Consider the following 72089-nt stretch of genomic DNA (forward strand, 5'->3'; position numbering starts at 1 on the left):
ACCTGCCCTGCACAGGAAGAAGCTGCAGAGCTTGGAGAAGGGATGCCCATCAGTGCCCATCCAGAAAGGCAGGGCAGTGCATTGAAAAGCAAGAGCACTCTGAGTCAGAGATAACACAGTACCAATCCCGGGCCCCTAATTCACCACTTGCCAGGCTCCCAACCTTTGTGTTAACTTCTTTGAGCCTTCATTTCCTTATTTGTAAAGTGAGGGCGGTCCAGCCTCCTTGAGGAGATTTGGGGGTAATAAAGATAGATAATGGGTCCAGAGCCCTTGGTTTAGAAAAGGCACTCGTAAAAATCCCTATAAATTTTGTTGTTATTTAGTTGGGGGAAAACTGACCCTGTCACAGGGGCCCATACCTCAGCATCAACCTGTGTGTTTGGCTCACACCGGTCACCACACAGAAGGTAGAAGGGGGACCAGTTGGCACCTGGGGCCTTCCCTGCTGAGAACATCAGCAGTCACCCTGAGGAGGAGACACTGGAGGACCGTGGGCAGGGTAGCAGGAAAGCAGGAGGTTGGGAAACCGAGGTTCCAACTGTTGCTTCAGCTCTGCCCCTTCACTGTCTGTGCCCAGCCAGAGCAGAGGCAGGGGGGTTGGTCCAGGAAGGGTAGAAAGGGATGAGGATGAAGCTCTGCTGGGCACAGGCTGCAGAGATGCTCCCCACCCAAGCACTAGCAGACCCTGCAGGAGCCTGTCAATGTCATCTATTCCTCACCGGGGTGAGTGACGTCTAGGAGCGGAGCTGGGCATGGCGGTGAGCCTGGAGTCCCAACACTTGGGAGCTGAGGCAAGAGAACCTCTTGAGTCCAGGAGCTCAAGGACAGCCCCGGAAACTCAGAGATGTCGGAATGAAGCGAGAAACTGCAGGTGCAGGGAACTTTTGCAAGGAAGGCCAGGAGAGCTGGCGGGGATACCACCTGGCAAATTCGCCTTTTTTTTTTTTTCCTAAGGAAGAATCCAAAGGTCTAATGGAATGGGCGAAGCTGGTGTTACAAACAACATAATAACCTGAACCATGCTACAGCCTCAGCAGAGAGAGCACAGGACACTCTTTCCCAATCTGATGAGGATTAGAATGTACGCCCCCCCCCCCCCCAGGCCTCCCCCGCAACACACACACAGAAGCAGGAGGCATTCCCTGTCACCTCCTCTCCCAAGTTGAGTATCTATCCATCAGTCCTCAATAGGAGAGCCTGCTCTATCCTTCCCAGCCCTCGTTGGTGTGTCAAGACCCGAGCCTACCCCTTGTTCTCTGAGGGCCTCCTAAGAGGTGTCACTCCCGTCCTTCTGAGTCTGTTCCTTCTTTCTCTGATTTCAGGTGAGGTCCTTGGGTGGAGCGGAGTAAGGGGAAAAGGGACCACCCTGCCTTCACAAGTGGGTGGGCAGACACAACGGGAGTGCTGGGTAAGTGACAGAACGCGGGCCACTGAGCTAGGAGAAACGGGAGTAAACTATGGAGAAGGAGGGAGGGGAGGAGGGAAGAGGAGGAAGAGGGATGAGGGGCAGAGGGAGGAGGAGGGGAGAGGAGGGAAGAGGAGGGAAGAGGGGGAAAAAGGGAGGAGTGGAGAGGGAAGAGGGGGCAAGAGGGAGGAGGAGGGAAGGAGGAGGAAGAAAGAAGGAAGAGGGAGGAGGAGGGGAGAGGGAGGGAGAGGGAGGAGGAGGGAGGAGAGAAAAGGAACAGGGGGAGGGAGGAGGGGGAAGGAAGAGAAGAGAGGGGGAAGGAAGAGGAGAGAGGGAGGAAGGAAGAGGGAGGAGGAGGGAGGGGAGGAGGGAAGAGGAAGGAAGAGAAGGGAAGAGGGGGGAAGAGGAGGGAAGAGGGGGAAAGAGGGAGGAGTGGAGAGGAAGGAGAGAGCAAAAGGGAGGAGGAGGGAAGAGGGAGGAGGGGGAAGGAAGAGGGAAGAGGAGAGAGGGAGGAGGAGGAAAAAGGAGGGAGAGGGAGGAGGGAAGAAAAGGGGAGGAGGGAAGAGGGAGCAGGAAAATAAGAGCAAGAGCAAGGAGAGTGAGCAGGAGAGAAAATGGGTAATCCACCTCTTACACAGGAATAAGGTGCTCTGGGCTGTAAGGTGTGTGTGTGTGTGTGGGGGGGGTTCTGAGGATAGATCCCAGGACCTCACATACCTGAGCTCTGGTCTGTAGCTTTGTTCTTCAGAATATACAGCACCATACCTCCCTCCTAATAGGTTATCAGTCTGCCCTGAGGGACAAATTTCAAACTGGTCACTTAATTCTGTCCTTGCCAAACCCGGTACCCATAGGACACTTAGAGCCTCAGTCCTGATCTCACTTCCGGCTCCTAGGTGAGGCTCTCAGCACTGTGTGTCCCACCACTCAGGGGCTACAAACGGCTGGCGATCTTAGGGAAGACAGAGTGTTACCCTATAACACTCAGGTGGTCAGAAATCAGGAAAAGGCCATCTTTTTTTTTTTTTTTTTTTTTCAGCCTTTCATATGATTTTATTTCTTCCATTCAAGTCATAGGCATGTGATTCCCAAACTTTGTCTTACAGGCAGGTCTGTATACACAGGCTTCTCTCTCCTACTCTGGGCAAGGTGAAGGGGTGCTTCTTGAAATGGCCCCCCATGGTCCCCTCCAGTCATCCAACCCAAGCCACCCCTTTGCCTAGCTTTATCTTCACTATATTCTGTAGCCACTTCAATGAATCCCATCCAAAAACTTAACTTTTCCGTGGCTTTCGTGATTCTGCCGTATTTCCCCCATAGACTGTGCCTGATCTTTATTATACTGTCACCACCTTTGAGGCCCCGAGGTTTCTTGTCAACATGGCCAGTCCAAAGAGGCTGCATCTCCTTTCCCCCATTTTTTTGTCTTGAGTGCATCCTCGTAGCTTGCTGTTGAACTCTCAGCCATGACCATCATTCTTGAGCTTGAAGTGAAAACTCTGGAAAGAGACTCTTAGTTTCTCCCAGAATTGTGCAGCTGTTAAGACCTCAGAATCCCCATCCTTGATGGGTGCATTACTAGAAGTCAGGTGTTCATGTCTGGGCAGGTGAGGACCCTGCTTTAGTCCACAGGTTCTCATTGGTATACTGGGTTAGGTATGGGTTCTATCTTTGATCATTTTGACCCAAGAGGAGGCCTTGAAGTCCCATTAAAGAGGCAGAATTCAAAGGGCCACTGGTGGTTTTGTGTGGGAAAGAGACAACCGGGAGGAGGGATTTTTGGAGGGTTTTGTAGAGTGCTGAGGGACTCTCTGGTCTGAGGGAACAGACAGTGAGGAGCAGAGAAAACAGGAATTGCTAGTGCAAGACCTGCAATGTATGAAAATGTAGCCCTAGAAGCCTGCATGATGCCTCCCGCTCTGGCATAGCTCAGAAGGTGTGCTGCATGGGGTAGGAGGCCAAGTCCTTCTCTTCACCCTGTAATGTTGACGTTCTGTGATGCTATGAGATCCCTACTGGTGAAACCCCCCGAGTTCCTACCCTGGATATGCCTGTCCAAATACAGAAGCATGGCAGCTGCCCGAGTATCTCTGAGCCCAATTCAATCGGTGCAGTTATGTCCAGGGTGAGTTTCCCACCAAGGGTGATGTCACTGTGCAAGCATGAATATCATGTCCCACACCTTTCCAGGTCACCGGGCTGTTCCTGTAGCAGGAAGACAAGCTTCCTGGCTCTGGTCTCCTCTCAGGGGTTCCCCCGGTCCTAGTATCCTGTCTCTGAGCTGCCAGAGCATCCTGTGCTGGTCCCTCGGCTTGCTGGAGCCTCACAGGGGCGGTCTTGGCTGAAGCTTGGCATCAGCCACATGAAAAGACAACGTTCCGGTCAGCTTGGTGGGGAGATTGAAGCAGCGGACCCATGAGGACCACCTGAGATGCAGCACTTAGCCCCAGGGCAGCAGGACCATAGCAGTGACCACAAGGCGGGGCCAGCCAGAGCTGCCAGGCCCGGCACAGAGTGGGATGATTGCAAAGATGGCCCCTCTTCCCTGCAGCCACTGACCTAGTTCCTCCTCAGCTGATTCTCCTTCCCAATGTTCTCAGCACACACACACACCCCGGAAAACTGCCCCCCCACCTTCCACAGGCTGGGCCATAAACAAGTTTGGAAGTCCCAACATGGTAGGCTGAGATGCAGGCTCTGCCAGAGTTACTTTGAACTCCGTTTCCAGGTAATACTCCATGTTGAATGAGCCTCAGTCCTGAGGCCGGAGAAGGGATGTCTGTTTCTTCAGAGGGAGATCAGATGAAGGCCGGTGTAGCTCAGTGGTAGAGCACTTCCCCAGGCCACGTGCAAGGACCTGGATCCCATCCCTAGCACTGCTACAGGAAGTTGGGGGGCAGGGTGGGGTATAGGTGCAGTAACAGGAAGCCAAGTGAACTGAGCTGGGTGGCTCTGCTCTCTGCCAGGCCCTTCCCCAGGACACCCATGATGTGTCAGCTCTGATATCACAGCATTCGGGCCTAAGGACTGAGGATGTGCAATGGGGCTTCCCAGGTTAAGAGGGTAGAGATGGGGACACTGGGAGGTGGGGAGCAGTTGTGGAATATTATTTTAACCGAGCAAAAATGCGTTACATTTGTTTATGCTGTGGAATATGACTTTAACTGTGTAAAGGTGTCTTACATTTGTTTGTGCTGCATTTGTTTAATGATGTAAAGATGTGTTGCATCTGTTTCCCCTCGCCTGCCTAAAGCACCTGATTGGTCTAATAAAAAGCTAAATGGCCAATAGCTAGGTAGGAAAAGGATAGGCGGGGCTGGAGGGCAGAGAAAATAAATAGGAGGAGAGATCTAGGTTCAGGAAGGAATGAGAGGAGGTGGGGAGAATGAGAGATAGAGCAGGGGCAGAAGCCAGGCAGCTGCCAGCCAGTAGGACCCGAGAATCAGGGCAAGTAAGATATCTAGAAGGAAAGAAAAGTAAAAACCCTCAAGGCAAAAGGCAGATGAAGAGAAACAGCTTAATTTAAGTTGAAAAAGCTAGCTAGAAGAGAGCCTAGGCTAAGGCTCAGCATTCATAACTAATAAGAAGTCTTCGTGTCATGATTTGGGAGCTGGTTGGTGGCCTGAAAGAAAAAGCCTGGTACAAGGGAGGAAGAGAGGGAGGAAGGGAGAGAGAGGGGAAGAGAGAGAGAGAGAGAGAGAAGGATGGAGGGAGGAGGAGAGAGAAAGAGACAGACACATATACATACACACATATGTACATTATATATACACATACACACATACATTTATATATATATATATATATATATATATATATATATATAGAGAGAGAGAGAGAGAGAGAGAGAGAGAGAGAAGGAATCATTTTGCTTCACTGGGGAAGATGAGGCTTTCATCAACCCAACTTCAGCATCACCGGGCCCTGTGGGTTAAGATCACCACCCCTCTTCCACAGAAACCTAGAATCACTCTTCCCTGCAGTATGGTTCTAGGCATGCTGAGGGCCACCATAATTGTCTTCCCCCTTCTCTCCAGTGCCCGAGCCCTGGGATGTGCCCTGTGAGGGGCAACCACTCCTGGATGGCCTTTCTGTAGGGATTTTCAAGCCAGGGCGACTATAGGAATGTAATTCCAAAGAAGTGGCCCTGGCCCAGGAGGGTGCAGGGTGCTGACCCAGTGCTCCATGCAGAAGGCTCATTTCCAGGACAGCTTTTGCCGAGCGGCATTGCATATGCCCTGCAGTTCACCCTCGCCAAGTGACAATTCAATGGCTTTTAATAAAGTCACAGATACCCGCAGCCATCACTGCTGTCAGTTACACAACACTCTTTCTGAGGCTCCTTTGGGAGTTTGACACTTGCATTTATTTTCTATTATTTAAAAAAAAAAACATTATAGCCATTTTAAAAATGTGGAGGTCAAGGGCTCTAGATCCATCTGCAACACAGTGTTCTCTGTCTCCATTTTTTTTTTTAATCTTCCAAGAAAAAACTCTTCCCTCTCCCTACTTCTAATCATCTCTATCCTAGTTTCTGCCACTGGAAGTGCCATGACAGTAGGCATGGCACAGATGTGGAAGCCCGTCGTATTGGACCTTTAGCGCAAGATCCAGAAGGTTGTTTCATGGGTCAGAATTTCTCTTTAATGTAAAATCATAGTTGGTTATATATTTTTTACGCTATTGTGAATAATGCTGCTTAGGAACGCTGGTGTACAAATGTCTGAGTCCCTTTTTTCAATGTGCTTGGTTGGCTATAGGTCTAGAAGTGGAATGGCTGAACACATGGTAGCCTTTAGAAGGGACTAAAAAGAGAAGCAAACCATTAGCTCCTAAGTGATGGAGTAGAAGGTGAGCAGGGTCCTGATCACACAGGACCTTGAATGCTACACAAAACTGGGACATCGGTGGCCACTAGAGCAGGGCAGTGCCTCTTGTCTCGTTGCATATTATAAACAGAGTCTAAAGATACCCAGAGCTGCGAGAAGGCCAAAACATGGGAGATAGATATACACGATGGAGCTCCAATTATTCCTATCCACTGAGATCTCACCAGCACCCACCGTGGCTGAGAAGTGCTGAGGGGCTGGAGACGTGGCTCAGCAATGACGAGCATTGACTGCTTTTGCAGAGGATCTGAGCTAAGTTTCCAGCACTCACATGGAGGCTCACAACAGACTGACTGTCACTCCAGTTCCAGGAGAACTGATGCTCTCTTCCGGCCTCTGCATGTGCTGCATGCATGCACACAGTACACAGGCAAACATTCATCCATATTGTCTTAGTTGAGTTACTATTGCTATCATGAGACATCATGACCCGAAGCAACTTGGGAAGGAAAGGGTTTCTTTGGCTTACACTTCCATATCACTGTTCATCACCAAAGGAAGTCAGGACAGAACTCAAACAGGTCAGGAACCTAGAAGCCCTAGCTAATGCAGAGACCATGGAGGAGTGCTGCTTACTGGCTTGTTCCCCATGGCTTACTGAGCTTACTTTCTTGTGGAACCCAGGAGCATCTGCCCAGGGGAAGCCCCACCCACAAGGGGCTGGGCCCTCCCACATCAATCACTAATTAAGAAAATGCCCTACAGGCTTGCCTAATCTTATGGAGGCATTTTCTCAATAGATGCTCCCTTTTCTCCAGTGACCCTAGCTTGTGTCAAGTTGACATAAAAACTAGCCAGTAGAACTGACCTCTTGTCAATCTGACATACAAACACATCACTATTAAGCCATAACCTTTTCTTTCTTATTTCTCCCCAAGATCTCACATTAAAAACGTAAAGAACTTTAAAAGCCCCCCAGTCTTCATAAATTCAAACGCGTGGAAAGTTCAGTCCCTTTAAAATATCCAGTCTCTTTAAAAATTCAAAATCTCTTTTTAAGTTTAAAATTTCTCAACTGTGGGCTCCTGTAAAAATCAAAATTAAGTTAAATACATTTTTATTTCAAGAGCGAAGAATTAGGGCATAGTCACAATCTGAAAAAAAGCAAAACCATACTCTGAAAATGTAAATAATTCAGTATCCAATATCTGGGATTCCCTGACCATCTCCTGGGCTCCTCCAAAGCTTCACCCTCTGCAATACACACACAGCTTGTCTTCTAGGCTCCAGCTGGCTCCACTCCACAGCTGCTGTGGTTTTTGGTGGTCATGCCAGGGTACTGGCATCTCCAAAATGCCGGGGTCTTCTACTGCATCTGGGCTGTGCTTTCACCAATAGCCTCTCCTGGGCTCTCTTCAGGGACTCCAACCCTACCACACAATGCTAATCCTCAGTTGCTCTCCATGACCCCTTCATGCCTTCAAAACCAGTACCACCTGGGTGACTCTTACCCTACCAAGTTTAGCTGCCAGTATGAGGTACAACCTTGGCCACCTCTGAAACACAGCCTGTGTGTGCTGACCCTGGGGAAACACTTCCCAGAAGATTTCACCTCTCTTCTTAATCACAGCTGATTCTTCATTCATCCAATACCCCAGCAAAACAAAGGTTTCACTTTAGTGGTTCTGGTATCTTGTTAATCACAGCTGATTCTTCAGCTCCAGCTGACCAGAACCACAGATTATTAACTCAAATGGCCGGATAGTCTTTGCTTCCCTCTGAAACGTCACAGGCTGGGCCTCCATTGTCTACCCTGCTCTCAACATTCTTATCTCCCAAGCTCTTACAGAACAGCTCACTGAGCTCTCAACACTTAATAGGTTTTCTAGCCCAAAGTTCTTCCACAGTCCTCCCCAAAACAACATGGTCAGGTCGGTCACAGCAATACCCCAGTATCCTGTACCAGTTAGGGTCACTATTGCTGTGATGAAACATCATGACCAAGAGTAAGATGGAGAAGAAAATTTGGCTTACATTTCCACATCACTGTTCATAACTGAAGGAAGTCAAGACAGGAACTCACACAGGGCAGGAGCTGATGCACAGGCCATGGAGGGGTGCTCCTTATTGGCTTGCTCCCCATGGCTTGTTCAGCCTGCTTTCTTATAGAACCCAGGACCACCAGCCCAGGTGTGGTACCACCCACAATGGGCTGGGCCCTCCCCCATTAATCACTAATTAAGAAAACGCCCTACAGGCTTGCCTACAATCTGATCTTATGGAAGCATTTTCTCAATTGATGTTCTCTCCTCTCCAGTGACTCTAGCTTGTGTCAAGTTGACATAAAAATTAGCCAGTACACACATAAAAATTTTTAAATAAATAAACCTTAAAAGAAATAAAAGATGGGGGCTGGAGAGATGGCTCAGTGGTTAAGGGCACTGACTGCTCTTTCAGAGGGCCCAGGTTCAATGCCCTACACCCACATGGCAGCTCACAACTATAACTCCAGTTCCAGGGGACCCTCACATAGACAGACATACAGGCAAAACACCAATGCACATAAAATAAAAATAAATAAATTTAAAAAAAAATAAAAGATGGACTGCAGAGAATAACTTGGGAGTGCTGAGCCCCAAGTAGCACACACACACACACACACACACACACACACACACACACACCACGACTCAGCAAACATTAGAAGAGAAGGGACACAAAGATTGTAAGAGCCAGAGAGGTTGGAGCGGACTGCTGTGAAGCAATGTCTTCGGGTTATAACATGGCCACTGCACTGATGTACTCACATTGAACCAGATCAAGCCGTTCAAGCATGAACGGGGAAGAGACTTGGAGCCCCATCCCCAGCTGAGGAGCTTTGGCAATTGAAAGCTGCTGACATGGGGAGACTTAATTTTTTCCCCCCCGGGAAAGTGGTCTATGCTCCCATGGATGGTCTTTATACCCGTGCACATTCGGACAACACAGATTTGGATGCGGTGGACTCTGAGATGAGGACATGAAGTTGGAATGAGGGTGTGGTGAGGGAGTTGGGAGGATTTCAAGGGGGAGGTTGGGGTTGATATGATCAACACACATTGTATCCATGCGTGACATTATCAAAGAATTAATCAAAGGAATGAACTCCAGAAAGGTGAAGAGTCATAGCCGACAGTTCAGGGTTCAGCGACAGCCATTGTTCTCAACAAGCCTTGCTTTGCCGTCTCGTGTGTAACCTCCGGGAGGTTACAGAAATCATGATAAACTCGAGATTTTCCAACTCCACAGCTTCCAGCACAGATCAAGGCAAGGATCATTTTTTATTCATTCAAAAGTGATATATTGAGCGTCTATATCACTCCAGGAGTTAGTTACCTGTGGTTGCCCTGGTAATAACTTCAGCTGAACCCAGGCAGGAGCTGCAAAGCACCAAGCCAAGGAGCTGAGTGGGGACTCAGGGCAGGGATGCCGGGAGGGAGCAGTGGCGAGCAAAAGGACATAAGCTTTGCAGCCAGAGAAACCTGTGCTCAGAGCTTGCTTGCCAATCATACTCGCGTGTGGCTAAGTCATCGTATAACCTTCTCCTAGTGACCGGTGTCTCCCTAGCAATCCCTTCCACACCTGCCAAGACTTACCTTATTTGCCATCTCCATCCTGTCTGCTTTTCCAATCATTGCTCTCCAAATCCCACTGCGAGTGAGACTCAGTTTCCAAGGGGTGCTCCGGTTTTAGGGATGGGGGAGGCATGTGATTCAGTCTGGCCAATCAATACCAAATCCCTTGTCTAAGTGCCCAGCCACCATGAGGGCCTAAAATCTAACTGTTCCAATCGTCATACTGTATTCTGGGTCTTGTTCAAAAGCAGCCCTGTTTCTGTTCCAGGGGCCCCAAGCCTGAGACTGACCACCGTATAAATATGAATAAAGCCACCCGGAGGACAGCAGAGGCAAGGAAAGCAGAGAAACTGAGTCCTACCGCCATCACAGGCATCCCTGGGTTAGGCCCCTTTTGACGCCACTCTCAAGGGAGTTCCTTCAATCCTGTGCCAACCCATTCTCTTCTGTGGTTAAGCCAACATTTCTATCTCAAACTACCGACTGCTGCTTACCTTTCCCTGCTTACCTCTGTCAATCCTACCCAGATGTCCTCTCTGAATCCCCAGGTCCTCTGGGACCCCAGCTATCCTGAGTCCTCCCTCAATGCTCCTCCATCCACCCTCACACTCCTATTCTCTTTTGTACCCTATCGCTACCTATCCACCTCCCGCCCTCTGGGAGGGGGCACTGCTCATCTTTACACACACGGCACCCACCTCACCGCTTGTCCACACAGGCTGAGGAAGAAGTGACCAGTGAACAAAGTTGATGGGAAGATGCACCAGCAGGATCCAAGGGTCATGTGACCCACTATCACATTTATAAAGTGTATGCTGAGAGACGACTGTGTGTCTCTTAGGTGGCCAAATTTACTGCTTTGAGTGAAACACAGAATTCAGATGTTTCACATTTTGGGAATCACAAACCCAAAGCCCTCTGCATCTTGTAGACTCCCTGGTAGAAATTTCATTTGCTAAGTACTGGCAAATGAAATTCAAATAGAAGAGGGTTTTGTTTTGTTTTCTTGAGACAAGGTCTCACTGTGTATCCCTGGCTGGCCTGAAACTCACAATGTAGATCAGGATGCCTTTGAATTCACAGAGACCCACCTGCCTCTGCCTCCTGAATATGGGGCAGATAGAAGTTCTTGCATCAGCCTGGGAAAATTCTCCAGAGCAGTGGTTCTCAATCTTCCTGACCCTTTAATACAGTTCCTCATATTGTGGTGACCTCCAACCATAAAATTATTTTGTTGCTCCTTCATAACCATAATTTTGCTACTGATATGAATCGTAATGTAAATATCTGATAGGCGACCCCTGTGAAAAGGCTATCTGGTCCACCAAGGGGTCGAGGCCCACAGGTTGAGAGCCACCGCTCTAAAGGGACACCCCCCCCCCAAGGGATTCACTTTTTGCCTTGTTTTCTTCTGTAATTCAGAGGTGACAGGTTGAGCTCCAGGGGCAGGTTTGTGGCTTGATACGTGAGTTCCTGTATGTGTGTTCATGTGTGTGTGTTCATGTGTGTGTGTGCGTGTATTCCGGTACGCAGGTGCATAAGCGCGCACACATTAGTGTGGCCATATGTGTGTGTGTGGAGACCAGAGGCCAATGTCAGGTGTCTTCTTCAATCTTATTCTTTGAGATGGAGTCTCTCACTGAAGCCGGAGCTCTCAGATTCTGCTAGACTGGCTAGCCGGAGAACGACAGCACCGTGATGTGTGCCTCCAAGCCCAGCTTTTTACCTGGACTCTGGGGATCGGAACCCACCGCCTCACACTTGCATAGGAAGCACTTTGCCCACTGTGGCGACTCCCTCGGCCCTAAAGGAGCTTCTTTGAGGAAGGCGAGAGCTTGCGCGGTAAGTACGACAGAACAGAAAGCCGGAATGAACCCGCATGGCTGATGACAGAGAGCCAACCTCATCAGCTCCTGGCTACCTGCTGCCTCGATACCTTTTCTCAAGAGGACGTACAAGAGGTCCTTTGTGCCTGAGCTGCTGTTGCGAATACTGGGGTGTGCGATTGCAGCGCGCGCTAACTGCGCAGACTAACTGATGTCTGCACTAGTCACACTAGTCCTTGTGGGTTATTGTCTTCCCTTTCCTTCTCATCATAAAAGGAACTAACTCTGTATCTGACATCTTGAACAATGGACACTGGCCGAACCCTGAGGTGGCACACTCCGGGAGACACAGCCGTTTTACAACTGGTCAGGTACATGTACCTGTTCATCCCTTTCTCTGGGGCGAAAGGTGAATTATTTTATTTTATTTTTACTAATTTTATGATATGGAAATTTGAGATCATTCATTTCAAAACAGAACCAAAGCTCCCATTTGAAAGGAAAATTAAGTGAAAGAAAGGCCCTTCTCCCCATCCCATAATAACCTCCTTCAACGGCAGGTGGGAAGGCTCTGGAGATCAGAGCCAGGGCCCTGCACCTTCCTGTCCACAGCCCCAGTGGATCAAAAGGCCGAGAGAATGGGGGAGGCTATGCTTCTGCAGGACGCCCCCCCCCAGCTCTCAAAATGAATGACCAACTTCTTTAACAGACTCACCCCCCCACCCCACCCCGACCCCACCGCACCCCTCCACCAACTCCCCACCCCACCCCCCACTCTCCCCGGCTCACATTCCCCATGGTTGGTGAGGCAGAAAATTCAGATGAACAAAGCTCTTGCCCTAAAAAGATCTTTTCAACTTAGGGTCAATTCCACATCTGAGGCTTCCAGAGGAGTCACCTTTAAATTGAGAAAAGGGAGAAAAAAAGGGGGGCTGCTGCACTGGAGCTCCAGGAGAACCACACAAGAATGTGCATGCTGCCTGCCCGCCCCACACACATCTCCTTCGTGGGAAACTAACAAGTTCGAAGGGCCCAAAGTAGCCCGAGGAGGAGGAGGAGGAGGAGGTGGGGAGTGCCCAGAGGACAAGGGAGTCCAAATCACTCACATGGTGAGTGAGTCCCAGGGTTACTTCCAGAAGCCTCAGCCTGCACTCTACCCCCTACCCCCTCCCGCCATCCCCCCACCCCACCCCCTGTCCCCAGAGCTCCTATTAGGTGAAGAAGATGACATCTGTGAAGACTTTGTTATCTCTGCTGGTACTGGAACAGTGCGGGCAAGCGGTAGGTAGCATCCATCCCATTGCATTGTATGGATATACAGAAGTATATACATACCTGTGTTCATTAAAGTCAGTATTCTATGCATTTTAAGCCTCAGGAAATGGCAGAAATCTAGGTTCTACTACATGGAGCTGGGATCTTGAACCCTCTTCCTAACCTGTAACTCTGGAGAAAGTCGGCTGGGTTTGGGGGGGCTCCCTTGAATGAGCTCTATCCGAGGAGGGGCCAGTCCTCACTGCGAGCAGTATCCATTTCCCTGGGAGCCTAGAATTAAGAGAGGGCAGATGAGCTCCCCGCCTGGTACCCAAGGCCAGGTCAAGGTGATCAAGTTTCTCTCCAGCCAGAGATGCCACCTCTCTGGCTCCAGGGTAATAAACTCGGGTATCAGGGCTTCAGCTACAGCCCGGTTCATTTCTGGGCCAAATCTCTGAAGGCGAAGGTTTATTTTTAAGGACTAGCAGTTTGCTGCTTCCAGCGCCTCTCATCAGAAATTGTGCGATTCAGCTCGATCTGCATCGGAAGCCTAATTTATCATTGCACACAGATGGTGGCTGAGGAGGGGAGGAGTGTGCTTTTCATTCTGGTTCAGCAAACATTTCCGGAGCCTTTCTTGTGTGCCAGGCACAGAGGAAAGCCACCAGGGATGTGCAAATGAGTGACAGGAGTCCCTGGTCCTTGAGTCTTTCCAGGGGAGACCGTCACGGCCCGAACTTTGACACTAGCCGCGTCTTACTTCTGAATCGTGGCTCTGACATTCCCTATTGGAATCACCCTGGGAGAAGGACCTCATCTCTTTCCAGACAAAGCTCTGCCGGCTTTGTTGATCTTCCTGAAACTCGACTCTTCGGTTCCATTGATTTTTCTTCTGTTGCTTCCATTTTCTGTTTATTAACATCTTCTCTGATCTTTATTATTTCCTTCCCTCTGCTTGCTGTGGGATTTATTTTCTACTTTCTTCCACCCAAGTTCCTTAAGATGGGAATTTAACTTGAGATTCTCCCCCCACCCCCGTTTTTTTAATTAAAAAAAAAAAAAAACTTGGGTGTGTGAGTTGAGTGCCTGAAGGTGTGTACGTGTACGCCATGTGGTATCTAGTGTCCTCAGAGGCAAGACGGGGCATCAGATCCCCCCGCAACTAGAGCTACAAGTGATTGTGAGCCACCACCTGGGTGCTGGGAACCAAACTCGGGTCCTCTGCAAGAACAGCAAGTGCTCTTAAGCCCTGGGCCACCATGTCCCCGGCCTCCCCCTTTTCTGTTTTGAACACAGTGACTCCTAGCCACAAAATCTCCTCTCAACGCTGGTTTAGCGACCTCCCATATCTATCCCTGCCTTTTCCACTTCCACCTTTTTCCAGAGCAACTTCTAATACCCTCACCATTTCTTCTCTGACACAATGGCTCTTTTTGTTCCTTGGGTTCCTATCTCAGTACTTCCCGCTCTTGACTTCCGGTGTGTTTGGTGGATGTACTTTGTATGGCTTAATTCCTCTTCGGTAGACTGAGGCCTGTTTACGGACTGGCATATCTTGTGGAATGCTCCATATGCATCAGAGGGATGTGTATTCTGACGTCGCTGGGGCCTCTAAAGACTCGGGTCTTCTCAGCTCGTATTCTGTTAACATACTTAAACCTTTCCTGTTCTTGTTAAAAATCAGGTATTGAAGTATCCAACAAGTATTCTTGAACTGTTACCATGTTAAGTCACAGTTTCCTTAAAGGACAATCATTATTCCTGCTTGACAGAGGGGTAAAAAAAAAAAAAATTCAAAACATGCTGAGTGGTGGCGTCACGTATCTTTAATGCTAGCACATGCCTTTAATCCCAACACTTGGGAGGTAGAGGCAGGCAGATCTCTGAGTTCGAGGCCAGCCTGGTTTACAGAGTGAGTTCCAGAACTGGTATGGTTACACAGAGAAACCTTGTCTCAAAAAAAAAAAAAAAAAAAAAACCCAAGTAAATAAATCTATAAACAAATGAATTGAAAACATCAAGCCTGCCACACAGTGGGTGCTGCTGCAGAGGCTGAGTCAGCGACGATGCTGCACAGAGGTTTGGAGAAACGTTTCCTCCCAGTACAGCTGGGTGCTTCTGGGTCGCTACATAAACGCAGCTTCCTTCTGGAAAACACAAACCACTGGGGAGTCACCCTAACTATGCTAGGCGGCTCCTCAGAGAAGTGTCTCGTCCCTTATCCTGTCTACTCCTCTCTCTTTCCTTCTTTTTCCCAGTTTAACAGACACTTCCCAACAGCCTATGCAGGGCTAGACTCTGAGTCCCAAAGATCCCGAAACTAGGTCTACTTTAAGCATCCTTCTTTCTGCACATCCTATGTCTAAGCAGGTAAGTAAAATGCACAAAGCACACACTGTGGTAAGAGAAGGAGCGCACGGATGGAGGTAACCTGCCTGGCAGGGGAATAGAGAAGAAGCTGGAAGAGCGATTCCCAATAGAGCCGTAACCAAAACCGACCCGTAGTAGTGCCGGCCTCGACCGACTGCACAGCTTGAGTTTCATAACCCTCCCAGCCCCTGCCAGCCCTCTGAGGTGGGAGGGGGCCAGGGCAGGAAAAGCAGGAAAACAGGAGGATGTTACACGAAGTGAGTCATCCAGCCTCAAATAACCGAGAGCTGCTAAGGCAGAAAGTTCTCGACTTGGCCGCTTGCCAACCCCGGCGCTGCAAAAATAGCCGTGATGAATTCACATATTTCTCTGCGAGTGTCGGTCCATCGTGCCACTGAAATCTCAGCCAGAGCAAATTGGAACTTGGGGCCCATATGCTCAAAATCATGCTCAGATCTTGGTCAAAGATTTTCTTGAGAAAGCTAAAAAGCTGTATTTTCCCACTGAAAGTGGTCTATTCCCCCATTCTGCTGGGGTTTTTCGAACGATGGGATATTGTTTCCTGCTTGGAGTGGAAAACGCGCTCCTGTTTTCTTGTTGGCGGTTTCCAACACCTCAGCAGACTATTCCTGTCAGTGGGAGAACTCCCCGGGATGGGACAGATCATGTCCTGCATGTACCTTCTCTGCCCACGGTAGAGGAAGAAGAGGGGGTGTGGCCTGGAAGCCTTTCACTAGAGGCCCCTTGATCCACCTGGAATGGGGAGGGGGGCATGACAGTTTTAGGGTGTTTAGAGCTAAATTATAATGTGTAGGGGAGACAAAGGGATGTGCGGAGGCTCTCCCCGAGGCACACAGCACAGCAGGAAAGCCCATTGGTCAGGACTTGCCAAAATCAACCCATAATACTTAACCTTCATTGGTACCTTCAAAAAAGATAGCACTCATTCTTACATGAATCAGAATACAAAATATCTGGCTTCTGGGTGGCATTCCAGAGCAGAGGGTTTTCTCCATCTCTCGAAGGGGAGGAAAGGATGACTCAGGTCCCTGACAGTCAAGAAAGTGGGAAGATCTCTCCGTAGGCACAAGAATAAAGACAGTCATAGCCCCGTTAATTCCCAGCCATGTGATTTTTTAAACTAATCACTGCCCTTTTGGTGTTTAAGTTCCCTCGTCCACAGAAGGGAAATGTGAAGGTAACTCAGCTCCTGGGCTGTTAGGACTGAACAAAGATGGGCACTTAGACTGATGCCCAGTTCACAGTATAGACCAATAAATGTTCCCTATTGTTTTTACCTACGGGAGGGGGGTGAACAGACCAGAAGGGTTGGTATAAAATGGGAGGGTGTAAAAAGACTGCTGGGAAATAAATTAGTTTGGATTCAGGTAACACAAGGGAGACCCATCTCCTGACCATGAATGGGTTTGAGACAGATTAACAAACCCAGAATAGTAGGTACCAAATGAATTCCTGTCATAGATTTAAATAGTCCCAGCAAAGCATGCTGTTGACGGAGCGTCTTAGTTCAGGGTTCTAGTGCTGTGAAGAGACCCCATGACCACAGCAACTCTTACAAAGGAAAACATTCCACTGAGGTGGTGGCTTACATTTTTAGAGGTTCAGTCCAGTAGCATCATGATGGGGAGCATGGCAGCGTGCAGGCAGACACGGTGCCGGCTACATCTTGATCAGAAGGCAGCAGGAAGTGAACTGTCACAGTGAGAGTTAAGCCAGAGAGACCTCAAAGCCTGCTTCCACAGTGACACACTTCCTTCAACAAGGCCACACCTCCCAGTAGTGCCAACCCTATGAACTGATGGGGGCCAATTACATTCAAACCACCACAGTTAGTGACTCAGTTCTTCTGCTTCCAGCACCCAAGATGGTATTCATTGGTAGCAGAAGGCTGGGAGCGGGTGAGATGGCTCAGCACTTCAGAGAATTTGTTGTTGGACCTGGGTTCGGTTCCCGGCGCCCATACAATCATCTGTAACTCCAGTTTCAGGGGGCTACAACACCATCTGATGAGCTCCATAGGTACTAGGTACACAAAACATGAATACACATCAAGTAGAATAAAAAAAAAAAAGGAAAGAAAATGGACGTTACTTGCTGAGAAGGGCGATTCTGGGAGACCATCACTTGGGCTGACCAACATTTAAATTTTTTTCAAATAAGCACTCATGAGCTGCCATGTGAAGTGACTGGGTTTATTGTCTGTGCTGTGGAAGCCCACACAGCCTGCCCTTGTCCTCACCCATACCCACCCACAGGCAGGCAAGTCCACTGGGGCCATTCCACACATTTCTAGCATGCTCTACGGGGGCCATGGTGTAATTCCTAGGATCAGCTGGAGAAGAGGCAGGAAGTCTGGTGGGTGTCAGCAATTAGTTAACATGAGACCCACCTCACTCCATTCGGATCTGGCCTTTCAGAGACAGGCAGGATCAAAGGAAATGACTGAGAAAAAGCACTCCACGTTCTGGAGATGTTAATGAGCACAGCAATTAGAACAAGCATGATCCTGACATGTATGAGAGTTCTTTATACACAGAAGTCTCCAATGGTGGGCCCTGGAGAAGGCTGGGGTGGTGGGCTACCATTCTGTGACAGGAGGAACCACCCAGGCACTAACCATGTGGGGCCAATCCATGGGGGGAAAAATCCCAAATACTCATTTCTTGGCCTTCAAGATCTAGAAAAAAAAAAAAAAAAAAAAAAAAAAAGGACCATAGCCTCTGACAAATGTAATGAGGAAATAATTCCTTTGAATCTGTGAATTTGCTTAGATGGGAAAAAAGGGAAGTCAGGTAATCCTTAAGTGACCCCAAGTGGTAAAAATACACCAGCACATGTGTTCAGACCTTTGTGGGTATTCCTGGTGTGACACTAGCGCCACCTAGTGTACACGACTGAGAAACAAGCCACGAGCCCACCAAAACCTAACTGGTCGTCTCCATTATCACATCTGTTTTATTTTGCAGTGTTTTCTTGCTGCTGGGTTGTGAGCCAATAGCAGTGGGAAAATGAGTAACAATTTATGGACGGACACACATTACAAGATTTGTTATTACAGCCTACAGCACTAATACCAATATTTAAAGTAAACAGTATGTAATGATACGGATATGATCCAATCTCTCCAAATTGCCTGCCTTTTAAGCGCCAAACAAAACATCTCAAACTCGAGTCTGAGACGGTAGGCTAACGGTTCTCACTCAAGTGCGTCTAAGAATTCTTTAGCGAGTTCTTACTAAGTCTGACTGCTGCTAAGCATGCCATTTCATGAACTTTTAAGTGGTGTTCTCCAGGGATTTCTTGCTCGCTCCCTTTGGAGTAATAATTCCTCCCAGTGGCCAGTCCGTCCTGTTCCAGCACTTTGCCTAAACACAGAACTTTCCCTTCTACGCCCAAGTCATACTGACAAGAGCTGGTTGTTAACACTGAGTGGCAAACCTCTGAGGGTATTCAGGGATTCAAAATGTGGGAAAAGAGGAAAAGCCCAACTCATGATGGACATCACTGCTCCAACGTTCAGGTAGTGGTGGTCTCTCTCCTGTTCTAGCAAAGCTTTCCATCTCAGATTCTCCTTCACATGACCCTGAAAACACACACACACACACACACACACACACACACACACACACACACACACACACGGCAGCTTAGTCATGTGCAGAGGATGAACCAGACTCCACTAACAGCAGCTTGGTAGCATCACCTGGGACACCCAAGGTCTACTCCTGTCCAGGGCTGTTAAAGCAGAGTCCCTGGAGGGAGGGAGAGACTCTGGCATTTCATTCAGGGCATCATCAGCTGCCATTACCTTGGAGTCATCTTCGGGTAGAAACACGCCCTGAGAATGAAAGCTCTGACAGCTACTTCTCTGTGTGTTTCTCCAAACTCTGTTCACGGCTCCTTGGCAATCCCAACTGGTCAAAAGCAGATATTCTGGGTCCCACGCTTGAGCTCACAGACTGCCCGTGAGTGGGCTAAGGAGAAGTCTGTCACTATTATTGGGATCAAATGCAGGTCTCTTAGATTCCAAAATCTTCCAGATTTCCCTCCATAGTTTAACCAGAAGTAGAACATCAGAAAGAAACAACGTAACTAACTAGAGCTTTAAAGGATTTTAAAGGAACCTAAAACAAGAGAAATCTACAGCAAAAGTCCTCCCTGGTCTCCTCCCCCAATGGAACCTCCTAGAATCCTGTACCTTCTCTTCCTGTAAGGGAACCCTCTTCCATGCTCTATCTCCTCCCCCAGAGGAACCCTGTAAACCTCCTCTCCTCCTCCCTTTAAGGGACCCCCTCCAGTCCCCCATCTCTTCCTCTCGTGAAAGGAACCCTCCACAATTAGACTAGCAAAACAGTATTCCTCCCTTTCCTTCCTGCACCGTTACAATTTTGTTCTACATATTCCTTCCCCCACCCTCAGAAAAAAGATCACTTCAGCAAGGCTGCTGAAAAAATGCCTTAGCAGTCCAATGATAAGACCACTGTAAGCGAATCTGCCCTGGATTTCCTCGTGGATTCACCTACATTTTTCTCCCTTTCGAGTATCTCATTCAAATGGCCACGAGGTGCATGTTTTCTCTGTAAGTCAAAACAAGGGGAGGAATGTGACTGAAAGGTTTTGCCCCCTTGGAATTGGCCAGGAACCAATTCTTTTTCACTGTAAGTCTGGGGCAGTTCTGACTCATTGCCACACAGTCTACCTTGAAAAGGGAGGTTGGGGGGGTTGGGGGTGAGGGGTGGGAAGATGAAAAAAAGCAGAGCTGAGTGCGGGCGAAGATCTTAGTTTACATTATAATCCAACACCGTGGTGGTGGTGGTGGTGGTGGTGGTGGTGGTGGTGGAGGAGGAGGAGGAGGAGGAGGAGGAGGAGGAGGAAGCCACAGGGAGGGAGGGGCACCACTAAGGAGTCAAGCGGGAAGGTCTCCTGTCCTCCTCTCCCGGGCCTTGATCTGCCACAGGAAAACAAAGGCTTAGGCCTAACAAGCGCTCTTTCGGTTCATAAAGTGTTTCCCACAGGATTCTCTGTGTTGCTAATGTGAAGGCCAACCAACGCAACCCTTTCAGAAAAGTAATTTGGCCCTGGTGGCCCTGAAAAATATCCACAATGTTCATCCTCTTGAATTCAGTGTTTGGGAAAACATTCTAAAACGGAAGATGCACGCTGCAGCACTGTACGCGACGCAAGGACACTGAAAATAATGTGAATACGAAGACACATGGTATGAGTGCCTCTCCTCTACTGAACTGTGGCTGAGTGCTTGACAGACTGCTGAATGGTGCAAATGATTTTCACAAAGGAGCCACAGCTTGGAGAAGCTGGTGACCTTGCCCTCGACTATACTGAGGGATGGGTTCAAGCCAGATACCATCCAGGCCCCCGTGAAGTTTGCAGGCTTCTCTGCTCCCCTGGTGCTCATCGACATTGGGGGTGCAGTGTGACATCGACCATTGCTGTGCTTCAGTGGTTTGTGACGAGCTTATTAAGATTGGAGATACTCCCCAGTTCCCCAAGCACGAACCCACTCCAGTCACTGTGCGGGAGAGGCCCTCACATCAAAGCCCGAGGGCTGGCTGAGGAGGCCACACCCACTGTGTGCTGAAGTGGAGAAGGCTGCAGGGAGGCCTGACCCCAGATCTGTGAGTAGCATCTCAGTTCCGGTGGAATTTATTAAACAAGGGACAACAAGGAAGTTGAGCCCGAAACACTACTCATTTACGAGTTAATATGTAACACGGGCTAGCCTTTCAAAGGCCTCATAGAGCACTAGAGGCCAAAGTTCTGTGACCAAGATCTGATCACGCAGTGGTTCGAACAAGAGTCAGTTCCTGTAACAGACAATGCACAGAGAATGGACGGCTGTTTCCCGGGGTCAGCCGGCTCCCTGGTCAGGTCTCTGCTATTTCCCCAAGTTATCACACTGAACTAAGGGCGTATCTACTGGCTCACTAGGACTGCGTCCACAGTCCAGGGAGAGGACGGACAGAGGAGGCCCACAAGTGACACTCATTCCTTTCCTTCTCCCCCCACTGATGGGATCCCAGGAGTCCTAGTGAGACTCGGGAGCTCCTGTTTCTAACAGGGAAAAAGATGCGGCAGCCATCTCTGGAGCTCACCGCCGGCACCAGCGCAAGGAAACAGCCTCTGAGGGGGGAGCTGATGGAAAGCATTTGAGGTGGGGAAAGACACAGCAGGTCAGGTCAGGCCTCCAGAGAGCACCCCCAACCCCCTCCACCCCCACTCTGGGCCCGGTTACTTGAAGCTCCTTCCTGCAATCGTTTGAAGTTAGACGGCCATTTGGATCGCAGACCAACGTAACCAGCCCGCAGCTGCCGGCCAGCTCAACTCCGCATTGCTCTTGGCTGCCCATGTGAATGGCAGCATCATTTTCAAAAGCGGCTGGGAGAGCAAACAATGAAACCAAGAAATTCAAGTTCTGTTTGCAGCCCTACCAACCCAAGGTTTGCTAAGCTAGCCCCGTTCGTCGTACCCCCATAGAGCAAGGCAGTAACAGGAGGATCAGGTAGGTAGGGTCCTTCTGGCTCTTAGCATTTAACCAATCTGAACTTCAGTCCCGTCTTTACTGTGATGCATGTAAACATCCATTTCTGAGGTGATACTGTGTCCCCCAATATATTGTGCACCCTAATAAACTTATCTGGGATTAGAGAACAGAACAGGCACTAGATAGAGAGGCTAGAAAATGGTGGCACTCACACCTTTAATCCTAGCATTCTGGAGGTAGAGATCCCTCTGGATCTCTGTGAGTTCAAAACCACATTGGAAACAGCCAGGCATGGTGACTCACGCCTTTAATCCCAGGAAGTGATGGCAGGAAGCAGAAAGGCATATAAGGCATGAGAAGCAGGAACTAGAGCCTTTTTAGGCTTTTAAGCTTTTAGCAGCAGTTCAGCTGAGATCCATTCGGATGAGGACTCAGAGGCTTCCAGTCTGAGGAAACAGGATCATTTGAGGAGTTGGCAAGGTGAGGTGGCTGTGGCTTGTTCTGTCTCTCCGATCTTTCAGCGGTCACCCAAATACCTGGCTCCCAGGTTTGTTTTTATTAATAAGACCTTCTAACAATTCGCGCTACACATATTTCTAAAGAGTGGTTAGTGTGCTGAGCATGTAAGGAGCAGCCATCACCCAGCCATCAGATGTGACAGTTCTGGGACATCGCTACAGAAACTGGTCTTGAAGTTCAAGACCAGCATCCTCCAATCACTCTGCACAAAGCTCTGGAACTGAGCATCATGACGGCTTTCCCACTAGTCTGTTTCTACACTGAGTTTCACTCAAGGTTCGCTAAGATTTCATTGCAAACAATCCCATGCTCTTAGGGAATCTCTAACATGAGAATAATTCTACCGCTGAAACTATTCCGTCAACTAAAAGTCCAAAGGCACAAGAGCAATCCAATGGCATGTACTTAAATTTCTCCTTGAGGTATTTTAATAAGGGACAGAAATGAACTGATTTTAGAACACAGAAGGACAGCAAAGTCATTTTGTCCTTCTATGCATCATCTGCAAAGAAAGGCTCTTGAAAAAAATCCAGAGACACCCTCACTGTCACTAACCCTCACACCAAACCATATCTAAGTTCTAGGCACCCTCCTGGTTTCCAAATTAGCCCAAAGCCCTTCTGCCTTGGGACCCTTGGCTTTTCTTTCATGGTGCACTCTCCTCCAGCTTCATAATGTACTGAGACAGCCTTAAGTATCTGAAAATCACATCAACCTAGCATCACTGCTGTGAAAAATTCCACTTAAAGGATATTCGATCTGGGTTTCATATGGGTCCTGGGTCACATTCATGCATACATAAACTATATTTCACAAGCCCATAATATTCTTAAAAGAAAAAAAACGTAACTTTAAAAGAAGACACAAACCTTCACGAAAATAGAGCTGTCAAATTTATTTTCATTAGGCTGCCATTTTATGAGGAATTCCTAAGCTTCGTGATTCCTGACATGCAAGAGTTAGCAGCCACAGTGCAGTTCCTTAAATATTGCAGCTTGGCGGCGGCGGCAGCACCGTGCTAGAGGTAAGACTGCAGACTTTATGACTGCAATCCTGTCTGTCTACATGATCAGAAGGTTCGGAACAGCTGGTTGGGAAGGTAGCCAAGGTGCAGGAAAGATGTCTGTGCTTCCTTCTCAAGGGCGGCCAACTCCTGAACGGTAGGTGCCAAGATATCCACATGGCCTTTATAGTTTCCACCTGTACCACACACAGATCAGAAGCAATGTCAATGACAACATGAGGACTTGTCAGGAAGACGGGCTCAAGTCTATCACTTCAAATACTGTCTCTAGCACTAAAAACTTACTACTGGGCAAGCTATCTACAGTACATTTAGCTTTAACTTTTTTTTAGATGTATTTATCAATTATGTATACAGTGTTCTGCCTACATGTGTCCTTGCAGGCTAGAAGAGGACACTCATTATGGGTGGTTGTGAGGCACCATGTGGTTGCTAGGAATTGAACTCAGGTCCTCTGGAAGAGCAGCCAGTGCTCTTAACCGCTGAGCCATTTCTCCAGCCCTAGCTTTAACTTTATAAATCAAGAATTTCAATATAAATTAGTATTCAAGCTTCACTAAAAGTTGCCTCAATTACCATACCCACCATTCCCTTAGTTTGCAAGCCATTAGCGTACCCTGAATCAGAAATATTCTGTGCAAAGAAATACTAAACAAGGTTGCCACTTACATTAAAGATTTCTGATTCTTTGTTCAAAATCACCTACAATACTCATTTCCTAATACGTCACTAAAAGTTCAAGTACTCTTGATATGCATACTTCAAGACAATCAGCTAAATTGCTGTCCCTCATTCACATACAAATCACATAATAAAATGCTGCAAGCCAAGTAGTAATAATAAAGCACTGGAGAATAATTAGTAGAGAATAATTAACATGCTAATAATAGACTATTAGCATAATGGAACCAAATCGTGGTCTTCATAAATTGACATTCAAAGAGGCAAATTTAGCTAAGTGTGGTAGTGTACGCCTATAATCCCAGCACCCAGAAGGCTGAGGCAGGAGGATCCTTAGTTTCAGGCCAGTCTGGGCTACGAAACAGTGGGTACAGAGTGGGGAGGGAGGCAGGTGGGACAATATGCTGAGACATCTGAAGGCTTACCGCCAGCAGCCCTCTTCTGACCATATGTAACTTTCCCATCAAACTCATCCACCGGAACCTTTATGTCTGGCTCCACCTGGGAAATGGTGCAGTTCAGGTGTTCTTCTATTTCGGAAAGTAGCTAAGAAAGAATGAGAAAATTTCAGTCTAACAGCATTAACTAAAATTAGGCAAGCCTGGATGCTTGGACAAATGGAAGCTAGACCTCTGGATCACAACTTACAAACAACACTATCAGCCAATTACCACTAAATCACCACGGATAACAGATCGAAGTAGAGATGTCATTTTTCCAGATGAACACAGTCTGTCTCTCAACTTTAACAGTCTCTGGAAGGTCTCACCTGCATTTCATTGTACCAGATGGTACAGCCACCATCTTCCTTGAGCCTCGTGTTATAGCATCCTTTCCCACGGTTGCTGCAGACATGGTACCAAACCTACATCAAAGGGAGGAAAACATGAACATGGATAGAGACAGAGAGAAACTAAATACTTTGCTTGAAGTTTCTGGATTTTTAACATTTTATTTCCTTAGAACACTAAAAAATAGGATTATGTATTTCATTCAGTGGCCATTACCCAATGACTCACTGAATAGATCTAGGTTATTCTGGAAATAATACAAAAAGACGTGAGTTACAGAAAGGAGTTCTCACAGGGGCACAGGCAGCCTGGGACAGTGCTGCACGCCCGCAAACCCAGCACTCAGGCAAAAGCAAGGGGGACTGAGCTGGGCTACAAAAAGGTGGGTGTGGGGTAGGGAGGAGACACACAGTGGAGAAGTTCTACCAAAACTGATGTTTTGAAGACCGTTTATATCCAAGAAAAATAAAGCACACAGGGGAAGTGTGTACATGAACTTGAGAAAAAGATGTATCCGAGACTTTATAAAAGTTTTTCTGCCGGGCAGTGGTGGCGCACGCCTTTAATCCCAGCACTCGGGAGGCAGAGCCAGGTGGATCTCTGTGAGTTCAAGGCCAGCCTGGGCTACCAAGTGAGTTCCAGGAAAGGCACAAAGCTACACAGAGAAACCCTGTCTCGAAAAAACAAACAAACAAACAAAAAAAAAGTTTTTCTACAAATCCACTATTTTATATATGGATTTGTAGATTACATATAATTATATTATATATAATATATATTAATCTGTGCCACCCCTAAAGTGTCCTACGCCACCACATTACAGTGTTTAGTTTTTGTTGAAAAGCTATATTAAGGCTATTAGGAATATTCATAGTTTGCCCTTTTCGTTGTAAACCACGTGCTATATTATTTATCTATTCAATCCGTGCAGAGGGAAGAAATGCCATGAAATGTTCACTTACTTCCATTTGGGACTGATTCCAATTTCAGTGGGAAAAATCAAACTGCTTTTACTTCCCAATCTAAAGCACAACTCACAATAACTTTAAGAGAGCACTGGGAAGATTACCTTTTCTACAGGGACTCTAAGAGAGCACTGGGAAGATTACCTTTTCTTTTTCTGTTGCCACCAGGGAAATGGCCAGGCCCATCCTGAAAGATTTCAAAGCCTGTGTTAGACCTCATTTCTGACACACAGGGGCGCAAGGGGGAAGAACTTGGGCAGTACCTTTCAGCTCGTCCCACTCTGCCAATCCGGTGCACATAGTTCTGCTTCTCATCAGGCAGGGTGACATTTATAACTGCAAAGAAAGGCAATGGTTAACAGCTGCCCTTGTTTGAAGATTAGCGTGTAGAGCAGAAAGTCTCTTCTTACCATAAGGAACACCGTGGATGTCAATTCCTCTCGCAGCTACATCTGTGCAAATCAAGAATCTTACGTCTCCTTTCTAAATGAACCAAGAAAAAAAAGGAGTCTGTCAGTGAACGCACAAGACATAAAAACAATCTTTCTGCCAAGACAGCTAAATGCTACTTTCAGATTAGCTGTTTGGACATAATCTACTGGACCAAGTCTTGGCATTTGCGGAAACACAGTATTAATGGTTGGATTCAGCCTTCTTTTTCTTACACCAGTGTTATTAAACCTGGCTTCATCTTTAGTCTTTAGAAATATCTTTGGAAACCCAAAAATATACAATAGAACAGAACACAGAAACTTAGGTGTTGTCCTTACTCATACTAAATCTAGGGGCTGGAGAGATGGCTCAGTGGTTAAGTGCACTAACTGTTCCCTGGGTTCCATTCCCAGCACCTACACAGCACTAACAACAATCTGTAATGTCAATTCCAGGGGATCCAACACCCTCTTCTGACTTCTGTAGGCACTGCACATATGTGGTATAGGCAAAACACCCATACAGGTGTAGGGAGTAGGGAATGAACCCCTAGTGCTTACAAAGGAAATACTTTTGGTCTAGTGTAATCCCCAAACGGCAGTGTGCTTGGTGAAATGAAGCCAGGGAACATCAGTGATACACAGCATGGAAGCATGAACGTTCTAAGCCTAGTATGATCCACATTTTCCATACCATGGGTCTCAGAAAAAGCACCTATCCTGTGCGCGGCAATGAACTCTGGTGAACTGGAATGTCAGCAGGAAGAAACTATTGATGTTTGGCTCTTAATGGCTGAGGCCTACTAAACACACCAGGAGCTCTGAAAGCCATCAGTATGCAGAAGCACCTGGAAGGGTGTACCTCAAACAACTGTAAAACACTACCGAACTTAATGACCATCTTCATTTAGAAACAAAGTGAATTCTCTGTAAGTACTGGTGCACTTTCTTAAACATTTTCAGATATGGTTTACTATCCCATACTTCTAAAAAGTGTCTACGTGAGAAAAGTATGCACATATGTATGTACATACGTACGTACGTATGTCAAAGAACAGTTTACTGAGCACACTATTGAGGACTGTGGACTAGGTCTTAACTACAGTGTTGTCTGCCTACCTGACAGGGAACATGACATTTCTTCCCTGAGTGCCAACGATGACTAACTCCTGCTACAATGAAGATGTACAGGTAAGGGTAAAACGCTTTCAGTCTCTAGGTAGAGAACTGTTTTAAGGATATTAGGGGTGGCACAGGAACACTATACTCAGGGCAACCAGGCAATGTACCTTAAATCTTTCCAAGTTTTGCTTTCTCTCATGAGGCTTTCTGTCGCCGTGAAGACACACACATGAGAACTGGTGTCCTTTTTTATCAGGTCCTAGTGAAAAGCATATTGAACAGCAGACCTTGAAAAGCATTGTGCTGAAGACTACAGACAACAGCAGCTGTCTATAAAGAGCTACACCTCAGCCTGGTACAAATGAAGGCAACACCTTCTCTGTCACAGGCAAAATGCCATTAAAATCAATTCCATGAAAGGCTGGGGAGGCAGCTTAGTTGGTCAATGTGAGCACGGGCATTTTTTTTTTTTTTTTTTTTTTTTTGGTTTTTCGAGACAGGGTTTCTCTGTGTAGCTTTTCACCTTTCCTGGGACTCACTTGGTAGCCCAGGCTGGCCTTGAACTCACAGAGATCCGCCTGCCTCTGCCTCCCGAGTGCTGGGATTAAAGGCGTGTGCCACCACCGCCCGGCAGTGCCGGCGTTTTTAACCCCAGCACTGAGTGTGGAGATGGACAGGTGGACACTTGGAACTCACTGGCCAGCAAGCCTACTGAACCCTTTAGCTCCAGGTTCAGGGGGAATGCAAAAAGGTGGAAAGGAACCAAAGAAAACCCCTCCAGCCCCCACAGGCACATGCACACCCTCACACAAACATACACACCTCCCTTCTCCTCACACACAAAACTCCAGGAAACATTAACATTACTTTTAAAAGAATTTTAAATTCCTTCAAATTCCTGTTTAAACTTTCCAAGAAGCTGGGCTTATAGGCATGTCCCACCACGCCCATCTTACTGTCCAACTTTATAAAAGAACATAAGACCTTTTGACCAAAGTGGTTTTTTTTTAAAGACTTATTTTTTTTTTTAGAAATATGTCCCACATCTTTATTATTTTTTTAAGATTTATTTATTTATTATGTATACAGTGTTCTGCCTGCGTGTATGCCTGCAGGCCAGAAGAGGGTACCAGATCTCATTCTAGATGGTTGTGAGCTACCATGTGGTTGCTGGGAATTGAACTCAGGATCTCTGGAAGAGCAGCCAGTGCTCTTAACTTCTGAGCCATCTCTCCAGCCTGACCAAAGTGGTTTTAATGCTTAATATTCTCAACAACAAATGAGAGTACTCAGGTATGCTCCGCAGCCTTGGCAAAACCTGACATTTCAATTTTGACTTAGGAATATTTCCATATTGATTTACATATTTAAACATGAAATCATCTAAACATAAAAAAATTTCCATTCTAATGTCTATTCAACCTGTACAGAAATTCATTGACTTGTATAGACTTTGGGTCTAGATAATTTTAGTGTGGGATGTTTCATTTATTTGCAAGGTTTGAGTCATTATATTTTCACTACAGCAGTGAACCTTTGTTTCTACTAATATTTTTATTTGAGGTCTTACTTCATCCCTTATTAGACCTTTAGATTAGTATTTTACCATATGTTTATGAATATTTATTAAAATTAAAGTGTCATGACTAACATATTAGAATGTGTATCTTGCAAACCAGCAAATGTGTTTTAATAATTTCCTTGGGATTTTGGTATGTTCTTTTTAACAGCATATACCTATGTTCATCTAGATTAATACTCTATGTGACCTTAGCAGAAGATTTCAGCCCACTGACACTTAAATATAGTCAGGATTTTTATAATACTGATCTTATTCTGTGATTTCTAATATGTATTTTTTCCTCCAGGACTAGAGATGGAACTCAGAACCTTACTCCTCACCAGGTAAGTTCTACCACCAAGCTATATCCCCAGCTCTTGGTTTTTTTGAGATACTATCTTACTGTGCAGCTCAGGGTGACATTAGTGACCTCATGATCTTCCAGCCTCTACCTCCCAAGTGCTGGGATTACAGATATATACCATGATGCCTAGCTCCTTGCTTCCTTTAACCTTAATTAGGGTTTTCCCTCATTCCTGTCTCCTATTTACCAGTTTAGAAAATACACACTGTATTATTTTAGCCATTACTCTTGAAATGTTAGTACTAATCAGTAATCTAGATCTAGAGCCTTAGAATTCTGTGATTCAGGTTTACTCTAATGAAGACTGTAGCAATGTGGAAAAGTTCTCACCATTCACCCCACAGTTGATTCATGAAAACGTACTGGGTAGGCACTGGTAAGTTACAATGTGCCATCACTGCTGTAGACTCTGTGCATGCATTCTGGCTTTTATCAGTGAAATGCAGAAATAAGTGAGAAGAACTTACCTCCTCCTTGTTGCACAAAGTACTGCTCCAAGTTATCACAGTCAATTTTAGTTCTACAGAAGATAATCGCTTGATCCATCTTGTGTTCCTTGATTGCTCGGACAGCATACTCCCCCTTAAGGATTTTAATAGCTTCAGACCACATCTCTTCATTACCATAGCAACAGCAGAAAAAGCAACAGAATGTCAATCTGAAGCTGTCATGAGCACACATTATCAGTCAGACATACTGCTTAACTCTAAAAATCCCTGCTATACTACAGATAAGGCAGAGTACAAGAGTGAAATACTGAGTTAATTCATTACTTTATTTTTGTTTCTGTCAATGTCTTGTATGCTATCGACTTTTAGGTCTTGGTCTCTCTTGTCTCTCTGTCTCTCTGACACACACAACCATAACCCTTTAAGAACACAAATGTGCGAACACACTAACACAAAGCCTAACATCGAATGGAAACCTGGCTAGAAGCTTCTCATGGAAAGTGGTGCTGCTCTGCTGCCTCTCTAACGTCTATGTCTAAATGCTCTCTGGGTGTCTCCAACTGCAGTGGAGAGTAAGTGAAAAGCTTTACAAGGGCAATCCAGGGCCCAGTAAAAACTGGTACTTTACAAAGTGCACTCTTCTCTAACCATGGTAACAGTTTGTACTTAACTAGCAGTTTCTCTACTTTTCTCAACAGGGAGGATAAGTGAGTATAGATAATGTTAATCTGGAGTTACGCATAAAACTGATCGCAAAGGAACTCTAATCAAGATTTCAGTCAATCCACCTTTCAGACGCATGTCACAAACCTCACAGTGAATTCACCCAAGACGCAAAAGACCCTGACCTCTTCTAAGGACCACTCAAGACAGCTGGTGTCAGCTGTGCAAGCTAATGAGTTTAAATCCACTCACTTAGGTTTTGAGCACCTGGTACCCTACTATACCTTCCAAAACTTTTGAAACATTATGGACACGAAACAAATTGTCTCGTAGGCTATCCTCACTGACCTGAGACTAATGTTAAGATTTTTCAAAGCTGATCAATGGACAGTTTCTGTTTGAGAGTATAAAGTGCTGCAGACAGACAGTAGTAATGTTGAACAACATCAACGTGTTTAATGCCCTGAATCGCACACTAAAAGTCACGATGATCACAAAAATAATCAAGATTATTTGTCTTTCACATTATAGATAAAGGCATATCCATCCCCCCACCAACCCTGATCTTTATCTTTCTGGAATTTCAAAGTCAATATAAATCTGTCTCCAGACAAATTTGTTGGTTTTCTGAGATCTATACTCTATAATCCAAAAGACTTATGATTTTGAAGTCATACAACTAATGTCTAAGTTCCCTGATTAATAAAGGGTATCAGCTTGCTTCATTTCTCCATTATTCTGACTGCTTTTCTCTTTTCCATTCTAATTTTGTAGGTCATATCTCAGAGCTTTCAGGAGAATAGTGGGAACAGAAACTCAACAGAGCAAACAAATCATTTCCGAGATCTCTAACACATTCTATTAATGTTTTCAGCTTACCTGCACTGTTAGCACCAGGTCTCGTGTTATCTTTTGCGTGTACATCATCAGTCTGTCAAAAGTGAGAGATAAAGGGATGTGGATATTAAGGAGTGATTAAGAACAGGTGTCATTCTATTTAAAGGAAGAAAATCATCTGTCTTTGGACTGAATTTCAAGCACATCTTTATAATCTGTACACAAAACCATTTTTCAGATTCAGAAAAATCCTTCGTTAACTAAGGAAATTAACAGGAATTTTGGAATTAAGGAATAAATGTAACAATAAAAATATAAATGTGGCTTTCAGTCTATTATCTACTTGAAACACTCCCATCTTTATCATATAAAGCAAAGGTAGGAACAGCGGGGAAAGGACAGGACAGGCAAGTGAGATTGGCTTTTATGAGAACACGGCACATCAAAGTGACACAACATGGCTCCTACTGACATGTAACTAAAATAGGACTTTCTATGCTTAAAGTTTGATACAGGTAATACTCTTTACCAAAACTGTATCAAGGGAGCTAATCACAAAGAGAAAAGTCAAAGGTGAAATTTGCCATTTATTTGGTGCCTTTTACAGGTCCAAGCTTTCAGTCAACACACTGCTTAATGCTAGGCTTTGGAAGCAAGGCTCAGTGCTTTAAGCACCAATAGGAGTCCGAGGAGCCGAGCCCACCACTCACATTATCACATGGCACAGCACTTACTCGAATGTGATTCTTCCCCAGCCTTTCCCAGAGCTTATCAGTTTTCGGATTGACAGGGACTACGACATGGTGCACAGTATCTGGAACAGAGTCTTCTCCTTTCAAATCAACCCATGTGGGAAAATGCATTATCTTCTCAGACAGTTTCTTTACATCGAAAGAATGCAGAGTGGCAGAGCAAACAATCACCTAGAGACAGGAGAATTTGGGGCTAGATCAACTTTTATAACCATCACCATTACATTACACTCACTTTTAAAATTCATTTCTTTCTTTCTTTTTTTTTTTTAAATATTTATTTATATACAGTGTTACATCTGCATGTATGCCTGCAGGCCAGAAGAGGGCACCAGATCTCATTATAGATGGTTGTGAGCCACCATGTGGTTGCTGGGAATTGAACCCAGGACCTCTGGACGAGCAGCCAGTGCCCTTAACCTCTGAGGCATCTCTCCAGCCCTAAAATTCATTTCTTTTATATTTTGAGAATCACACTAATAATGAATGAAATGAGAACCAAGTATAGTAACCAGGGAATCTAAAATACATCTAATATCTGACTCCATGTAAAAACTACTAACAATGTGACATGGGCGGGCTGGCGGTCAAGGCCCAGCCAATACCCGACTGCATGCAATAACTCTTAGCTGTGTGACACTGGCAGGCTGTCAGTCCCTCTCTGTCGCACAGAAACCATGCTATTCCCCCTCTAGGAAGGAGTATGGTTTGTTTGTTTCTTTGTTTTTAAAATCAAAGACCACAAGTGATTATTATTCATCCCCTGCTCTCAAATCTCTCCCTTCTCAAATGCTTCCTATGGAAGGATGAGAAAAGGAGGGGCAATGTTTTCAGAAATAACCACTACAAAGGTGACTGACTGTCCACAGCTGAAGCTGCTTCCCCTCTGCACAGGAGGAGGACTGCTGTCTAGACTGTAAAGTGCTCTATAGGAAGAACCGCTGAGAAGATCTTAGGGTCATCAGTGATGACTAAGAAATCACCTCTATTTCTAAAAGCCGTTTTTAAGATTATCATCTGTGTGTGTGCACTATTCGGTAACTAGATGATAATGAAGAAAATGTTTTATACAATGAACTGAATCAAAACTCTCTTCCTACAACAGTGAGTAACCACTGTCTACACATATTTTTGAGCTGCATTAGTCATTTCATACCTGAAGTCTTTTTCCATCAGAAGTAATCTGAGGAATCTGACTGTGCATCCTATTAATAAAGTCAGAATAACCTTGGGATAGAAGCCCATCCTGCGGAAGAAAAGAGTTTTTATTCAGTAATAAAATCTTTTAATTTTTAAATTTAAAATGCAAGGTAAAAAAACAAACATATACACATACATATCACTGTATTTACAAAATAATTATGATCTGCTGGATACTTAAAGCCAAGTTATAAATTCAACTTTAGGTTCCTTGAGACTACAATATGAAAAAGGTGTAATAAATAAGCCCAAACCATACTCCAATATTCTAAAATTAATACAACAATTTATAGCACATGTCTTTAAGACACTCACTTCAATTTAAAAACTGAAAAGCTTCAGTGCTGGGAGATTAACCCAACCATCTTGAGAATAATTGGGAAGAGTATTTCAAAATCCTCAAACACATTTATGTCCTTCCAGATGGTCCACATTTTATATCTCTGACATAAAGAAATAATTTGTTGTATGCACAAAAAGCTATTAGGAATAAAAAAGCAAACTACCTATGTAACTAGTCGGAGAATAACTAAACAAAACCATGACCTATCCATATAACAGAACATTAAATAGCCTTCAGAGAGTAATTACAAATAATATGAAATATTTGTGATGTAATTTTTTTTTTTAATAAAGGTCTGCCTAAACTCTCCCAAAGTTTGATTTCAATTCCCTACAGTAATTCAGTGCCAGGACCCCTACTGGAGTCCTAAATTAAGACGCTCACGTCCTTGGTGTAAAGCTATGCATATTCTCCATCTACTTGAAAGCACGCTTAGGCTTCTCACACCTATGTGCATGTAAATGTTATGTAAATAGCTACCACACTGTATTATTTATGCAAAATCATAAAAGTCTACATATGTTCAATATAAATTTTTTCAAATATTTTTGTTCAAGCTCAAGTATATTAATATGCACATAGAAAAAGTCAACTGTATGTGTATCACTATAGTGTATGAAAATGTGCTTAACTGTGCTATTTAGGTAGTAGGATCATGGCTGAATTGTATTTTTTTTTAAATTTTATAAATCTTTTGTTGTTGTTGTTGTTGGTTTCTCTGTGTAGTTTTGGTGCCTGTCCTGGATCTCACTCGGTAGACCAGGTTGGCCTCGAACTCACAGAGATCCACCTGGCTCTGCCTCCCGAGTGCATAAGCACACTCTAAAGAAAACATGAAAATATTTCAACATACTGCTTCATCCAGAACCAAGAATCTGACTTGAGACAAGATGAGCTTTCCAGTTGATACCAAATCATCTAGTCTTCCTGGAGTACCGACGACAATATCAACCTGAAAAGCCAAAAGCAACACCCAAGGCAAACTGAAAAATTAGTATAATTACTTTAAAACAGCAAAGGGTCACTTTCTACTCACAACAAACACGAGACTACTCAAATATGACAACCAATGCAAAGGGTATTGAAGGTCACTATGAATAAATAATACTATGTATACATCCCATCTGCGCTTCACTGGAAGTTAATATGTTGACTTTGGCAACTGATTTTGGACAGCTTTAACTTTTAAACGTAATCTAATTATAAAATTTGCATTTTGCCGGGCGGTGGTGGCGCACGCCTTTAGTCCCAGCACTCGGGAGGCAGAGCCAGGTGGATCTCTGTGAGTTCAAGGCCAGCCTGGGCTACAAAGCGAGTCCCAGGAAAGGCGCAAAGCTACACAGAGAAACCCTGTCTCGAAAAACCAAAAAAATAAAATAAAATAAAATAAAAAATTTGCATTTTACAAGAAGACACATATGAGTAATTTACATGAATTCTAAATTAAACAAGAACGCCAATCTCAGCTCCACCATTATCCCACTGCGAGACCACGAATGATGTCATCCGGCACCAATTTCCTCATTCTGAACAGGGGAGTATCTTGAAGAGAAGACATACGGAGCACTGGATGACTGGGGTGTGCTGAGTGTGCACTATAGTTCATTATAATTGGGAGTAACTGTGATTAAACCCTGTGTTACTCACAGTGACTAGACACAATGGTAAATGTCTTCAGGTTTGATTCCGTGACACAGTTACTCCTCCTCCTATTTTAAAGGAGGAGATTACAGTGCAGACCCGTTGCTATAGTCACAGCATCGGACACGCCACTAGGAAGTGCCCACACTGAGACTCAAATTGAGTCTAAACATAAGAAGAGGTCTGCGGGGCTGGAGAGGTGGCTCAGGTTAAGAGCACTTGGGTTTGGTTCCCAGTATCCACACAACACCTCATAACCATCCATAACTTAGCTCCAGCGGGGAGAATGCTCTCTTCTCACTTCCACGGGTGGAGATAGCCGTGGAAAACAGGAAGAGAGCACAGCGACTCCTTTAAGAAGAGAACTGAATTCTACCAAGAAAGCAACAGAAGAATACTGCCTTTCCTTTGTCACTGGCTTCAGTGAGTACCGTGTGTGTGTGTGTGTGTGTGTGTGTGTGTGTGTGTGTGTGTCCGTGTGTCCGTGTGTGTGTGTCCGTGTGTGTGTGTGTGTGTGTGTGTGTCCGTCCCTGTCCACGTGTGTGCACGTGCACTGGAGGCCAGGGGCTGACATCAGGCCTCTTCCACTTTATTTTTTGAGATGTGGCCACTTACTGAGTAGGCTAAGCTGGCTGATCTAGGGATCTTCCTGGGTTACATTTCCAGCACTGGGATTATACATTCTCCTCACCTCCCAAGTGCTGGGATTACAGTGTGTGCCTCCATGCATGACTGACGGCAGTGCTGGGTACTGAGTCCAGGGCTTCATGCATGCTAGGAGAGCAGTCCACCAACTCAGCTTCATCCCCAGCCTCACACGTGGCTTTGATGCTGAGCTGGGGGTCGAACTCAGACCCTGAGGCTTGCCCAGCAAACACACTATTGCACCCTAAGCCGCAAACTCTGAGACATGATTGACAAAAGTAGACCTAATGCTCTCAATATTCCACAGCTGGAAAACATAAGCCGAAATCCCAGCACATTATGGGAAGACTGATTTGAGTTTGAAAAGGCCATGAATGAACCTATTAAATTTATTAATCACTAAAAATGTAAATAAACAAATAAAAATCACATTAAAAACATATCAGAGCAACACTATCCATTTTAAAATAGCATTAACAAATACATTATTATGATTCCTTGCTCTTAACATACTCTGTTAAGTCAAATTTACAGCTCAATCAACAACAAATTTAGTTTGGTAGGGATGGAACCGAAAGGAACTTGATTTAGTATAAGATGGTCTAGATTTCACAAATGCATATTAAGGAAAGGAAATAGAGAAATTTGAAAGATGTTCATTTCATAAACATAAATAATTTTGTGAAGTCCCAAGTAATAGGGACCAGAGAGCCTTGCCTTTGTCCTACACACTGGCACATGTAAGCAGTCTATAAGATTTCCCTCATGTGTGTCTGAGCTCAGAGACTGTCTTGGTATTCTTCATCATTTCTAAGTATTGCAGAAACTTCTACTTTTTATATCTATAACCTACGTATCTCCACACTTATTATCAGCATTGGTTTGTTTTTCCAATCAAAAACTTAAGTAAATAAATACATCAGGTGGTGGTGGCACATGACTTTGATCTCAGCACTCGGGAAGCAGAGGCAGGTGGATCGCTTTGAGTTTGAGGCCAGCCTGGTCTACAGAGTGAGTTCCAGGGCAGCCAGAGCTGTCACAGAGAAACTCTGTCTTGGGGAAAAAACAAAAACAAAAAAACCACAGAGAAACACTGTCTCAAAAAACAAAAACAAAAAAAGAAAAAAATTAAAATAAACAAATAAAATAAAATAAAAAGTGGTTTTTAATCAGAAAGCCCAGAAGGAAATTCCCAGGAAACCAAAGCATAAACCAACATGGAATTCCAAAGGGAGAATTTCAAAAGGACCACTGCTCTCTAACTTCTGGGTAAAAAGGAGGCATGCCCATAAGGCATCTGCAGCAGACTCCTTTGGTCCCGTGATCATTTTAGCTTCATATGACTTTTCTTGGACAAAACAGAATTTATTCCCAAGTTAAAAGTACAACTTACCCCATTCTCCAAAACAGAGAGCTGATCCCGAGCTGCAACACCTCCAATTATGAGAAGCTCCCTGAAATGAAGAGCAGAATGATAACGGAGAAAGATGAACTATTTTACAGTTCAATCTATACCATTCTTTGCAGGTGGAATAGGTCACTGAAAAAGAGCTGCAATAAAGTGAGTACAGGAAGGTGGAAGCAGAGGACTTCACCCCCAAAGCCAAAAATGTCGCTGAGGTGATTGAGAGCTTAGAGTGAGGAAAACTCAGCCTGTATCTACACAACCTACTCCATGTGAGCTCTTCAAAACCAGAGTTCCACTTTTAAAACACATTTGGCCTGTAGTATATAGAGTATTTCTGGAAGAATGGATGAAAATCAGAGTAAAAAAAGGTTGCCTTCAGCCGGGCGGTGGTGGTGCACGCCTTTAGTCCCAGCACTCGGGAGGCAGAGCCAGGTGGATCTCTGTGAGTTCGAGGCCAGCCTGGGCTACCAAGTGAGTTCCAGGAAAGGCGCAAAGCTACACAGAGAAACCCTGTCTCGAAAAACCAAAAAAAAAAAAAAAAAAAAAGGTTGCCTTCAGGAAGGATAATCAGAACCTGAAGATAAAAGGCTTGTATTTAGTGTTACTCATAGCTGTTAAAGAGACAAAAAATTATCTCATAAAAAAAGGATTTATAATCCGAGTAGTGGTAGTAGACACCCTTAATCCCAGCACTTGAGAGGCAGAGGCAGGCAGATCTCTATGAGTTTGGGACCAGCCTGGTCTACAGAGTGAATTTCAGGACAGCCAAAGCTACACAGAGAAACCATCTTGAAAAACAAGCAAGCAAGCAAACAAAACAGAGTTATTTTATATGTAAGAGTGTCTTGCCAGCATGCATGTATGTGCGCCACATACACGTCTGCTGCTCGAGGAAGGGTGTGTCAGATCTGCTGGACCTGGGGTTACAGACGGCTGTGAGCCACCATGCAATGCTGGAACCTGACCCCGGTCCCATGAAGAGCAGCCAGTGCTCTTACCACTGAGCCATGTCTCTAGCCCCCTCACCCCCCCTTTTTGAAACAGGTCTCATATGTAGTCCTGCTGGCCTCAAGCTCACTGTGTAGGATAGCGAGGTTAGTTTCAATAGTCACTAGAGCGTCAGAGAAAGGAAGGGCTTATTTGTATTGAACATCAATTAGTAATCCGTAACCCCATTCACCATCTTCACCTGCGAACTGTTTTCTACTCTCCATCTCTCCTTGTGGCCATTGTCGAAGCACAATCATTTTATCGGTGATGACAGTAACAAATCAAACACAGCATTTTAACCTGCTTCCAAAACTCCTCCTCTGAAGTAGAGCCCCTTATACTGAGAAGGAGCTCGGTTATTAACTCCTTAGAAGCTCCTTTCTCATACACTCACTATGTTGCCCCCACTGTTTACTAACTTCTCTCCCCTCCACACTATCCCGCAATCCCACACTGAGTTCTGTGAAAGCAGGGGCAGCTCTCACTGCTGGAGCCCAGCCGAGATCCTGAGCCTAGACTTTACAACACAGTGCTCTTAAATTCAGTTGACAAATGAGGAACGTGCCAATCCACTCAACAAAATTAAGGATTATTTTGCCTAGTACAATTTATAACCGAATCAGTTTGCTTAACTTGTAAGTAAGGACACTATTAACATCAGAACCTCTAAGTTTTTGGAATTAAGAGTAGCGATAATCACATAATTTATTGGTATTTGAATATACCAAAAACCACCTAAATGTACATTTCCAGTGAATTTTATCCCCCAAATTGCTCCAATAAAAAAAAACTTTTTAAAATCAATTAAAAGCAAAGTAACAAAAATTAAGCATGAGGCTGGGTATGGTGGCACATACCTTTAATCCCAACACTTGGGAGGAAGAGACAGGCAGATCTCTGTGAGTTCAAGGCCAGCCTGGTCTACAGAGTGAGATCCAGGACAGGCACCAAAACTACACAGAGAAACCCTGTCTCGAGAAACAAAACAAAAACAACAACAAAAAAGCATGAAATCCACAAAGTTGTTTACTTACAGGATTTGGCTTTTCACAAATTAAAAGGGATTCCTAACTGAGTGTGGTGGCTCACACCTGTAATCTCAGTATTTAGGAGGGAGGAGGATGGTGAATTTGGGGCCAGCTTGATTAGATAGCGAGATCCTTTGGGGAGATAGCTCACCAAACAAACAAAGGAAAAAAGCAAGTCTCTCTGCATGGAATGCCTGAGATGGGGAGGACCACCTCTGCAGGAATCTTAGCATCAACCCTCAGGTTAGGAGTACTGACACCCTACACTGAACTGCACATTTTCTAAGCAGTGAAGAGATGAGATTAACTTAAGACTGAATGAAATCAACCTCTGCCTAAGGAAGAAAGTTTGAATGGAATCACGTTACTACAACGTTAATAGTGCCTTATGTAGTCTACCAGTGCCTCCTTTTGTTTAACTTTATTCTTCCAGAACACTTTAAACTTAAGGACAATAAGCATTTAGGGCAAAGGGAAGGCTTACCGTAACTTAGGGTTATCAATATACTTCTTAAACTGCTTGACGTTGTTCAAGGTTTGCTCAGCTAACTCCCTCGAAGGTTCCACAATGAGAGCTTTTGGAGCATTAGGGAGAAATTTTGTTTGGGACACCTGTGCACTACCTTAAGAAAACAGAAAAGACCACAGGTCAATCAAACACACCCCAAATACCATCAGCTGAAAAACACCAGTGCTGTTCCAGCATCAAACTTTAAGTAATAACTGTAAAATACAGGAGACAATCCAACAAAATAAAGCTAAAATTTCTAGAATAACCTGTCATTTTTTAAAAAGACTTTTTTATTTATTATGTATACAGTGTTCTGCCTGCATGCCAGAAGAAGGCACCAGATCTCACTACAGATGGTTATGAGCCACCATGTGGTTGCTGGGAACTGAACTCAGGACCTCTGGACGAGCAGCCAGTGCCCTTAACCGCTGAGCCATTTTTTTCTCCAGCCTCCAACCTGTCATTTTTTAAGTCTAGTTGGGATGAGTACAACTGATGGATGTGGTTGTTAAAAATAACCCATATCCTTGTGACAAGCCAGAAAATGTACTTTAAGTAGGTAAACTGTAGCAGGCAATAGTACAGGAAATGGAGTAAGCTTTCAAGTCAGGACTGCTTGGATCTGAATTCAGTTCTACCACTTATCTGCTCTGCGACCTTGAGAAAGTTACTTCAAATCCTTATTCCTCAGGCCCCTGTAAAATGTGAAGGGTAGGTACTACCTCATAGGGCTGAGTGAAGATTAAACAATCTGTGGGAAGCGTTCAGCATGCTGCTATGGTACTTCACAAGAACAGAAGCCAAGCATGTCACTGCCATTAAGACTGAGAAAGCCTAAATGCCTCAACAGACACAGAACAGTTCATCAGTTAAGTTCTGAAACAGAAGTTTACTCATCTGTTAAACAAAGGCTGGTTAAACCAGAGCAGGAGGCAAACAGGACTCACTAGGAGAAGCCCTTCCCACTGGGGTTCTCTCTGCACCCCATCTAGAAATCCTCACTCTCTGAGGTGCAGTCAAGTACCTGTTTGCTGTGACTTGACGACGTAGTTATCTGGGGCCTTGGAAAGAGCAACAAAACCATCTTTTGGTGGAAACTTAAATTCTTCTTCACCGAAGTTAAATTTCAATTCAGCATTCTGGCATTGAATAAAAGAAAAAAAAAGTTTAACCAAATGGCAAACTGCCCAGTAAAACGTAATAAAAATCAAACAGTTTAGATCACGGCAAAACTTCTAATTACCTTCAGAACACAGGCAGGGAAGAGTGCTTGGTTTTTCATATGTGCTGGTATTTCAAATGCCAGACCAAGATCTTTTCCTTTAAAACAAATAAACAAACAAAACCAGAGAAATTAAAAAGAAGAATTTCCACATACCCAATAAAATCTACCAATCTGCCTTGCTTTCTCATGCTCTCTGGAACCCACGGATAAAAGTGGGCTGCCTAGAGCCAACCTATTTACCGCTTGACTTCACTAACTGCTCCCTCTTCCTGTCTACATATCTGATTACTCCCTATCTACAAGACCCCTGCCTCTGCAGACTTCGCAGATCATACACACTCCCACATCAGTCACGAAACCCTCCCTGATCCACAGCTTCTTCCATTTAACTTACATTTTTCCTCTCACTGATCAAGTAAAATCCCTGACACCCATTTTAGGACATCCATCCTTTTCATCCCATTGTCTACATGTCTGACTCATGCTCACCACCTCCCTGCCCTACCAAAAATGGCTACAGCGAACTGTCACTCCTGTCTCTCTTACAATGCCTTCAGCAGTACTGGGCACAAACCGACTTCTCCCTCCTCTGTGAAACACTGTCTTCCCTTGGGTAGCCGGAGTCCACACACCCCTGTTCTCTCCTCCTCTTCCTCTCTGCTAGATTCTCCTTAGTTAGCCAGCTTTTAGGCACAGGACACCAGGCCTTGGCTCTTTACTAGTATTTAGGTACTCTTCCCACCTCCTAGTCTGTTTTCAGCACAGCTGGCCCATGCTGTTGCCACTACTCTGTTAGAACTCCAGAGGAACAAAAGCAACATTCTCTCCCTGCAGCTCAGGTGCTTGACGCATGTACCTCCTCGCTGTTGCTCAGGCAGGGTGGACACTTTCCCTTGGCTCTTCCCTCTGCCTGAAACGCTCTTCAGTTCCCAGCACAACCCCACCCAACTGACGCCCTTTTAAATGTCTTCTCATCAGCAGAGTCTTCTCTAAGCACCCTATGGAAAAGCACATATCCGCACACAGGCCTGCTCTTCCTCTCCTTCCCACCTAACGTTCATCTGTACACAACGGATGTCCGCCTCTCCTCATCACTATGAAACCTTCGTCAGCGCCACCTCCGCTTGTGGCCAATCACTCACTAGTGCACAATGCACACAGCAAACACTCAACAAACCACTGAAACGAAATGTGCTGAATCAGGTGGACGACTGAAGACAAGAATTCAAGAACAAGAATCACATTTTTTCTCACTAGTAAGATCCAGAGCACTTACCATTCTTGGAGAATTTCACATGCCCTTTATCAATATCTAAGTAGCATCCAATGGTATCATGCATGGTGAATTCCTGAGAACCCAGAAAGTGAAATGTTATTAACAGAAAGCAAGACCTGAAGTGAGGTTAGCAACCACAGACAACAACATCCAAAGCACACTGGTGTTTCACAAGGAGGGCATCAAAATGACTGTCACAGAAGGGGATGGCGGTCACTCCTGTAACCCCAGCACTGCAGAGGCTGAGCAGAAGGACCACCAGACACCTAGGGGACAGAGTAAGATTTTCTCTAAAACAATAAACCACCAAAAACAGTATACATCATCCTATCTCAAGTAGACATATCTGACAGGCTTATCAGAATGAACATGATATTAAGGATTACTGCTATGGATTTAGGCTCAGAGAACTATACTTAAAGTCTTCATAATCAAACTAAGAAATGAAAATAACAGGTAAGATCCAATGTCAGAATGAGGAAAAGACATAACATACTTTGGATGGACTAATAAAATTTTAAGTACTATCTATTTATTTAGTCTTAAATAAATTTCTTTTTCAAGTCCAAACCTGAACTATCTCAATCCTGTCGTAAGTGATCAAGAATGCAAGAAGACTTACAAACACTGTTTCAACAAACAGCATCCCCACTTACCTCTCCGTAATTATCAAACTGTTTATTATGGGATTTCTTTCCTGTTCCACCGAAGCCAAATCCAAACTTGTCAGTACCTAGATTTGAAACAGTTTATTAGAGGTCTGAGCTTACCAGGAGAATTAAGAGTCCTGGGAAAGAGTGCTTTTACCCATGCAGTCTGAGAGACACAACAGACAAGTTTCCCTGTGCTTCTGAGTCCGGCGTCATCTGGGGCGTTTCCAGCTGACAGAGAATGTACAACACTACGGACACAAGCGGCCGCCTCACTCTTGGCTTTGGTCACGAACCAACTCACAGTAACTCAAGTGTCTTTGCAGTAGTGTACGTTTCAAGCACGCTAAGTTCATCCTGATCTTCATTCACTCTGAATCTTATTCTCCCTGACTCCACATTGTCAGAACATAGGGTGGGGATGCCAACAGGAAGCAGTAACTTACGTCAAGTCTTTTCTGGAACCGGGTAAGGTACAGATAAATATTTTTTTGTGTCCATAAAATTAAACCCTAATACAGTGAAGTCTGTATTAATTTGTCTCCCAAATAATACTATGTTAACAATGAATAAATATAAAGCAGTTCAGTTACTGCAGAAACACTCACCGAGGTCTAAGGAGGCCTGCATGGTAGACCAGCCAACTCTGCACAGCCCCTGGTCATGACAGGATACCTCATAGTAGTGTTTCCCTGGAAGGGTCAAATCCCATGAGATCGACACAAACGGCCCACACATGCCCCATTTACCAGCTCCCACTGCGTCTGAGCTACATTTGCATGTGACGGAAGCACGGGTCTTTCTGTACCACTAAGACTGTTCAGCTCGTTGCTGTAAAGCGCCTAAGGGAAATTTGCGTGCTGCCGGTCAGGAGCGCTGCTCAAATACCTTTCAGCAAGCCTTTGGTCGCTCTGCACCCATGCCATTCCTTCACTTCTCTGCTCTGACAACACAGGCCGTCCGACCCAATTGCTAGACATGAGAAAAGCACACAGAAACGGACGTCAGTACAGGCCACACAGACCGTCATCGTGAAATCAAATTATAACCAGTCAATCTCTTCAGTAATAGTTTCATTGTCAGAGTGTTCCCGAGTAAGACGTGCTGATTCCTAGATGACAGCAGTGCTTCCTCTTTACCCCTGCATCTCCTGGGCTATGCTGGTCCCTAGGTTCTAGACTGTCACCGTTAGGACAAGAATTCCCACAATGAATCCCAGAAAGATGAGCACAACCCCTAGACTGCTGGCCTGAAATAACAGCCTCATGGCCAACACACATGTTTAGACAGCCATTCTCTAGTGCTGTGAGGACAAGTGTACTACGAGATGCCATGGGACCCATTCATCACAATTTGCTGCCCTGAGTATTTAGTAAGAAGCATACAAATACCCAGTGTGTGTTACTGGGTAGTACTGGGGGCTCTAAGAGGTGAGGTTTTACATGACACACCAGAGTCAGAGAGATTAGTAAATAAAGAGTTAGCCCTTGTCTACACTGGGAAGAAGCTGTATCCTTTGCCCCATTCCTGTTTCTACCACTTTATCAAACATCTCACCTCACTTTTCAAAACTGTTAAGTTCTTACTCATGGGATAATAAGTATTATAAATCTTTGTAAAAGGGTCTCTAGTGAACTGCGGGCAATCCCAGCACTTGGGAGAGAGAGAGGAAGGAGAGGCAAGAGTTCAAGAAAGAGACCAAGAGGAGAAAGGTAGACGGATGCTTGAAATTAGAACACAACGCCTGCACAAAGGGAAATCCCATTGAGTCCTACTAGTTTATACAATTAATGTGCTAATTAAAATAATAAAACAATAACTAATACAAACATTCTATCTTTTATTATTTCTAAGTCTTCTATTTGGATTAAAAAAGTTTTTCTTGTACTAAATTATACATGCTAAATTGTACACATGCATCTACACTCACATTTTTATATATGTAAATATGCACAAACACATACATATAATTTAAATCTCAAGTACATGTGAGACTTATTTCTAGTTATGATATGTAGAAGCCAATTTTCTCTTGCTCCAGATGGATCACCAATGGCGCCAGCATCTCTTACTATATAAATCTCTTTTCCCCACCAAAATACAATACTATAATACTACACTTTTTGTGCACATTAAGTTGTCATATACATCAGGATTTATTTCCATTATATTGTGCCATCTACTTCTCGTTCAGCACTCTATTGTTTATCTTTAGTGACTATATTCTAGTCTCTGGTAATTATATCATGCACAACCCTTTCTCACAATGAGCAGGTCAAATATATCTACTTACCAAAAGCAGACCCTCTGTCATATGGGTTCATCTGCCACTTGTTGAGCACTAAACAAATTAATATAAGAAAAAGTGAGCTATAACCGTATGAAATATATAGCTCTATGAAAAGTTTATATTTTATATATTACTGCCTTTGACTCAACAAGGTTTTGCACATCATTTGTAATTTACACATATATGTATGCAGCTGTTTTTATTAAAGACAAAACTAACCCTGAAAATCAAAAGGTGTCAATGACAAGGCCCATTTGGGACTAACACCTGGTCTCCCTCCTTGTTTCAGTGCACTTGGTATACAGGACACTGATCTTTGTCACTGATAAAAGGAAGTTTAGGTAACTAAACAACCTGACCTTAAACATAAAGGAAATAAATGACCTCCTCGGCCAGTCCTTTATTTTAATTTAGTATGAAATTCTCAAGTCCAACTGTTATTTTTCTTCCCACATTTATATGATTGGTATTTTTCCTTTTCTAAACTATCTTAATAGCCCATGAATAATAATAAAAAAGAAATTACAGTAACTAAAGAGACCCTACATGCATTCTAGCCCACCTTCCCATCCAAGGTAGAAATCCTTTCTGGACCATGTCTGATCAAGAGCTACCTATCCAGTTTAAATACTATGAACGTCTTCCTTAGGGTGCTCTCTTGTCGGCTAACCTGAAGGTCAGAGACCTGCACATTACATGTAAGCCATTCCGGGCCTGCTCCCCAGGGAAATCATTTTCTTTCCACATTTCTTTAGGCATCAGCTGTCACCTCCCTTGTCCTTCACGTGTGTAAATCTAGGTCTGTGCTTCCTCCTCAGACATGAGTTTGAGACCCATCCTGCCTCTGCTTAGCCATTTCAGAAGCATTCCTGACTAGCATCATCTTTCATAAGTGACAGCAGACGGCTGTTAAAAGCTCTAAAACTTTTAAAATAGGCCATCGGTGTAGTTATATTCATTGTCCATCACACAATTCATTTACTAAATTAGCTCATCCTCTGTGACATTATTATTTTCTTATCAAAAGGAAAAAGTTGATATGCCAAGTTCCTTCAACTTAACTTGCTATTTTCCACAATTCTGTTTTGTAACATAAAACAAGTTACTTCAAAATAGACAACAAATATATATATTTGTTAAAGTGTAGCAGAAGCAGAGATGATGAAATGAAGGCGAGATTATTCACAGTAGACTAAGAGGGTCAGCCTCCATGGAAAGAAGACAAACAGCATTCTGCACAACACACTAGTTCATCCTTAGTCTTAGGCAGACAGTCACATACGGATGGAGAAACACAAAAACAACTGAGGATAAGTCCCAAACGCAGTGTGCTCTCAAAAGAAGTACTATCCGTATTTTAGGATGGACGGTTCACTAGTTCAGTTGTAATGTCACTTGTTACCCCTGTTTCCTGGACACAACACTGCAATGCTGTAGACATGGGCAATAAAATGCATACCCCAAACTTAAGCCAGCCAACGAGAGACTGACTAATTTACAAGAGGAGAAATATCGATGTAATACTTACCCGAAGCACCAGTTTTAATGGTTGTTTTCCCCTTCTTTCCTTCCTGTTGGTCCTTCAGGGTCTCATACACGATCTGGATAACTGGAATACTAAACGCCTGTCAGAGAGACGTGGTCTATGTTAGCAGTCAGCTACTGATGACAGTAGTCAGGATAATGGCCAAGGCTACGCATGCACATTAGAAACTCTCCAGGGGACTGCTCTTATGTCATTTACCCACACCTAAGTGCCAATCGATAATCAAGGGTTGACAGACAGAAGCCAGCTGATGTCCGGGAACACATAACGACCACCTTCAATATGAACAGAAAGCGAACTACACAAATGCCACTGCTCACACTGCTTCTCTAGCATAGGTCGAAAGCGGACACATTTTTCTGGGTGCAATTATTTATTTTAAGAGCATTAAACTTCTGAATTGCCTGTAAACATTACAGAATCCATGCCTCTTTCTGTAAGGCCTCTTGAAAGCTACATTCTTAAAACCATACTCTTTACAGACCTTCACAATCTGCCAACAAGAGAAATATTGCTCTGAATGGTTGTGCTGGCTAGTTTCATGTCAACTTTAAATAAGCTACTGTAGCTGGAGTTTTTCTCTCTGGCCCCGTCAAGCCCCGGCAGTCCCGTAGCCCACTCATAAAATAAACATACAGACACTTACATTTTACATTATTTAAACTGCTCGGCCATTAGCTCAGGCCCACCATTGTCTAGCTCTTACTTTTATACTCAGCCCATTTCTGTTGATCTATATGTCGCCACGTGTTCCGTGGCTTTACCTGCTGCCTTTACATCATGCTCCCTGGACAGCAGGCTGGCGTCTCTCTGCTTTCCTGTTCTCTCAATTCTCCTCTCTGCTAGTCCCACCTATACTTCCTGCCTGGCTACTGGCCAATCAGTGTTTTATTTATCAATCAATCATCCACAGCAAGCTACAGTCATTGAAGGGAGGGAATCTCAGTTGAGAAATTGCCTCCGTAAGGTAGGTCATGTTGCAGGCAGACTCATGGGGCATTTTCTTAATTATATGGGAGGGCCCAGCCCATTGTGGATGGTGCCACCCCAAGATGGTGGTCCTGGGTGCTGTAAGAGAGCAAGCCTGCAAGCAGTACTCCTCCATGACCTCTGCATCAGCTCCGGCCTCCAGGGTCTGCCAGGTCTGAGTTACTGCCCTGGCTTCCCTCAATGGACTGCGATTTAGGATACCGAAGCCCTTTCCTTCCCAAGTTGTTTTTGCTCATGGTGTTTCTTCACAGCAATAGTGACCCCAATTAAGACAATGACAAACCATCATTTCTTACATATGGGGGGGGGCTGCTTTAAATATTACAAAATATACACTGTTCAAAAACACTCTAAATTCAGGTTTTAATTGAATTTAAATATATTACTTACACCAGTTTTTCCACTTCCTGTTTCTGCTGCCTGAATGGGGGGAAATTAACAGTAGTTTAAATTGTGAGTTAAGAGATGAAATTTAGTGTAATACCATGTGGAAATCTTGTACACTTGACTAGCTAACTTTATTTCTTGTCAATCAGGTCACCTCTCCCGCATCATTAAGAATCTGTCTTCCTCTTTCCTTTCCCATTACTCGCACCCAACTAAAGCCCTTGTCATTTGTATCTAACTGCTAGGGTATCCCAAGAGTATCTAGCCCTACAGATCTATACTACAGCCCGCTATACAACTGGTATTCACAAAACCATAATTCTAACTTGTACCTACTTAGCAACTTTTCATACTTCCCACTGCCAGCAAAGGTACAAACGATTTAACTTGAGAAAGAATCCAATCTGACTAAATGCGTATTTCTCACTGTACTGCAAGTGACAGCACCATCCCAGCTATACATATTTTATGCTACTGCCCACCATATTCTCCTGCAATAAAAACTGAAAAATCACCCCAAGCTTTTCCCCACAGCTCCTATAGAATATGCTGACCAGAGAGTATATGTGTTACAAATTCTGGTCAGTGAACAAAATTAATTTGGTAAAACAATTCCAGTCTTAAGCTTCTGAGATTTCTTAAAGTGTGTTGAACAGCCCCAGAACATGTGTGCCCCAAACCACCAACTACCTTATTAATAAACATACCATAAGAACGTCACCTCCTCCTAGGATCAATGGGATAGATTCTGCCTGGATATCAGTTGGTAGACTAAAAGAAACACATTTGAAGAACTGTAGTTAGTTAAAAATAGAGAATCGTCTAAGTTACTCAAGTCATGCTAAATCAACCTAAAAGAAATTGTATGTGGCAATTCAACCATTTTTTTTTCCAGCTAGAATTAAAAGTTTGAAGGAACATTCTATGATGGAAAGAATCACTATGAACTGAATTTCACTTATGCAACTAGATAGAAATAAATTTGATAAAAATGACACTAGAAAAGATACTTGTCACAAACGCCTGTGAGTTCTCTATACTTACAGCCAATCCATCTCTTCCACCGCTTGTGCAATCTCAGGCATGACACCCATCTCTGAAAACAAAAAGTCATTTTAATAACCAAACCTATTAATACATTATAGTCTCTTCAAGTTGCTCTCATAGAACTGGGGAAAGGTTTTGAAGTTTGGCCTCGATATTGGACTTCTGTATAGTAATTGCTGAGAGCACTGAGTTTTGAAGACAGATCTGAGTTCAATCCACGGTCTCGTTTTCAAGAACAAGACCTCGGGACAAAACTATAAATCTATTTTCTCTGCAGAAAATGGGACTTGTCGAACCCACCTTGCAGGGGTATGGGAAAATGTGAGGTAATACCGTGATACCGCTGGCACAGTGCCATTGGCACAGGGCAGCCGCCAGTGCTTGCTTCCCTCTTAATGAAGGAGTAAAGATCTGACAGGCAGGCTGCTAGCCCTGCATCTCGTTTCACCGGGTGATAATGTAGCAGTTCTATGTCCTGGCCAAGACCATCTCAGCACTTTCTAGGATCTAAGGAAAACAAACAGCCCACATTTCATGGCAGCCATAATCAAAATTCTGTTCATAAGGCACTGTATGTCTCAGACTAGGAGAGGTTATTTTTTTATTTTTTTTTTTTTTACTGTCCTTAATATAGAGATTTGACAAGTTTAAGGTAATGATATTATTGACCCGGAGTTGACTATTATGAAGCATATTGCAGGATCAAAGCTTCACATTGTACCTTATAACTACATACAAATACTGTTTCAATAGAAAACTTGGAAAGTTTAAATAATCAGAAATTCCCAAATACAGGAGTAACGTTTGGTCACATGTTTCAGAGTCTATTACACTCTACTCAACCTTGATATCGGGGTCCTTCTTAAGGTTATACAGCCTCTCAGCCACCATTACACTGCACGGCACAAGGAGTGTGAGAGCATTTTCACAGTAACGACACTGCTTTAAGGAGGAATTCATTTCATCAAGTTTGAGAAACAAAAACTGTTTGTATTTTTAACATGAAAAAACAAATTCTGATTAACTGATGGGAGGGAGGGGTGCCAGTGCAGAAAACCTGAACAATGGGAATTATCAGGTGAAGATCTGGCATGCTAATTGTCTATTGAAATGATTTTGCATAAAGGCCAGTCATAAATGGACAGAGTAGGCAGTTCCTGAGTGTTGTGATTTTATCATTTGTCAAGTGAAATCAGAGTTAGGCAGATTACTTAACCTTCCCTTCCACAGATAAACTAAGTCCTAAATTCGAACAACTAAACTGACCCACCTAACAACTATGCCCTAGAGTCTGGTCCTGTTCTGTCTCCTAACTATAAATTAAAAAGAAAGTGATGGCCTTAAATATACTATGCTGCAAGCTCAAGCTGCTTGCAAGACAGTTACAAGCAGCAACTATGGATTGCTTGTAGCCAATTTTAGACCTTTTTTTTTTTTTGCCTGATCCTGGTCATGTGCTGGGCATATTTTCTACAGAAACCTTGTCTTTTAAAAAGTGTAACAGTAAACCTGTTAAGGGAAACAAGTACATGTTCAAATTCTCTTTAATTTTACTTTTGTCTTGAAATTTGGGCATTTCTCCCAAAGATGTGTGCCTATAAAACGACCTATAGCTTCCTGACATTTTTCTGGTCAAAAATTGTGTTAAAGTGAGAGCATTCCTCTTACGAGATGTGACTTTAACAGAAATGCTTTCCCCTGTGGCCTGAGACTTGGAATTCCTGATATTCTTACAGGAGAAAATGGAAAAAGCAAATAATAGTAGAATGTCACTTACATAGGCTAATAGCATGAAAAGATAGCATGTCTAATTTATTGCTAGACATACATACACAAATATACATGTATATATGTACACACACACACACACATATATGAATCATATTTAGTATATTTAAGGATTGTTGGAACTTTGCAAAACTGTGGGTGCATGAAGAAAGGTTGATTGAGAAGGTAAGAAACATCAGTTGGTGGGTTCCATACCCCATCCCAAATCCTGTAACTAATTCTCAAAAGTTATGGTTAGTGTGTCCATGGGGAAAACAAAAAAAAATTCTTTTCCTTTAGTTTTTGACATTCATCGTTAGCCCTCACAGTGTGCCGTTTAACAAACGATTAGATGTATTCTTGGTATTTTTATTCTTGGAAAGGCTTGGGTGTGGAGGAGGACCCCAAACAGGGCAATCATCCTTTCCCTCAAAATCCCCTTCCCCCACGCTAGTGGCTGCCTGGCCTGGCCAGGACCAGATGTGCCGTGGGGCAGCAAAAGGTTCTTCAGCAGTCACTGCCACGTCAAAAAGGCAGGAGGCCGGGCTCCGCCAGCGCGGACGCCACGGTCGGGATGTGGCGGGCGGTCACGAGGCCCAGGGCAGAACGGGGGGGGGGGGGGAGGAAAAGCTGCTTGGCGAAGATGCCCGGGTAGCGCCCGCGGGGGAAAAGCCCGGCCTGAGCCAGCTGCCCCGGCCCGACGGCGCGGGTCCCCGGAGGGCGGCATCTCTCTGGTCTCCCGCCACCCCACCCACGCCACCGCCGCACCGGTACTCCCCACCAGCTCCCCGTGGGCCGAGGCGAGCCGCTCACGCCCCCTCGGCTTCCCACCACGCACCGGAGAAGGCCGCCATCTTCGCGCACTCGCCCGCCGCTCACTCGCTCCGTCCCTCCCTCCCTCCTCGCAGACGGGCCCGGGACGCCGGCGGAGCGAGCTTCCGGTCCGCTCCCTTCGGTGTTCCGACGCCGGGCGGGGACGCGGACCCAGGACAAAGGTTCCGTGAAAGAAAAGACCCACCCGGCTGCTCACCCCAGGTGCTGCAGTGCTTTAGTTTCCCCAATAGCCAGATCTGGTCATTGTTAGCCACCTTTAGAGTTACTATGTACCTAAGGGAAGATGTGTGCTATTGAGATCATTTTTCCTCGATAAAGCCGGGCGGTGGTGGCGCACACCTTTAATCCCAGCACTCGGGAGGCAGAGGCAGGCGGATCTCTGTGAGTTCGAGGCCAGCCTGGGCTACCAAGTGAGTTCCAGGAAAAGGCAGAAAGCTACACTGAGACAGAGAAACCCTGTCTCGAAAAACCAAAAAAAAAAAAAAAAAAAAAAAAAAACCAAAATACACACACACACACACACACACACACACACACACACACACACGGCCACGATGACTGGAGAAGGCATTGAATTTATTGCCCAGCCAATCAGGACAAGTGAATGTCTGTCACCCATAGGACTTATTAAAATATTTTTAATAGGAAAACTAGTGGTGTAGGTTTCTTTTCCTTCCTTCAACCGTGTTCAATGTAGTGTTGATAATTTCAGGCTTGTCTTCCAAGCTATTTTAAGTCCCCTTTCTTTTCAGAGAGATGGGTCCATAAAGGAATGATGGCTCCTCCCCGTACTATGTGTGTTAGAATCTTCAGGTATTCATCTAAGATTTGGGAAAAGTTAATAGTCCATGTAATGCCACAGAACTACTACTAAATTGCAACCTGGGGTCTGACAGTCTCCGGGGACCATTCTGTGCTTTCTGTCCCAGAAATCCAGGAGATACAGGCAACCTTTAGGCAACTTAGGACTTGAAAGCACAGGTTTGAGAGCTAGACACCCTGGGTTTGAATTATAACCCTGCCACAGGATAACTGTGTAATATTGAAATCATACAACTTCTCTGAGCTCCTTGTCATCCATCTGTAAAACAGAGATGAATACTAACAGAATGGATATACCATGATAGACAGATAAGTTAGAGCAGAGAGAGAGAAAATAGTAGACTGAACATGGCCAGTCAACTGAACTGGGCCATGAGAGGAGAGAGACAGAAAGAGCAAGAGAGGAAGAGAAGAGAGAAGGGGTAGAGAGGGACCAAGAGGGAGCCAAGGGAACCAAGAGAGAGCCAAGAGAACTAAGAAGACCAAGAGGGAAAGAGAGAACAAGAGAACTGGGAAGAGAGAGAGAGAGAGAGAGAGAGAGAGAGAGAGAGAGAGAGAGAGAGAGAGAGAAGAACCAAGAGAGTGCATGGCTGAGATGGCAGGTTTAATAGGAATCTGAAGCTAGGGGAAGGGAAGCAAAGCCCCTGGGCTGTAGAGGTTTAGGGTACAGGGCAGGGGTGAGGAGAGGAGCCACAGGGACTGAGTAAACCCAGAGACTATCATGTGCTTTGATATGCTAACTGTCACCCAGTTAGCCATTTGTCCTGGGTTTCTTTGGGACCTGACACAAAGCTCTTAGAAGAGTAAATAGCACATGTTAATAATGAATGTGTTGTTCTTATTATCACTATTACATGGAACAGGAGTCATCTGAAGCTCCAAAGGCAATGGAGAATCCATTCAGGCCTGCAGCTTCATGCTCCGAGAGGCCACCACTCACATCATATTTTATATTCTTACATACTCTATGGAAATGATACTCCTGAGACTTAGGTAATGCAACCATTGTGAGCATACATTAAATATGCCCATGGACCAAAGAGAAGTACCAGGTCACATATTGTGCCACGTGCCAATGTAGAATCTGAAACTTGGTGATTGTGCCTTTAGCTAGCACTCGCCCTAAATCCTTGAAAGTATTGAGAGGTGTGGTGGTATGAAGGAGAAATCTCTCCACTGATGTGTGTCTTTGAACATGTGGTCCCCAGTTGGTGACACTGCTTGGGGGATGTTTATGTGCTGCAACTGTGTTGGAAGACAGACTTTCGAAATTAAAAGCCTTGTGTCACTTGTAATTCTCCCTCTGCTTTGTGCTTGCAGTTCAAGATGTGAGCTCATGACTTCCTATTCCTGCCGCCATGCCTGTAACTTGCCGCCATGCCTCCACCCCTCTATCATGGACTCTGAGTCATCTGGACCTACAAGCCAACTATACTCTCTCTTCCTTAAATTGCCTTTGGTCATGGCGTTTTATCAGAGCACAGAACAGTAATGCCATAGGCAAGTGACAATATTTTTCCAAAAAGGAGCTGCTGATTTCTTGTTGTGTTTTCTCTCTCAAAGGAAAAAGTATTTTCCAGGGTTCCATTCAGAGAACCTTTAATCTCAGGAGTTTGAGTCTTGTAGTAAGACAGAAGGAAAGGGAGGGCTGCTGGGAGAACAAACTGTATCTGCAATAACTGTGGAAGAAACATGACTTTTCCCACCAGAGGCCAACTGGACCCATGGGAAGCGACCGTCAAAGGGAATGCATTTAAAATGAATTGTCCACAGAGGCTGATTGATTCATCAGATAAACCCTCAAGGACCCAGGTTGTTTCCACACCATCCCATGGAAGCAGGGACATCACCCAAAAAGAGTCACACTCTCAGGACAGCAGTAGAAGAATTGCCAAGGTAGACCCTTTGAGGGAAAGAGGAAGTCCTTGTTACCAAAGTTGTTAGGGCTAGAGCTTGGACTTTGTGATTAATGTAACCAAACACCTTCAATTTGTTGAAAAGGACCAGATAAGCTTTAGAAGTAGGCCAAGGATTTCATTTAGGTCAGGGAAAGAAATGAGCCTCAGAGGGTCAGTGAGACCGCTCAGCAGGAAAATCAGCCAGAAGTAGGAGCAGAGAATGGGCTCCACAAGCCTCCACACATGTACTGTGGCATGTATGCACACATACAACAATAATATATTTTTTAATTTAAGAAAAGAAAAACACATAGACTATATTTCCATGTAATTGATAATATTTTATATGAGCTCATGTAATATACTGCTCTAATTATAAGTGTGTATGTGTGTGTGTGTGTGTGTGTGTGTGTGTGTGTGTGTGTGTGTGTGCCTGGAACCAGGTAGAGATGTACCATGCAAATAAAAGGACCTGAGACCAGAAAACAAAGGACCAGTGTCTTATTGGTCCAATCTACAAAGAAAATGCTGATTACACGTGTCTATAGAAGGAGATTTCTAGAAACTGTTGATCCCACAGACCTAGTTAGCAAAAGGACGGGCACCTCAGGTGGTTCCTGTTAGTTATTATGCTGTGCCGTATTATTGATTAAGTGGCGCTGTTTATTGTGTGAGAAAAGCCAGAAGGCACAACAAAACCCACGATAAGAGTTTATTAGGGGAAGGGGAACAGAGAGGATGTGCTTAGGCCTATTGAAGATTGTGCAGGGAGAGAGAGGGGAGGGGGTCTCTGACCCACTTTTTATGGATTCCCCCACACATGTGCATATGGGCTTACATCGCTATGCCGCGCATGCCTATAGATTGCGTGATCACAGTGTGTGCAAATTATGTGACCACGCAGCACATGGATTATGTAGGACGTAAGGCCCTGGAATGACTTAAGCATCTTGCCAGCAAATGCGCAGTCATGTAGCTGGGGGAGTGGCCAGGAATCCCAACAGTTCCAAGAGGCAGGTCAACAAGGAAGACATTTCACTGGACTATCCAAGCTCCAAATGTAGTTTTGTCCCCAGCATTTATTTTTATGGCCTCACAATAAACTCATGGCTTATGTAATTGGGTCTTTTGGGTGTATTAATCATGATACAGAATTTTACTGTATCATCACGCATCAGCCAGACTGTGTTAAATATTTGTTGAGTAAGCTATGCTCCACTACAGAACAGATGGTTTTTGCAAAGGCAAGCATAAGGAAAATGACCTTCAGATACCCAGGACAGTGTATAGAGATCGGACTTTGCAAAACACCTTAGCTTGGCCACCACAAACCATGAAAAGTCTATGTTAGTTCGTTTATATTGCAATAACAAAATACAGCTTCCAAAATGATGATTTAAAAAAAAAAGTACGTGGGGCAGCTGCCAATAAAGAAAAAGTTTAAATGGTCTGACTAATGGAGAGATTTCCCATTAGTTAAAAAACAAAAAAAGCTTTATCCTCACAGTTCTTTAGGCTGAGAAATCCAAGATCCAGATGTTGGTATGTTTGTCCATTGGTGAGGATTCACTGTCAACTTGAGAGATGGCATTTTGAATACTGCATCCTCTATAGTGGTGGAATGGTGTATCCTTACATGAGAGAAGAAGGAAAGGCAAGACCCAGTGCTGCATGAAACCTCTTTTAGAAGGCCTTTATCACAGTGGTGAGGGAAGACTATATTTACCTTCTGAAAGTTCTGCCTCTTAGGACTATCACGCTGATGATGCCTGAATTTGGTGGAGCTATATTCAAACCATGATAGTGTTCTGTTCCGATTTCTCTTTCTTCATTATAGAGATTAGAAAGGGAGACAACAGTAACCAAACAAACAAATAAAACAAAAAATCAAAACAAAAACAAAAAACAAGAACAAGACATTTCCCAAGTCCCCTTTGTACAAACAGAGTCTTGAGACACAGTTCTGCTTGAAAAGGTAAATATAGTTTCAGACTGGGCTTTCCATGAATGCTTCACAAAAGATGACAATCTGGAAATTTATTCTTTTCCTCCCGAAACGCTGATATGATAGAGAAAATAAAATAAACACACTCAGTAAGGCTGAATACAAAAGAAGACTAGATCTTCATGATGATGATGAGTTAAGCTACCAGTCCAGGTATGCCTACCTTGAGAATTCTCTTTTTTATTTTAATTATTAATTTTAAAGCACTTGTTTATGTACTTGTTATGGGAGGGCATGCTATGGCCTGTGTGTGTAGATCAGAGGAGAACATGCAGGGTAGGTTCTTTCTTTCCATTAAGTAGGTCCTGGGAATTGAACTCAGGTTGTCAGAGTTGCAGCAAACACCTTTACAAGGTAAGTCATCTCAAAGACCCCTCAAGACCTCTTGTGGCTTGAAAAAATCTCTCCATTCATTAAAACATGTAAACTTTTCTTTTGTCAGCTGCCCAACATACTAAGAAAACTCATCATTTTGAAAGTTGTATAATGAAAAAATTTAAGAGAGGGTTGGGGAGAGGGTTCATTAGGTAAAAATGCTTGTTGTGTAATCATGAGGACCTGAGTTTGGATCCTCTGCACCCACTTGCATTCCAGGCATGCTCCTGTGTGTCAGTAACCTCAGCACTAGGAGGTGGAGACAGTTAGATCCTAGGGGAGTCACTCACCAGCCAGTCTAGTCAAATCAGCAATGTCTAGGTTCAGGGAGAGACCTTATCTTAAGATAAGGTGGAGAGAGATAGAGCAAGACACCTGACATTGGCCTCGGGTCTCTACATGAATATGCATGGGCCAGTGTAACCTACAAAAGCAATCTATTGTAGATCCGAGAAGGAGCCGATATGTGGCTTGAGTTATGAATGTACCATTAAAAATGATCCTTAAATATTTGATCCTTTCCTCACAACCGAAAAGGAAAGCAAACAAACAAATCAAACAAACAAGCAAAAAAGTAAATATGCCACATCTTGTGGGAGCTGTGATTCTGAACCCAGCCTAGGAAATATAAACCAAGCTTGTTGTTTGCTTTTTTCTTTTTAGAAGTTATTAACTCCCTCCCTAGTTCCTACTCCCTGGTGCTTCTTGGAACAGGGGAAAAAGAGCTGCCAAGTTTCTGAAGATTTAGCCAAGAATGAAACAGCAAGGGAAGATGATGTTTTAAGCTAAAACAAATCCAGTAGAAAATGTCTTCTGCACATATTCCCCATGTCCCTACTCACAGTACCTGATACAAACCCATCCGTCATTCCACAAGACGAGAGCAATCTTCTCCCGCCTAGACACTGCCCGTGAAAATTGCCCTCAGACCCATGTGTTGATAAAAAGAACTCAGGGAGTCCTTGCCATTCATATTGAATCTTGACCTTCCCTCAGCCTTCTCCCCTTCACTACAGGCCTTGATAGATGATGCTCTTGAGTCTGTGTTTGTAAGAATGAGACACACCAGCTCCTCCACTTCTAGCCTCCTGCTGACTTATTACCTGCCATTGTCTTCCATCAATTTTACTTTCCAGCCTTTCAAACTGTGTAGAATCCATTGCACTCACTAGATTGTCTCAAGGTACTTACGCATGCTGTTCCCTGCAGCAAGAACAGCCTTCCTTTGTAGTTCTTGATATCAAGACAGTGCAACAATCACCCAAAACTTAGTACTTAATATAACAGCCAGCTTCTTAGCTCATCATTCTTTTGGTCAAAAATTGGGGCAGAGCTTTCAGATGGTTAGTTCTCCTCTATGTGACATTCCTAGGATCCTTCACGCTATGGCATTGAGATGGTGTTGAGTAGGCTGGGAGGTGTGAGAGGACCACTTCTGTGGATGTTGCCTCAGTATTCTGTTTTGTGGCCTTTGCTCCATGCATTCAGCTTCTCACAGTAGAATTAATACCAGGAATGAAAGACTTACTACTTCCTAACTGGGTTCTGCAGTGGGTAGCCATTCCAGCTTTGATCTGGAAGTTCCAACCCCCATTGAGGCTTCAGCAACTGTCATGCCTACAAGGCAGGGCCAAGGGAGGACCCTGGAGACCTGAGATCTGGATGGGCCAGCTCTCTCTCTGTTTCTAGACCCTGGATGGTGGAGGTTGACCGATCAGAGCTCCAGAGAACACTGCTGGACTGTGATACACCTTCCCCAGACCCTGCGACCTACTTATCCCTTCATTTGTAAGTTACCCACTAAATAAATCTTCCTTTTAACTACGTGGAGTGGAGTGGCCTTAATAATTTCACCAATCGGGTTCCACCAACATGTGTTCCCTCAATACAGGCTGCATAACACTTGAACCTCTACAGTCATTCAGACAAATTTTATTGGTCATACAATCAACCTTTATTCTTTTAGCAGGGACAGAAATACATTTACCCCTCAGTGTAAGCAAAGGCAAAGAGTCTACAGCCATTTATAATAAAATTATCTTCCATAACTCGTTAGGCATATAAATAAATATGCCCATTATATCTTCCCATTATAACACCTATTTTCTTGGCCATCTCCCTAATTGTCATTCAGATTCAACTAAGCTAGCACCTTGCTGAAATTATGCTACTCCGATGTTTATTTTTCATTTTCCTTAAAGTTTAGACTTTTGTCTATACACAAGGCTACATAGGATAAAGACTGCTTTTCAGCCAGCTACTTCCAGTCACTAGACATGGTCATATTCATCTGTTTTGGTCAATGATATATAAACAGCAGTATTATAGAGACTTCTGGGAAATACCCCTAAGTAAAGTGTTACATGCTTCTTCCTTGTGGGCTGGAAATGGGATATAACAGCCATATTACACCAAGTAAATGGAGCCCTTTGTGGAGTATTCATCACAGTAGGAGAGACATAGTCTGAGTACCAGATGCCATGGAACACCATGCCAGCCCCAAATTATGACTGCATATTTCTCATGTGAGAGAATAAGTGCTTCTCTTCATGTCAGGGTCTCTGTCCCACAAAACCAAATGATTTTTATTTTATGGACCTCCACTAAGTTATTTATTGCCTTAAAAAATAAGACAAGTCGCCTCCACATTCAGTCACTTAACACAATATGTGTTTATCATTGCTCAGTCTCCGTGCACCAGGAGTTCAGGAGTGGCTTGGTTGGGCAGTTCTGCTTCGATCCTTCTCTTAGTGGCTGTCACTGGTGGGGATTGTAACCATCCCTCTAATGGTCTGCCTGTAGCTGGAGATCAGCCCTAATGGGCCATCCAGTCACGTGACTGTGTTGTTAGTTTTCCGGAGGCCTCTCTATTCTCCACCTGTAACTGGGCTCTTGTGATGTCATGCTGTGTCTGCTGGCACTTTTCCCTGCCTTCTCCATCAAAGCAAGCCACCCACCCCAGAGAACAGGGTGGCATCTTTGGTGGCAAAGCCATCACAGTCACGTGTGGTCACTTGTGCAATCTCTTAGTTGGCCCACAGACCTGTTTAGTGTGGAAGGGGACTATGCAAACAGTGGGCATAATTGTCAAAAAAAAAAAGATGCATCTTCTGCGGGCTTTCTTATACCCCCACTTCCCTAACGGACTCCGAGTTGTGCTCACTGACAAGCAATGATCCTTCTATTCTGGAGAGACACCAACGCTCAACATCCTCCGGAATAAATCTTGCTGCTTCTAAACCATCTATTGTCATTCAACTTGTTGGCTTACCTTTCCTCGGTGTTCACAATTTACCTGACTCAGAGCAATTTAGATAAGGGGAGGGTCGAACGTAAACCTTCTCTTTCTTTCTTTTTATCACTGTATTTTCTCCAGCTTCTGGGCTGAGCAACCATCATTGAATTTTATGTTTTTGTCAAAATAAGCTGTCAGAAACGGGCCCAGATCTAATAGAAGGCAACATCATTCTCCCTGCCCTGGCATTCACCTTATGGTACAGGGACCAGAGAGGGGCTGGCAAACACACATAAATCCAGAGATCTATAACTCTGTATCCCCTGAAGGAGTGGCCATAAAGTCCTTCACTCCAGATATATGGAGGGAGGGAGACAAAGGGCAGCCGGGAAGAGCTGCAGAGGGACAGTAAAGCAGAAAAAGAGATCTCACTAACTGTCGGTCTCATTATAAGTAAGCCTGGCAGCGCCATTATTTATGGCTCGATGCTGACTGGCAGACAGGCAGAACTGTGCCTCTCGCTCCTCCATGCCCGAAGCCTGTCTCCTCGGCCCACCATCTTGCAGGCTCATCAGGGATGAGGGATGCTGATGGCTCCTCGGGATATGGTGCTGCATTTGGAGTCTGAGCAGGAGAACATGGCCTGGAGGCTTCGAGGATTTAAGAACAGAGTGTGCACCTGACAGACATTCTAAATCCCAGCATCCCAGGATCCGCTCACATCTCCCTTGCCTATCACTTGCTGTAGAGAGCCATTTTATTCCACCCTAGGGAAACTGTGGCTTGCTTTCTCCTCCCCAAAGTCCTCATCCACTGCACCTCCTGTGTATCTGTGACACTGATTGCAGAGGCTGTGTGTAACCTCAGGTTGTGATGACTTAGCAGGTTAAGATAAGACAATTTGCATAGCAAATAGGATGGTCACCGGTACTTCAAAACATCTAGCAGGAATGATTCTAAATATAGAAATTCACATTACCCTATCCATCTTGTGCTACAGTAATGGAAACGGGGATTTGCGCAGGCTGATTCAAGTGTACCTCTGAGTGACAACGTTCCAGTTACTATGGCTGCATAGTAAATGACCCAATATGGCTTAATGCATTCAGTTATTTTGTTCATGGATCTTGTGTGTGAAGAAGCCAGTCAGGCTACAGTGTGGATGGATCACCTCTATCCCATAATGCCTACCAGCTCTACTGGAAGACTCCAAGGGTAGTCTAGACTCATGAAAGACTCAGCCGTTTATACCACTTGGCTGATGTTCATGTGCATGAGCTCCCGGCTGGGGCTGGGGCTAGCTGTAGCACTGCATGTGGCCCATGCCCCATAGTGCTCCTGTTTCAAAAGTAGGCGTTTCAAGTATATCCACCATGTGGTGTAGCCGTAAGTTTCTCTGGTCCTACCTGGCCCCTTGGTCCCGTGTTTGTTCGGGTCCTGCCTGATCCTGGGGTCCTGCAGGCATTTATAAAATAATCACTCAAAGGCTTAAAATTAATTGTAAATTATATGGCCTATGGTTCAGGCTTCTTGCTAGCTAGCTCTTATAACTTAACTTAACCCATTTCTATTAATCTATATGTTGCCACATGGCCGTGGCATTACCGGTCTATGGGCATCTTGTTGCTCCTTGGGAGGAGGGCTGGTGTCTCCCCCCACTTCTACCCTTCTTCGTCTTGTCTTCAGTTTGAATGTACCACCTAACCTTATCCTGCCCTGCCATAGGCCAATGCAGCATTATGTATCAACCAATCAGAGCAACACATATTCACAGCGTACAGAAAGACATCCCACAGCAATGTGGCTTTTTAAACTGAACTTTAGAAGTCAAGCAACACCAATTCTCCCAAATCTATTAATTAAGGTGATTATTAAGGTCAGCTCAATTTCAAGGGAGTGATCTTTATTCCAAGAGCTCTCCATTTCAGAACAGTAGTCCAATTCCTTCTTGATAACTAGGAAAAATCACCCCAGCCAGCACAGTAACTCCTTTATCTATTGGTTCAGAAGAATAAGCATCTAGAGGTGGCCATATGGTTGTGATAACTTCCCATTTGCTGGATTCAAGATAGCCGTGAATAAATCATATTGACAGTACAAATTTATTCAAGGCATACTTTCAACTTGAGGGCACAGATATTAAAAAGCCACTCTTGGCTGGATGTGGTATACTCCTTTAATCCCAGCACTTGGGAGGCAGAGGCAGGTAGTTTCCTGATGAGTTCCAGGCCAGCCTGGTCTGTATAGTGAGTTCCAGGCAAGGTAGGGCTACACAGTGAGCCTTGTGTTAAAAAAAAAAAAAAAAAAAAAAAAAAAAAAAAAAAAAAAAAAAAAAAAAAAAGCTGCCACTGCCCACAAATAAATATATCTTGTTTTTGTAATTTCTCCTTGAATTTCTGGTGTTAGTCAAGTCTCCTTAGGTATCCCCACATCTGTGGACAAAACTGGCAGCCACTTTGATGGAAAGCGTTGTAATTTCATTCATTGATCCTGTTCCTCGCTGAAGACATGAAGACTGTCTGTCACTAGTGAAAATCTCTACCAAACACTTCTGGGGAACTCCAGAGGTGGCTGGTGCACATTGGCGAACAAGTGCATCCCTTTTGGGCTCTGTCAATCACTTCCTTTGGACACCACTGTGGATTTGTTTGGTCTGCGCATCTGTGAGCTGCCTGGCTCTCTGTGGTAAAGCTAAGGAGACGCTGGCTGTTTTCCTCTGCTAGGTTTAGTTTTTGCTGCTTTTCAGGCAAGCTGACAGACAACACATCTTAAAAGACTTCCCTAAATACCCAGAGTAGCAGCAAAAATACAGAAACAAAACCGGAACTTTAAAAATGAATGAACAAGACTAGCACAAGGCCCTGGGACTTGAGTCTTGGCGCTGCAGCAGCCCTGTTTATGAGAGAGAGAGAGAGAGAGAGAGAGAGAGAGAGAGAGAGAGAGAGAGAGAGAGAGAGAGAGAGACAGAGAGAGAGAGACAGAGAGAGAGAGACAGAGAGAGAGAGAGACAGAGAGAGACAGAGAGAGAGATACAGAGACAGAGAGACAGAGAGACAGACAGAGAGAGAGACAGACAGAGACAGGCATAGAGAGAATGAGAGAGACTTCTTCCAGGAATCTACTTGCCAATCAGTTTTCTCCAACGAAGTGTCAGTAGGTATATGAACCACACTCCAAGGCAGCCTCCATGCCCAGGAGTAGTTGACCGAGAGAAAATGAACTCGGTGTATTGTTTGTGGGCTTTTGGTTTTGTTGCGTGGGTGGATGCGTGGGAGTTTGTGTGTGTGTGTTACTTTTCTGTTTGCTTATTTTGATTTTTGATAGGTTTGTTTGTTTTTGAGTTTGTAAGCTTCAAGATGATGTAATGATTTCCATCAAAATTCCTAGAAGTTTTGCTTTATCCCTCTTTATCTTAGGGTACCTGTCACACCCTGTTCAAATCGATCCGTTTTCTTCATTTCCCATATTCTACCCCATGTTTTGGGGATGCATGTTACATTTTTTTCTTCTGTAGCAAACAAATGATTAATGTTTGTTTTCTCACCAGTTATGAAGTGTAGCTCCTGAAGCATCCCATCAAGCCCAGAGAGACTGTTACACTAGCCACTCAGCAGGCTCATCTTCCCTTATCCCTAACGTCGTAGATTTACCCCTTTCCAGCATTTCATATGTAACAAAGCTCAAAGAATTTTATGATGGACACTCATACTTACACTCGAGATTCTATCATTAATATTTCATATATATGTATATATATATGTATTTAGCCTTCCATTTGTTTGTCCCTCATTGTATCCACTAACTCATTTTATATTTTGATAGATATATATATATAACATATATATGTATATGTTATAGATCATTTACCTTTGTTCTAATTTTGAAAAGCGATTCTCATTTATAAGTCAACAACTGTTAATTGTCTACACATACATTTTATTTGCACTATTTATTTATCTGTTTTTTTTTGCATGTACATTTGGTGATCCATAACGGTCCATTTCACCTCTTCACCATATGAGTGCAGCTTTGGTAATTTTTGCCATGCATTCTCTGTGATGTGCCATCCTATGGAAAAAAAAAAAAAGCCCAGGACTCAAACCTGGAGACACACATGTGAATTCTGTTCTGTTATGATCTTGGAAATCTGTCTGCCTTGGTTTCTAGGTCTGTGAATGGATTGCCAAGCTTCAGTCTGTCTTCCCAAGTGTCAGTCTGTCCATCCCAGGAGAGACTGTGAGGATGAGGGAACAACGTAACTCCCTATCTATTGAGAGCCTATAAAAGCAGCCGGTCAGTTTGGAGGCGGCATTGATCAGCACATGCTGATTGTCACGCTTGCCACTGCATGTGGCTCTGGGAGGCTCTGTGACAACTCCATGTAACTTCAGAGTGACAAAAATAGAGGAAGAAATGACCTGATTGGAAGTACAGTGGATGATAGTGGACAAACTTCAAATGGGGGGTGGGCTGGGGACTTCTTCTTGGCTCAAATCATGCCTGAACTTTCTCCTATTATTTTGCCTGCCAAGAGATATTACAACCGTCTTACGATATTTACGAACGGATTGACTTGGATCTTTAGACTGCTGGAGAAAAAGGAATTTCTTGAATGACTCTAAATAGGATTTTACTATTATGATTGAAATCTATACTCTCCATGAAAAACTTGTGCACCATCCAATCAGGTAGGAATGCATGGCACCTATTGTAGATGTAACCAACCGTCTTATTAAATAAGAAACACAGAAACAATGTAAAAGAGAAAACCGAGAGGTCAGAGCTCAGAGCTAAAATCTCACCCTTCCTCCTGCTGTCCCAGCTTCGCGAAAAGAGACCTACTTCCTGTCGGTTCGTTTTTTTATAGTATGTCGTTCTGCCTTCTCATTGGTTGTAAACCCAAACACATGACTGCCTCGTCACTGTCTGAATGTACAGCCCCCTAGGTCTTAAAGGCATATGTCTCCAATGCTGACTGTATCCCTGAACACACAGAGATCTTATGGGATTAAAGGCGTGTGCCACCACCGCCACACTCTTGCTATGGCTCTAATAGCTCTGACCCTGAACACACAGATATCTATGGGATTAAAGGCGTGTGCCACCACCGCCACACTCTTTGCTATGGCTCTAATAGCTCTGACCCCCAGACAACTTTATTTATTACATACAATCAAAATAATATTTCAGTACAATTAGATTACCACCACATCTCCCCTTTTCTATTTTAATAAAAAGAAAAAAAGCAAAAGGTTATAACTAACAAAAGAAAAACTATATACAAAAGTACAATAACTATATACAATATATACAAGTAATAAATACCTAAACAGGTATTTGACAAATCAGAGAAAATAATTCCATTATCTATCCTATTTTGGTAATTCCAAGATGTATCTAATGTACTTTCTATCCTAATTAATTTTCAACTATAACTAACTAATCTTCAACCATAACTAACTAATCTTCAACTCCCTCAGAGACCCAAGAAGGGAATAATATTAGCTAACAAAAATAAAAACAGGAAGTGCATGCAAGCAACTTCCAAAAAATTTTGTGAGTTGACAGAAACAGCCAGCTGCCTGGGCAGTCACCTGAGGTTTCTCCGCAGTGTTGGGGCATCATCTTCAGCCTATAGACTTAGTGTATCTGACAGACTCATTTGTGAAGTAGGATGTACACAAGGTCAACAGTTCAACCTCACATTGGGTGAGAGCAGTCCACGTACCAGAAACACCTGAATTCCACTAGTGTCCTGTCATGATTCAGGATTTTAAATTCTGGAAATTGTTGACAGTTTTTAAATTCAGCTGTCCATTCTTCTTGGCTGTGTATATATGGCTTCATCTCAGCATCCCCTTCTTCTCCACATCCCTCTATTAAATGCCAGTCTACTTTCGAGAGGTATGAGCTTTCAGCTGCTGTTCCATTGTACAACAGAATCCATCGGCCCTCTGCCTGTTAAGCTGCTTTGAAGAAAAGTGCACTGTACCTTTTCCGAATTGCGAAGGCCACTTCAGGGATGGGGCCGTATTGTCCTGGCCTCAGAAGATGCCTTTTGATAAAGCCATAACCACACTTGTTTTGGCAAGAATCAGCAGTCCCTTGTTTCGTGTTCTGTCTGTCCATTTTGTCCTGTTGATTCGAGGATACTTTGTTGTCCAGTGGCTAACTTTTGCCAGAATGAAAGTTGACTCCATATGCAGTTTCTTCAATGCCCATATTTTCTCTGAAGTAGATTAGTACTGCCAGGAGCTGACATGTCTCAAAAAAGAAAAATTTTCTAAGTTATTAAAACATTTTAAATGCCATATTCTGTAGATCTCTGAAGGGTTTGAAGATGACCTGTCTAAAACATCTCTGCTCAATTTTTAAAACATATCTAATATGACTACAAGTTCTATGATAATGTCTAACTACTAGCTTTCATTTCTTTATATCCTAGTAGTTGGTAATAATAACATTCAAGGATCAGAAATTTGTATTACATTGTTAAATGAATGGTATAAATACAATTAGAAATATACATATAGTATTTTCTAACAATATCAGTTTCAAATTTGTATACAATATAAAACAATACAATCCAATGTAAAGTATTTAAAATTAGTAATTGTCTTTTTTCTTTTCTTTCTTTCTTTTTCTTTTTCTTTTTTTTTTTAAACAAGAACCTTAAATCTAATCTCCTTTGCTTAGCCTTTTTCCTAACCCTTGACAATAACTTGTAACCAACCCCCCTAAATACTGAAAATTATCCCAGACCCAAAACCCATTAAAAAGACCAAAAAACCACCCGCCCCACACCACCTCTTTGGGAATGTGGGCGTCGTATTCTTAAAATTGCTTCCTGCTGGGTATGGGCGAAGTTTTCTCTATCCTGAAAGAAAAATTTTAGGTTAATTGTCAAATTCTAGGAGAGGTAACTATATCCTTCATTATCCAGTCTGTGTATAATGCCAAAGTTCAGGGTTTATCTCAAGTCCTTATTCAAGTAGTCTTTGAGACTGGATCATCTCAGCTAGTCATCTCAAATTTGCTCTGAGCACCTTGTAGTTCAAAGCTGATCTATGGATGATGTTTGTCAGCTTAATGATATTATTATTGTCCACGTGGAATTGTTGTTGTTGTGGGGCCCCATCTTCTTTCTGGAGACTTCAGTTGATGTTAGGCCTGGCCGTGATTTCCTGCAGAAAACTGATAAGAGACTCGAACACAAAAACATATATATGCAGCTAGCCTTTTTTCTAGAATTAGTTAGTACTCTATGTGACCATTCATATCTTAACAAGTTTAAAATGTATATATATATATTAATCTTGTAAATTTTGATATAAAATTTATACTTTGAGAAAAGTTTAAAGAATCAGAATAGAATCAAAGAGTTGAGATTAGTAATAGAATAGTCCCTTAATTAATTTTGCTTTTGTCCTGTACCATAGCAGAAGATGGCTCTTATTCTGGCATGATACAGGGAGTTTGCATTTTTCTTTTAACAACATGCTTGAGTTTAAAGAAGGAGAGAGCCATTCTCCAACTCCAAAGTCAGCTTTAAATTTTAATTGAACTGGGACTATTAGAAAACCAATAGTGTCAAATCTTTAGAGAAAAGCAGAAACAAACATTTAGGAAGACATAAAAAATTTTTTAGATAATATATACCCATACACCGTTTCACTCTGTTTCTTGGGATAGATGATTTGTCACTTTTCTTCAGTTGTCTCATTTGTCCAGTGTTCTTCAGATTCCTTAACCTTCATTCTCCTAAAAGACAAAAACAAAAACCTTTCCCAAGACTAATTTTGGGGATGTTCCTTTTTGGCAAGTTATTATCTGATTAAATGAAAAGGCATGTTTTATTGATACAAGTTAGTTTAAATTGGATGTTCATGCTGGTTGATGAACTATCACCTCCTCAATTAAGAGGTCTCTCTTGTTCAAATCGAACCTTTATCAATTTTGATGGTACCCACAGCTTATCTTCTCCTGTAGAAACAAAAGCAAAACCACGTCCCCAATGTAATACATACCCTGGTTTCCATTCTGAGGTCAGCACATCCTTAAAGTATATAGGCTGATTTAATTCTGTAGTTTTTTCTATTATCCAATGTCTCTCTGCAGCTGTTGTTCCTTTCTCATTGGCATTCAGAAAATTCAAAGTTAGAAGAGCATTATGCAGTCTATTTCTGGGGGTTTTTGTTACCCATTTCTGTTTATTTAGCATATCCTTTAGAGTTCTGTTTGATCTTTCTATAACTGCTTGACCTGTAGGATTATGTGGTATGCCTGTAATATGCTTTATATTGTAATAAGCAAAAAACTGTTTCATTTTAACAGAGACATATGATGGAGCATTGTCAGTTTTGATTTGTGCAGGTATACCCATGATGGCCATAACTTCTAGCAAATGAGTGATTGCAGAATCAGCCTTTTCAGAACTCAAAGCAGTTGCCCATTGAAATCCTGAAAAAGTATCAATGGTGTGGTGTACATATTTCAGTTTTCCAAATTCTGCAAAGTGAAACACGTCCATCTGCCAGATTTCATTTCTCTGAGTACCCTTTGGGTTACATCCTGCTGGTAATGGCGTTTGATTGTAGAAGGAACAAGTAGGACATTTCTTTACTATTTCTTTGGCTTGTTGCCAGGTTATGGAAAAATCCTTTTTTAAACCTTTACTATTGACATGATGTTTTTTATGAAATTCTGAGGCTTCCAGCACATTTCCTATCAATAATTTATCAATCTCCTCATTGCCTTGTGCTAGAGGGCCTGGCAGACCAGTATGGGATCGAATGTGAGTTATATATAAAGGATGATTCCTTTTCCTGATTGTATCTTGTAATTGAATAAATAGTGAAGTTAATTCTGAAGCATCGGGGATAAATTCTGCAGTCTCAATATGTAACACCACTCTTTCAGCATACTGAGAGTCAGTTACTATGTTGAGAGGTTCTGAAAAATCCATTAATACCAATAGAATAGCATACAATTCTGATTTTTGAACTGAATTATACGGACTTTGAACCACTTTACTTAAATTTTCTGATTTGTAACCTGCCTTTCCTTCTTTGTTGGCATCTGTATAAAATGTACGAACTCCAGATATGGGTTTTTGCCGTACAATTTGAGGCAAGATCCATTCAGCTCTCTTTATAAGATCAATTCTATTGCTTTTGGGATATTTGCTGTTAATTTCTCCCAAAAAATTACTGCAAGCTCTTTGCCAAGGTTCACTTTCTGTCCATAATTTTTCAATGTCCTCCTTAGTTAATGGTACGACAATTTCTGCTGGGTCTATGCCTGCTAATTGACGAAGTCTCAATTTTCCTTTGTAAATCAAGTCAGAGATTTTTTCCACATAAGTTTTTAATTTTTTATTTGGTTTATTTGGTAAAAATATCCATTCCAATATAATATCTTCCCTCTGCATTAATATTCCAGTAGGAGAACGCCTAGAAGGTAAGATAACCAAAATGCAATCCAGCTTTGGATCAATACGATCCACGTGTCCTTCATGCACTTTCTTTTCTACCAAGGCCAATTCTTTCTCAGCTTCAGGTGATAATTCTCTTGGACTATTTAAGTCCTTGTCACCTTCTAAGGTTTTGAACAAATTAGTCAGTTCATCATTTTTTACCCCAACAATAGTTCGTAGATGAGAAATGCCTCCAAATAATCTTTGAAAGTCATTAAGAGTCTGTAGTCTATCTCTCCGAATTTGCACCTTTTGGGGTCTAATTTTTTGTAACTCTATTTTATATCCTAAATAATTAATAGAATCTCCTCTTTGTATCTTTTCAGGAGCAATTTGTAATCCCCAGCAAGGCAAAATTTTCTTTACTTCTTCAAACATTATTTCTAAAGTATCTGCATTTGAGTCAGCTAGTAAAATATCGTCCATATAATGATAAATTATAGATTTAGAAAATTTTTTACGTATCACTTCCAATGGCTGTTGCACAAAATATTGGCACAGAGTTGGGCTATTCAACATTCCCTGTGGGAGGACCCTCCATTGAAATCTTTTAACCGGTTGAGAATTATTATAAGTAGGCACTGTAAAAGCAAATCTTTCTCTGTCTTTTTCTTGTAAGGGTATTGAAAAGAAACAGTCTTTTAAATCAATAACTATGAGAGGCCATCCTTTTGGTAACAGAGTAGGCAAAGGCATCCCAGATTGTAGAGAGCCCATTGGCTGAATTACTTTGTTAATTGCTCTAAGGTCTGTTACCATTCTCCATTTACCAGATTTCTTTTTAATATCAAATACAGGAGAATTCCAAGGGCTGGTTGATTCTTCAATATGCTGAGCATTTAACTGTTCTCCTACCAGCTCTTCTAAAGCCTGGAGTTTCTCTGTTGTTAAAGGCCATTGCTGGACCCATACAGGCTTGTCTGTTAACCATTTTAAAGGTAGAGCTGTTGGTGTCTTTGGAAGATCATCAGTTATTGTGCCCTGTTCTTGTATAATATGGATGGCTGGTGACCACTCATTAGAACAATATCTTCTAATATTTCTCTCAGTAACATGTGCTAGTTTATGATTTGTTTCTGAGATTGGAGGGATGTTAATCTGAGTATTCCATTGTTGCAACAAGTCTCGACCCCACAGGTTCATAGTTATGTTAGCCACATATGGTTTTAATTTTCCTCTCTGTCCTTCTGGACCTATACATTCGAGCCATCTTGCACTCTGTTTCACCTGAGATAATGTCCCAATTCCTAACAGTTGAACGTTTACCTCCTGAAGAGGCCAAGTTGGATGCCAAAATTCTGGTGCAATTATGGTAACGTCCGCACCTGTGTCTACCAGACCAGACAACAAAACACCATTTATTTTTATTGTTAATTTTGGTCTTTGTTCATTAATAGAAGTTTGCCAAAAAATTTTCTTTATGTTTTCTCCTGAATTTTCTATTCTCTCTGTTTCATCATCCTGACCAGCATGATTTATTCCAATAGGCATTTGGTTATTTAATCGCTCTCCAGAGCAGGCATTTCCTCTATGGCTACAGGAAAGGTTTGAACTGGATTTGCACTGGGGCCTGCGCGAGGCCCCTCTGGGAGTTTCCCGAAGACTGAGGCAAAGGATTACCCTGTCTGTCCTTTGTTGATCTACATTCGTTGGTCCAGTGTTTTCCCTTACCACACCTTCTGCATACTCCAGAAGGAAGGGGCCTTCTGTTGCCATTGTTCCTTGAAGAAACATTGTTTCTGGGAATGACCTGTCTACAGTCCCTTTTCAAATGTCCTTGCTTTCCACATCCAAAACATCTAACACTCCTCAAACCTTTTGAAATTACTTCTCCTACCCATGTATCATCATGCTCATCAGCTTCAACATTAATTGTTTCTCTAATCCAATCTTCCATAGGTGCAGATCTTGCCCTTAATGGCCTGATTATTCTTTTGCATGCTGCATTCGCATTCTCAAAGGCTAAGGATTCAATTATTGCCTTACTAGCTTCTGACTCCGAGACCATTCTCTTTACTGCTGAAGCCAGTCTTTGTAAAAAATCTGTAAAAGACTCTTTTGGGCCTTGCTTCACCTTTGTAAATGACTCAGATTTTTTTCCTGGTTCCTCAACTTTGTCCCATGCATTCAAGGCTGCCGTTCGACATAAAATTAGGGTTTGGACATCATATAAACATTGTGTTTGTGCTGAAGCATATTGGCCTTCGCCCATAAGCTGATCCTGGCAAACTTGTATTCCTTTATCCCTCCATTGTTTTTCTATGTTTTTAGCCTCCTCCTTAAACCAAGTCAGAAATTGAAGTCTCTGGCTGGGTTCCAGAACACCTTGTGCAAGGTCCCGCCAATCCTGTGGTACTATCCTATTATATGTTGACCAAGAGTTTAACATTTGTTTTACATATGGGGAATGCATGCCATAAGATACTATTGCCTCCTTAAACCTTTTTAAATCCAACATTTCAATTGGAGCCCAAGTATTTTGTGTAGCCATTTGATCAGGCATCTGCTGTATGGTTAC

The 72089-nt window shown here is 43.6% G+C and overlaps 1 protein-coding gene across 1 annotated transcript; it reads right to left on the reverse strand.

The window, feature by feature from the left end:
* Positions 1-23221: 23221 nt before the first annotated feature.
* Positions 23222-51873, reverse strand: Ddx1 (DEAD-box helicase 1). Its single transcript, XM_028867607.2, has 26 exons — positions 51766-51873; positions 49158-49209; positions 48821-48884; positions 48117-48146; positions 46719-46815; positions 45194-45241; positions 43789-43872; positions 43509-43592; positions 42907-42983; positions 42251-42323; positions 40993-41069; positions 40774-40888; positions 39723-39861; positions 37206-37266; positions 34380-34478; positions 33140-33229; positions 31966-32154; positions 31274-31325; positions 29750-29896; positions 27525-27616; positions 26215-26287; positions 26068-26140; positions 25949-25991; positions 24818-24913; positions 24474-24594; positions 23222-23543 (listed from the first exon to the last, which is right to left on the reverse strand). Exons 1-26 carry the CDS (start codon positions 51779-51781, stop codon positions 23413-23415), a joined length of 2223 nt encoding a protein of 740 aa, XP_028723440.1. The 5' UTR covers positions 51782-51873; the 3' UTR covers positions 23222-23412.
* Between the last annotated feature and the right edge of the window lie 20216 nt (positions 51874-72089).

Source organism: Peromyscus leucopus, chromosome 22 (genome assembly GCF_004664715.2).
Source record: "Peromyscus leucopus breed LL Stock chromosome 22, UCI_PerLeu_2.1, whole genome shotgun sequence".
NCBI lineage: Eukaryota > Metazoa > Chordata > Mammalia > Rodentia > Cricetidae > Peromyscus > Peromyscus leucopus.

Bases quoted from the DNA above. Each gene is read 5' to 3' on its own strand.
- Ddx1 (XM_028867607.2), bottom strand. The intron at 45,242-46,718 runs GTAAGTATTACA...TAATTTGTTTAG, and splicing joins CATTAAAACTGGTGCTTCGG to TGCTCAACAAGTGGCAGATG. The intron at 40,889-40,992 runs GTAATTAGAAGT...ATTCAATGCCAG, and splicing joins TCCCTGCCTGTGTTCTGAAG to AATGCTGAATTGAAATTTAA.